General features: G+C 36.5%; 6 protein-coding genes, 1 long non-coding RNA gene and 2 pseudogenes across 8 annotated transcripts in view; 7 read left to right on the plus strand and 2 right to left on the minus strand.

Moving 5' to 3' along the window:
* The window catches only part of BST1 (DNAse I-like superfamily protein), a 2,181-nt gene extending 975 nt beyond the window's left edge, over nt 1-1,206 (plus strand). Inside the window, exons 4-7 of the mRNA XM_048100876.2 lie at nt 2-195; nt 317-425; nt 659-807; nt 897-1,206. Coding sequence (XP_047956833.1) covers nt 2-195; nt 317-425; nt 659-807; nt 897-1,122 — 678 coding nt within the window. The 3' untranslated portion in view covers nt 1,123-1,206. The remainder of the gene's footprint in view (nt 1; nt 196-316; nt 426-658; nt 808-896) is intronic.
* Nucleotides 1,207-6,444: 5,238 nt separating this feature from the next.
* LOC148931586 (uncharacterized) lies at nt 6,445-7,431 on the plus strand (annotated as a pseudogene).
* Nucleotides 7,432-19,208: 11,777 nt separating this feature from the next.
* On the plus strand, nt 19,209-20,503 carry LOC125218127 (PLAT domain-containing protein 3-like). Its single transcript, XM_048119741.2, has 2 exons — nt 19,209-19,364; nt 19,796-20,503. Exons 1-2 carry the CDS (start codon nt 19,284-19,286, stop codon nt 20,261-20,263), a joined length of 549 nt encoding a protein of 182 aa, XP_047975698.2. The 5' UTR covers nt 19,209-19,283; the 3' UTR covers nt 20,264-20,503.
* Nucleotides 20,504-27,643: 7,140 nt separating this feature from the next.
* Nucleotides 27,644-29,809, plus strand: LOC148931587 (uncharacterized). The gene is made up of 3 exons (XR_016134896.1): nt 27,644-27,878; nt 28,926-28,983; nt 29,498-29,809. It is a non-coding gene; the product is annotated as an uncharacterized LOC148931587 (long non-coding RNA).
* Nucleotides 29,810-30,554: 745 nt separating this feature from the next.
* LOC125202020 (PLAT domain-containing protein 3-like) lies at nt 30,555-31,739 on the plus strand. Its single transcript, XM_048100331.2, has 2 exons — nt 30,555-30,700; nt 31,078-31,739. Exons 1-2 carry the CDS (start codon nt 30,641-30,643, stop codon nt 31,492-31,494), a joined length of 477 nt encoding a protein of 158 aa, XP_047956288.1. The 5' UTR covers nt 30,555-30,640; the 3' UTR covers nt 31,495-31,739.
* A 1,996-nt stretch (nt 31,740-33,735) lies between these two features.
* Nucleotides 33,736-36,541, minus strand: LOC125218365 (inactive TPR repeat-containing thioredoxin TTL3-like). Its single transcript, XM_048120022.2, has 5 exons — nt 35,551-36,541; nt 34,773-35,475; nt 34,488-34,698; nt 34,305-34,405; nt 33,736-34,204 (listed from the first exon to the last, which is right to left on the minus strand). Exons 1-5 carry the CDS (start codon nt 36,312-36,314, stop codon nt 34,049-34,051), a joined length of 1,935 nt encoding a protein of 644 aa, XP_047975979.1. The 5' UTR covers nt 36,315-36,541; the 3' UTR covers nt 33,736-34,048.
* A 1,023-nt stretch (nt 36,542-37,564) lies between these two features.
* On the minus strand, nt 37,565-41,127 carry HCC2 (Thioredoxin superfamily protein). 2 transcript variants are annotated; one of them, XM_089064030.1, is made up of 8 exons: nt 40,886-41,127; nt 39,939-40,073; nt 39,214-39,322; nt 39,003-39,090; nt 38,356-38,556; nt 38,183-38,272; nt 37,953-38,085; nt 37,565-37,849 (listed from the first exon to the last, which is right to left on the minus strand). In XM_089064030.1, the coding sequence occupies exons 1-8, from the start codon at nt 40,954-40,956 to the stop codon at nt 37,726-37,728; spliced, it is 951 nt and encodes a 316-aa protein (XP_088920156.1). In that variant the 5' UTR covers nt 40,957-41,127; the 3' UTR covers nt 37,565-37,725. The 2 variants fall into 2 exon arrangements, with proteins under 2 accessions (XP_088920156.1, XP_088920157.1); XM_089064031.1 differs by lacking the exon at nt 40,886-41,127 and adding an exon at nt 40,332-40,442.
* Nucleotides 41,128-46,821: 5,694 nt separating this feature from the next.
* LOC125210719 (VQ motif-containing protein) lies at nt 46,822-48,027 on the plus strand. The gene has a single exon (XM_048110302.2). It carries the CDS (start codon nt 46,994-46,996, stop codon nt 47,801-47,803), a length of 810 nt encoding a protein of 269 aa, XP_047966259.1. The 5' UTR covers nt 46,822-46,993; the 3' UTR covers nt 47,804-48,027.
* A 9,700-nt stretch (nt 48,028-57,727) lies between these two features.
* Nucleotides 57,728-58,597, plus strand: LOC148931588 (zinc finger BED domain-containing protein DAYSLEEPER-like; annotated as a pseudogene).
* The last annotated feature ends 2,351 nt before the right edge of the window (nt 58,598-60,948 follow it).

The following is a 60,948-nucleotide window of genomic DNA, read 5'->3' on the forward strand; positions in this document are numbered from 1 at the left end:
GGGATGCATATCAATAAGCATGACAGTGCACCAAACGAGCATGTGCTTCGTTTGCAGCCACTTGGCATCCGGGGAGAAAGAGGGGGACGAGCTTCGGAGAAACTCTGATGTAGTCGAAATCCTCAAGGGAATAACTTTTCCTAGGGTTTGCAAGAATCCGAGCCGTCGGATCCCCGAAAGGATTGCCGATCATGAGTAAGTGTAGTCGGGTCGCTCATGTTTCACTTCATCAATACAGTCCAAAATTCTTCATTTTTTTCTAAGTACTAATGTATATGTGTCCACGATCTAACCTTGCAAACCAAAACAATTTCAGCCGTGTGATATGGCTAGGTGATCTAAATTATCGAATCGGATTAAGTTACGAGGAGGCAATAATTCTACTAGAGAATAGTAATTGGGAGTCACTATTGGAAAAAGACCAGGTTTGTTGGCTCTCTCATTAAATTACGTTGACATTTTTTACAAAATAAATGGGTCAAAACTCACCTAATTCACCTCAATATCTACATGATCCTCTAATTAAGTCAAATGTAAGTTAGTTGATAAGGCAATAATACGTGGAAGTTTCATCGCCTTATCATATTAAATTATGTCACAAATAAGTATATATATACATCATGTTCTTTTTCTTATAGTATCTCTTAATTAACAATAGCTGAATACTGAAAGAGAAGCTGGAAGAGTATTTGGTGGATGGAATGAAGGCAAGATTTTATTTGCGCCAACATACAAATATTTGCAAAATTCCGATTTATATGCAGGAGAGAATAGCAAGTCGAAAAGAAAACGGAGGACCCCTGCATGGTATGGAACCCACATTCTATTAACTTTTTCCACTCACTTTTTAATAATGACAGACGGTGATCTGATTATATGCGTTTGATTATATATAGGTGCGATAGAATATTATGGCACGGCGATGGCATCGACCAACTATCCTACTTGAGAGGAGAGTCGAGATTTTCCGATCATAGGCCGGTTTTCGCCTTGTTTGCACTAGAGGTGGAGCTCATCAACAGAAACCCCAAATTTAGAAAGGGATATTCATGTGCAGCCACCAAGTTCGATTTGGAAGAATGCTTATCTCAGACTCCTAATTTTTGCGAGTTTAACCCATAGATAATCTCTACAACTAAACACAATTGTAATGGAGTACATCTTTTAAATCTCATACAGTACATATCATTAACTACTTAATCCTAATGTCACACTCTGTCTAAGACTAATTTTTCTCCTCTCATTCGATAACATAGATGTACCAAACCATAACATACGATATCAAAATAAATCTATTATCTGCATATTTACTATATCACTATATCTATATCTTTTCGTTGTAAAATGAAAAATCACATAAAACACACACTAAATCATTTATCAATCCACATGTCACGACACCACTAGTCTCAAATTCAGTTTAAATTTGTCACAATAAAGAAAGTGCATAAGGATATGGAATTTATTCCATATACATCGGCAAAGTCTTTTGTACGTGTATGTGTTAAAACTAACTACTTTCTCTCTTTTTAAAATTATCTTAAAATTTTAAATTTACATAACTCTCTCTATTTAAATTGTTTTTTTGCAAAAGTTGGTGGATGTTTTTTCATACGATTACATTCGGCGCTGCAACATAATATTGATAATATTTCCATTTTATGCGGTTGAGAGTTTGTTCGTTTGAGTAAAATTATTAACACAATTTCATAATTTTGATGAATGATTCCCAAATTTCCGAGCAACCAGTACTTGAGTAATTTATTCTGATGAACTGATGCATCTCTGAGATTGTGGTAATTATAGTAATGTGTGGTTCAATTTTACACAGCCGATTTTACAAATTAAGGTAGCTTTTCTTTTTGAAAAAAATTGTCAAATGAGAGATTTTGTTATGCTTTTATTCTTGCAATATGCATTTTTCACCCAATTGTCAAGTGGGATTCATATTCCACTATCTTTTTTCCACTCACTTTTTTTAACATTTTTAAAAACCCGTGCAGCCAAGAAATGAGACTCCTAACGGTGGATGGAGGGAGTAACATTTATCGTGTATATATAGAGCTGATAGAGAAAGACAGAATGTATTGATAATATGATATACTTATTGAACATGCATTGTCAACTTTTATAATTTTTCTCTTTTGTGTTTGGGTTAAGAATATTTGAGCAAAGATTATGTCTTGTTAATTCTACTTATGAAATTAGTAGAGACTTATTAGACTCCAATTTATATATCTCTTTCCACCTCCCCACTTATCCCCATTTCTCCTGCAATTGCTGATTTTTCATAGAAAGCATTCACATGGTCTACACATTAAAGTTCAGATCCTTAACTCAAGTGAGCCAACACTCAACTAGTTATTAGTACTAAAATTTTGCCGCTTTTTGTTGCAACACTTACATGATCAACTCAAGTTAAAGTTCAGATCCCATATAATATGAATGGTAGAATCCCTAACCAAATCAAACACAAATAGATTAGTCGGAGTCACTAACATTGATTGCATGATCAACCATTGCATGGATTGCAACATATTTGGCCGATTGTATAATTTACTATGACATTGACAGATAGTTGATGGAATATATGTTAAGTGTTAAAGAGCAAGTGGCATGTTGTTATGAATTTTAGCAAGAAGAAAAAAGTTAAAAAGTACTCTCTCTGTCCCTCTGTAGCTGAGTCGTATTCTTTTTTGGATTATCCCACTTTAGCTGAGTCATTTTCTTTTTTAGCAAAAAGTACTTTACTCTCTCTTTATCTCTCTACCTTTTTGCTTTGCCGTGTGTGACCGAAATTTGAGGTTTGTTTATGTACTGCCGGATTAGAAAGGTTCAACAACCGTTTCAAGCTAGGGTTCAAGTCATTTGTGCGCCAATGGTTATGCGAACAATGATTGTTTCTTATCTCCACACAAAAGGCGTGCGATATCACCGAAAAAAAGGGGTTTCGCATATTCAGTGACCTTAAGACACGCACGAGATGTTCTATAATGCCCCGACTTTTCTTTGAGCCTTTTAGAAAGGGTTTCGCTGCGAATGAGTGTTTAATGTGTAAGTATTATATCGTCGTTCAACAATTAAAAGATAGTATACGTTTGAGGACGACCAAAAAAATATTTAGAATAACACCAATATACTAAATACAAATATTACAAGTAAATCAATATCTCATGTATATGGCCTATCAGCTATTTTCTTGCCCATGTCCTTTTATTTGAAAACACTATTGGAGAGGCCCAAATAAGCTCATTTTTCTTTCAAATTTCAGCCCAAACAACTTCTTCAAATTTGTGCGCGCACACATAAAAACGATCCACAAAATCTGGCCATATTGTGCACACCTAAAATATCAATCACATTAGCCATCTTCATTCCAAGTTCCAACCAAATTAACAATTTTTTTCACCACCTTCATTCAAAATATCAATCAGCAACGCACAATAGAGGACGTTATCACCGAATGAGGTAATTTCTCACAAATCCAAGTTTTTCTTTTGCATACCATGTAGAACAAAACAATGATAAGTGAATCGAAATTTCAGCTTGTAGCAATAAATGAGATAGAAATTTAAGTTGATTTGTTGCTCCAACACAAAAGCTTTCAACTTATAGCAAAGCATAAGTGCGAATTGTATTTAAGTCCCAATATTTAATCATATCAATGTTTCTTCCAAACTTTTTCCTTAAATGCTTGAACATCTAAAATCAGAAAGGCGCTACAAATGGAAATAATTTGAAAAGAACGATGGTTTTATTCTGGGCCAAGGAATTAGAGGATTGTTGAGCTAGAATAGATTTTTTAATTTGGGCTGATATTATATTAGGGCATCCACTATAGGGGCGGCGCGCCGGCCGCCCCGTTTGCGGCTTAGCCGCGGCGGGCTATAGCGGAGGAGGCATCCGCCCCGGGGGCGGATGAATTTGCTGGGGCGGACGGGCATTCGCCGCGATTGCGGCGAGGACGGGCCGATGGAAGAAGCGCGGCGGCCGCCGCGCCTATCTATTGTGCGGCGAAACCGGCGCGGCGGTCGCCGGTTTAAATTTTTTTTTTTTTTTTAAATTTCGAATTTGTAATGGTTTTTTTTATAAATATTCCTCCCATTTTCATCTTCTCTCCACACACATCTTCACACCCATTTCACTTTCTATCCAAATTTTCTATCTCTAAAAACTTTTCAATTATGGATGATTTGTGGAATCAAGCATGGGATTCTTTGATTCAAGAGGTGCAGAGGGAGGCCGACGAGGAGGCGGCGGCGGCGGCGATCCCTCGTGAGATTTGTCATCGTCGGACAATCCCACGAGACCATGTCTGAGCGGCTGAGCGGCTTATGGCCGACTACTTTAGCGCTGACCCTCGTTACCCGACTGAGATTTTTCGTCGGCGTTTCAGAATGTCGCGACCGCTCTTTACCCATATAGCGACGACATTGGCGGACCGGTTCGAGTGCTTCACGCTCCGGAGTGATTGCACTGGCCGGATCGGGCTGTCTACTTTGCAGAAATGCACCTCTGCAATTAGGCAGCTTGCCTATGCCGGACCGGCTGATTTGTTCGACGAATACCTACAGATGGGTGAGACGACTAGTCTAAATGTGCTCCAGCAATTTTGTAAGGGCATTCGGGAAGTCTTTGGTCCGGAGTTCCTACGAAAGCCAACCCCTTATGAGTGCCAGAGACTGCTAGATATGCACGGTGCGGTGCACAATTTCCCAGGGATGATGGGCAGCATTCATTGCATGCATTGGGAGTGGAAAAACTGCCCGGTGGCGTGGAAAGGCCAGTTCACTACCGGTTTCAAGCAGAAACATCCGTCGATGATCCTCGAAGCCGTTGTTGACTACCGTTTGCGGATCTGGCATGCGTATTTCGGTGTTGCAGGTTCGAACAACGACATCAACGTTCTGCAGTCGTCGCCTATCTTCAATGATGAGTGCCGGGGAGAGGGTCCAGAGATCAGTTTTGTAGCAAATGGCACGCAGTATCGCAGGGGATACTATTTGGCAGATGGAATATGCCCTCGTTGGCCCATATTCGTCAAGAAACTTCGCCAACGGCTGGAGCGAAGAGACAATATTTTGCGCGAAAACAAGAGGCCGCTAGGAAAGATGTTGAGCGAGCTTTTGGTGTGCTCCAAGCGCGATGGGTCATTCTACGCTGCCCGGCACGAGTTTGGCACGAAGATGATGTCGCGAATATTATGGTAGCATGTATCATATTGCACAATATGATAATAGAAGATTAAGGATTTGCTGCAGAACGTTGGGCGCCGGAAGATGGTGCAAGTACAAGTCACGGCGTTGCCTCCGCACCGATACAAATGGGTGTACCACGTAGTAATGAATATCTGATCCAACGTTTTGCTGATATACGCAGGAGCACAGCACATGACCAACTCCAGGTCGATTTGATTGAAGAGGTCTGGGCACGTAGGGGAGGCGGCGTAGCGTGAAGAACATGTGTGATTTTCCGTAGATCAAATTTTCGTTGTATTTTTTCCCTCAATTTAATCCGACGAAAATTTAGTTTTCAATTTTAATTTATTGCACTAGCCGTTTTTCTCTAATTATTTTTAGTCCGATAATTTTAATTGTAATTGAATTAAAATATACAACAAATAAAATAAAGTGAAATTTGTCCACCAAAAAGTGTCCACTATTGCTGCGGACACTTTTTTTTGTGGCCGTGGACAAATAAAAAGTGGCTATGGACAAAAAAAAAAAGTTGTCCACCAAAAAGTGTCCACCTATAGTGGGCTGTTTTTAATTAATTTAAGAAGGAGGTGAATAATGTGATTATTTAACTCCAGAATTGATGCCAGACGGAGTAATTAATCTATCTCGAATTATTAATTTGAACGAACTCATTGTTTTTAAATTAATGCACGAGAACTTCACAAATTTCTTAAAATGAGAATGATAAAACGAACATTGGTCACGACTAACTGAGCTTGCTATCCATAGCAAAGTGTGGTTGTGAGATATTCAACATAGGCAGACTAAAGCCCGGAACGTTATTGAGCGTGCCTTTGGCGTAATGTAAACAAAAGAGAGATGATTTAGCACAAGCAATGTGGCTCTACGTGCTATTGCCCTATTTTTGAAAAGATGAGATTGATGAAAAAAATTCAATCTAACTAATCATAAATGATGCAATAAAGTTGCAACTGAAATATTGGTCTATAAAACCATCCAAGATATATTGAAATTGTTGGCAATTGAAACTAAAATATAACATATAACTGTCTCACATCGATGTCAAGAGAAAACTGAAACTAGTATATAAGTCTCATGGGCCCCTCCTCCTATAACCAATTGATTTTAGGATGGAACCCATGGATTTCTAACATGGTACCAGAGCAGGACTCAGAAAAATTTCATCACTGTCCCTAACCTTTCTCGACCTTAAGCCAAATCTGCAGAAAACCATTCAAAACAAACCATGTCAGATGAAAAAAACCCATCCCAATCGGATGAAATTGCTCGGCAAATTGCCGAAATCATGAGCAAAAGTCTTGCCATGATACCATCAACACCCAAACCAGAGAACACAGAAAATCCACCAGAAAAAACCCATTGTGTACAAAATCGATACACAACCCCTCCACATTGGAGGAAGCAAATTGAATGGAGAAAATTACTCTGAATGGGCCGTCCTGATGAAGACGGCTATAAGCGGCAAGGGAATGGTTTCTCACGTAACCGGATTGCCACCTCCCCCGCCACGAACCGATCCAGCCTTTCCGCAATGGCAACAAGCTGATCACTGCGTGTTCACATGGCTCACACAGAATATCGAACCTCGGTTGGTCAGCCGAGTTTGAAACAACCGACAACCAAACACATATGGGATGCGTTGGCTATCACGTACGGGAGCGGGGGAGATAAACTCCAAATATACGATCTACATATCAAAGCCAGCATGGTGAAACAAGGAAGCCAATCGTTAGAGGAGACATGGAGTACCCTACAAGATTTATGGATGTCAATAGATCAGAAACGGACAAATCCTATGAAGTACTCGGAGGACATGGAAATACATGATAATTGGATTCAAGAACAGAGACTCTATACGTTTCTGACTGCAATAGACGACAAATATGAAACAACAAAAAGGGAGATAGTTAAAATGGAGCCACTTCCCTCGGTTGACCTTGCCTACAATCTGATCAAACAAGAAGAGACACGGTCTCAAGTGTTACAGTCAGGAGCCGGAGCCACAACAGAAGGCATCGGAGCAGGACTTGTCGTCCGAGGAGGATCGCACCAGCACGGCAGCGGCTCCAGGGGCGGCGGCAATCGCGGTGGAGGAGGCGGCTGGAACCGGCGGAACAATGACGAAGACAAATCGAAGCTAGTCTGTTCTTATTGCAAGAAGAAGAAGCACACGAAAGAATCGTGCTTCGAATTGATCGGATTTCCCGATTGATGGGAAGAGAAACACGACAAGAACTCATCTGCACCACCGCCATCCGCGCCACCACGCACTCCCTGGAACCGCGGCAGCCACGCTGCTGCAGTTATCGGAAGGCAACTGAGAGACAGAGGAAATTACCCTATCGCTACCGCCGAGGGCAACAGGGAAGCTGCTCAGACTCGGGGCGACGACAGGGGAGCAATCGGTGCTGCTCAGCCAACGGGTCAGATGGGAGCCGCCAACTTCGCCGGAGGAACGATGGTGTCGAATTGGCCAGAGGGGGAATTTGGGGGAGATGAAGAAACAGCGGCGGCAGGTAACGTAGGGTTTGTGGGTTCTTTGGTTAAGAACCCCAAACTTTACATAAATCCTATTTTTCACCACAGCAATACAATAAATTACTTAGTGTACTCCATTTATTGCCTAATGGCCCCTATTCTCTTGTGTTGTGCGAATCTGACCCCGAACTAAGTAATTTCCATATTAGTACCTCGATCGTGTGTAAAAATAGGTTTCAGCCCCTAGAAAACACTGGAATTGCATGTCAGGTGTCTAGTGGATATGAGAAAAACGATAGATGGATATTTGATTGTGGGGCGACTGTAACAGCCCGCCTTCCTAGGGTACAATAAATGCGGCGACTACTGCTATCACAAAATATATTTTCCATAGACTGGCCAGTCAAACAATCTCCCCACTTTCCTCATCAATTTCCACAATCACAACATTTCCATGGTGCGACGAAAGTGTGGCCGCACTTTTCGCCCACGAGACCGGCCGACTAGCAAGGACGGCTCCCGATCTCCTCGTGTACACAGCCTGGTAGGGTTTGCGGCCCGTACTTAGACCCGAATTCGTTTAATCATATCCATAGCCCTATAGCCCAATGGAGCGAACTCTCAAACTGGGCATCAGACGCACAATATCACAACAAAACAGACATAGGCATGACATAACAGTTAAACCACCCCTATTTCTCCACATTCATAGATTTGCACATAAAAGAGTTTAAGAGTAAAGCCCACCTCGACTGCTTAGATTTCAAGTAAGTTCTTTCCCTTGTTATCCGGCTTCGCAACTGAGGTTTCACCTTTTTAATCACATAGGCACATATCACAAATCAGATTCAATACAAACTCCTAACTCATGCATGTCTCAACGCTTTTCCCTTTTCCCACCGATCTATTTTAGCATCATTAATCAATCAAGGTCACGTTCATCGCATAAGTTCCATTCGCATCTCAATTCTAGATCTAACATCAACATATGTCACACAAGAGTATTTTGCCAACATACACACACCACACAAACACAACACACACACACGTGCATACACGCACCCACACACGCACACATGCATACATATTTTCCCTATCCCTTTTATCCCACTTTCACTCAATAAGATGCATGAGGGTCCAAGAATACCGATTAATCGGTTAGAAAGAAGAGGAATCGAGTAGAAAGAAGAAGATAAATATAAGAATACCTTATAAGAAAAACGAACGGTAGAAATTAAGTATTAGACTCGGTTCTTCAAGATTCTTGGATTGAACTTCAATTCTTCTTCAAAAGATGACAAAATATTGGAGAATAGAAGAAAAATTGGAGAGAGTGAGAGAGATGAGAGGGGGCGTGTAGTATGGTGAGGGGGGCGAAATTTTATGGGGCTAGGGTTAGGGGTTCTCTTATTTATAGTGCTCAACAAGATCTTTAGGTAATTAAAATAGAATATTTGGTAAGATTTTATTCTCCACAATTAAATAAATCAAAATATTGTGGAGTAGAGAGGAAGAATGAAAATGGCGTGAACTAGGGTTGGAGAATATGGAATTTTCGAAAATCTTGGCTACTTATTTAGCCAAGATTTTGTTTGGTATATTTTTCGGAGTAGAATAAAATATCACGGAGCAAAATAAAAATAAGGATCCTCCCAACTAGGGATTGAAATAGGCGTGTAGTAGCCTTTTTAAATAAGGAATGGATTTTTAATATCAACTAAAATAAGGTATGGCAAGATCTCTTGAGGTATGGAAAGATTTGGTAGAATATTTAAATTCTAGGTATGGAAGGAGATCAAATAAGGGATCAATTAAAATAAAATAAATTCCTCCTTCCCATAGCTAGGTGATTTTCGAAAATCACCTTAATATTAATAGGGCTCGATTTTTCCCATTACGAAATAGGGAAATAATTGGGTTTTGGATTTAATTTGGATAAATATCCCAAGAATTAAATTAAATCCGGAAAAATGGAAATTCTCTCTCCAAGGAGTCAAGGGTTCGAAAATTTCAACAAGGAAAAGTGGGGTTATAGTATTTATGGAAATTTTCCCTACTATTCTCACTCACCCTTAAACAAATAATTCACCTCATAATTTAATAAATCACATGCCACATCACATAGTCAACAATTTTGACTTTTCAAACTTCCCGGTCAAAGAAACTCATGCAATAAATTCATTTATCAAATAATTCACATCTCCAACGTCATCAATAATAAATTCTAGGGCTCTAAAATTAGGGTTCGGAAATACGGGATGTTACAGCGACTGATACAATAACTTATGATGCTTCAGATCTTACAGGGATTCAAAAACCTTAGAAATCCCATATTCAGATAGCTAATGGGGAGTTTACAAAAGTTGAGGGGGTGGAAACTGTGAAAATATCACCTACCCTTCAATTATCTAACTGCCTTTATATTCCTACGATGTCTCATAAATTGTTGTCTATTAGCCATGTCACGAAGGAATTAAAATGCACCTTATTGATGCAACCTCATTTCTGTCTGCTGCAGGATATCCGAACCAGGGAAATAATTGGACGTGGCACTGAACGTGATGGATTGTACTATGTAGATGAGATAGCTCAAAAAGGGACCGCCATGCTAACTCACGGGTCTGCCAATAGGAAGGCTTGGCTTTGGCATCGACGCTTGGGACATCCTTCTATCGGTTACTTAAAATTATTGTTTCCTGATTTTGTTTCTAAACATGATGAGTATTGTGAAACTTATTTTTTGGCCAAAATCCACCGAATCTCTTATCCTTTGAATAATACTCGTGTTGATTTTCCTTTTTCCTTAATTCACTCTGATGTTTGGGGGCCCGCACCATTTACTGGGGGGGAGGGGGGGCAGGATCTTAGATACTACTTAGTTTTTGTTGATGACTGCACTCGCATGACTTGGGTATATTTCATGAAACAAAAATCTGAGGTTTATATACATTTTTCACGCTTTTTTAACCTTATCAAAACCCAGTACCAGTCTTCTATAAAAATATTGAGATCAGATAATGGGAGGGAATTCGTTTATTCAGCCATGAAACAATTTTTTCAAGAAAATGGTCTGATTCATCAAACCAGTTGTGCCTACACTCCCGAATAGAATGGTGTAGCCGAAAGAAAAAACCGTTCCCTCCTAGAAATGACCCGTTCTATGCTCATTGAATCAAAAGCCCTAAAACACTTTTGGCCCGAAGCCATTGCCACCTCAGCCTATCTCTTGAACAGATTACCCACAAGTATCCTCAAACACCAAACACCACTCCAAGCCCTATCCTCCTTCACCAAAATTCCACCACCTTTAACTCTTGAACCGCGAGTCTTTGGGTGCTCCGTTTTTGTTCATACCCCAAAACATGAACGAACCAAACTTTCTCCTTGTGCAATTAAGTGTGTCTTCGTGGGATATGGGGTAAACCAAAAGGGGAATATGTGCTTTGATCCTAAAATCAATCGAATGTTTGTCACGATGAATTGCAATTTCCTTGAAACCAAATACTTTTATACCCACCTTAGCAGTCAGGGGGAGAATAGTAGTAAGGACCCGCTAAGTTGGATATCAGCGCTGATGCCAACGCCAAGTAATCCCGAAGTGGGCCTAACAGAGGCGGCAGTAAGCGATTCCACTGAGCAAGTCTCTGAAGTAGGACGGTCCGTTTCTGAAGGTGACACTCAACCAACTACTTCCCCGTTGAGGCTATCCAATGTAAGTATTGATAACCCTGTTCCTCCAATTTCCTTTACTACTGATGATGTAAGTGTAGAGGAAGAAGAATGCTCTGTTGTGGAAAACACAGATGGAGACACTAGTGAAGAAGTCGAAGGGATTGACCCCGACACAGGGGGGTACATTCTTCCACATCAGGAGAACAAGGGAGTTCCACCAAAAAGATATACACCTGAGAGGATTAACAGGAAGGCTCGCTACTCTGTTGCTTGCCTAGTTACGAGCCATCTGTCAAAAATGGCTCAAGCATTTGAGAAGGCACTGTATGAGGAGGAAGAGATCCCACAGTCATGGGAAGAGGCTATGCGGCATAAGCACTGGAGAGAGGCAATGCAAAAAGAAATAGATGCACTGATCCAGAATAGCACTTGGGAAACATGCATCTTACCTAATGGGAAGCGACCTGTAGGAAGCCGATGGGTCTTCACTATCAAGAGGAGACCAGACGGCTCAGTTGAGAGGTACAAAGCACGACTAGTCGCGAAGGGATATACTCAGACATATGGGGTAGATTATTCAGAAACTTTCTTCCCAGTGGCCAAGATGAACACAATTCGAGTCTTATTGTCTGTGGCGGCAAATAAAGATTGGCCACTACATCAATTCGATGTGACGAATGCCTTTCTTCATGGTGAGCTAAAAAAAAGAAGAGGTGTATATGGAGGCCCCTCCAGGATTCGCAGCAGACTTCAAGATAGGAGAAGGGTGTAGGCTGAGGAAAACTTTATATGGGTTGAAGTAGTCCCCAAGAGTATGGTTTGGAAAGTTTGCTGGGGCAATGATTAGTTATGGATATAAACAGAGCAACTCTGATCATACTCTCATTTTGAAGAAGAAAGGAGATCAAATCACTTGCTTAATCATATATGTCGATGACATGATTATCACAGGTGACGACTTGGAAGAGATTGAGAGCTTGAAGAGGAATCTGTTTCGGGAGTTTGAGTTGAAAGACTTAGGGGATCTCAAGTATTTTCTCGGGATCGAGGTGTTAAGATCACAAAAAGGGATTTTTTTTTTAGACAGAGAAAATACATCCTGGACATCCTTGCAGAAACGGGTCTCCTAGAGTGTAAACCGGCAGATACGCCTATAGCGGTTAATCATGGATTGCAGATTAATGATAAAGCCGAGTTGACCGATCGAAGTCGATATCAGCGACTAGTTGGAATGCTTATCTACTTATCGTATACTAGGCCAGATATTGCCTATGCCGTAGGGGTTGTGAGTCAGTTCATGCATAAACCACAGACGGACCATATGGAAGCAGTGCTCAGGATTTGCCGATATCTGAAAGGCACAACAGGACATGGAGTGTTGTTCTCTAAGAGTGATAATCTTGACATTCATGGGTACACCGATGCTGATTGGGCAGAGAATCCTAATGATAGAAGGGCAACCGCCGGGTACTTTACCTTTGTTGGAGGTAACTTGGTGACTTGGAGAAGTAAAAAGCAGAAAGTGGTCGCCCTCTCGAGTGTTGAGGCAGAGTTTTGTGGAATCAAAAGTGGATTGACTGAGATAATGTGGCTAAGAAGACTGATGAATGAACTCAGCTTAGCTCCTAGCAGAAAGTGTCGACTATACTGTGACAACAAGGCTGCAATAAGCATCTCAGAGAATCCAGTTCAACATGATGACATTTTGACAAAGGCAGTTAACAAGAGGGTTTTTGAATATGCTCTTTGCAAATTGATTATTGGAGACCCCACTACTCAATTTGAGGGGGAGTGATAGAAAAAGGAAAAGATATTAGCTTGGAGATCAAGAAAGCTTGGAAGACAAGAAACACATTAGCTTGGTGCCCAAGAATACTTGGAGCACAAGTTCCACCATATTTACTTGTTTGTAATCCCTATTTAAAGGGTGTTTTATACAATGAAATAATCATCCTATTCTACACAATTGTTTCTTCCCCTCTTCCTTTCCACAATGTTTTATAACACCATTTAACATGTTATTAGAGCGGGTCACCGACTGTGGGTCAAATTTAATTGACCCAGCAGTATATTTGGGTTATTTAACTGGCCCAGTAGTATATCTGGGCTGAAACCAAAAAAATGACTGACCCAACAGTATATCTGGACTTAAAAATTTGGGCCAAGTGGTCCAACCGATCGAAAAAAAAGTAAAAAAATTGGGCCGATTGTCCAATCGATTAGAAAAAAAGTCCAACCCCTCCAAGATTCACCTTGAAAGGTTTGAGGGAGGGTGTTGGCAATTGAAACTAAAAATATACTCCCTCCGTCCCAGATAATTCGTCCAAGTTTTCCATTTCGGTCCGTCCCACATAATTTGTCTCATTTCACTTTTACCATTTTTGGTAGTGGACCCCATATTCCGACTAACTCATTCTTACTCACATTTTATTATAAAACTAATAGATAAAGATAGGACCCACATTCCACTAACTTTTTCAACCCATTTTTCATTACAATTCTTAAAACTCGTGCCCGGTCAAAGTGACCCAAATTATCCGGGACGGAGGGAGTAACATATAACTGTCTCACATCGGTGTCAAGAGAAAACTTAAACTAGTATATAAGTCTCATGGGCCCCTCCTCCTATAACCAATTGGTTTTAGGATGAAACCCATGAATTTCTATCGGAAATAACTAACTACTTTTGTTAAATGTAAATACGGATGATTGATTGTTTAATGAAAAATACATAAACAAGAGTTAAGATTAACTTCTCATCAACTGAATTAAATGCTCATAACATTGATGAAACCTTTGAACGTTTTGGCCGCAAAAATACTTTGTAATCTTCCCGAACAAAGTAGTTTCTTTTACCAATCCAATTGGACCCCAGATGTAGATGCCTTGTTATTACGTACAATTCTGCTGATGCAGAAAACTCTAAATTGGAAAGGAATCATGATACCAAAATATTTTTGACTAGAAGCCCAAGCTAATATTGAAGTGGAGTTTGGTTTCCGGTTCACATGGGACCAACTATACGAGCGGCTACAATCATTGGGATATTGATACCAAACATTGAGAAGGGTTGCAGTTGTTCATGGTAAGTTCTGGGATGTCTACGCAAACATTATAACCGCTTCTGAAAAAGTGTGGAAAAACATTTTCAAGGTTTATATTTTATTTAAGAAAAAACCTCATATTTTTCTAATTTAAGAGCAGTGCAAACCTGATCTTAAATAAACTACAAACCTTGAAAACATCTTTCTACACATTTTACGAAGAAGTTATAGTGTTTGCATAGACATCCCAAAACATACTATGAACAAGTACAACCTTTCTAAATGTTTGGTATCGACATATCAATGATTGTAACCGCTCATATAGTTGGTCCCATGTGAACCAAAAACCAAACACCACTTCAATATCAGCTTGGGCTCCAAGTAAAAAATTGTCTTGGTATCATTTAAAGTTTTTTTTCATCCGTAGAATTTTACGTAACAACAAGACATCTACCTCTAGGGTCCGATTGGATTGGTAAATGAAACTACTTTGTTGGAGATATTACAAGACATTTTTGCAGCCTAAGGGGTTCAAAGGTTTCAGCAATGCTATGAATCCTATGATGATTTAATTGGGTTGCCAATGAGTTAATCTTCTACCCTTTATTTATATAGATTTTCATTAAGCAACCAATCATCATTATTTGCATTTAACCAGAGTTGCTAGCTGTTTTGGCATATCTTGTGAGAAAATATTCGCTGCTCAAGACATGCCACTTGGAATATGACGTGGTATGTCTGCTCAATAAATTTATGACAAGTGGAGAGCCATATATGGAAATTACCAAAAAATCTAAGGTTTAATTGTTCAATTCAGTAAACTTATTTAAACAGTGCTATCATATTATGTGGCTCCCATTTTAAAAAGAATTCCCCCCACATCTCTCGATTTTTTGGTTATATTGCAAGAATGACTTTGCACTTTTAGGATTATTTTTAATATAAAATATTCGTAAGTTCTTAAAGGACATTTTAATCTTTTTTTTTCAAAATAATTTTTTAATTTTATGCAAAACTTAGATACCAAAAATATAATTCACTAAAACTACATTTATAATGTACCTAAATAGCATATATTAGTAATTTTTTATTTTAAATTAACTAAAATAGTTTGAAAATTATGTTTATAATTATTTATTATTAATTAATTTATCAGTTTTATATTAATTTTTTTTAATTTAAGTATACAGATTTGTTAAAATCTACAATTTTAATTATATTTATTAACAGTTAAGCCTGTTTAAGAAAATAATGAAGTCTACCAAATAATTATATACTATATCACTTAATTGGAAATAGTAAATTAAACCTACATATCATTCTTACAATATAAATTATAAACCTACATATCATTCTTACAATATAAATTATTAAATTATGAAAATTATTTTTAGCAAAATACTACTAAGATGGAATAAAATTTATATAGTGCTTAACTGTTTATAGATAAATCTATAATTTACTAAAATAAATTTAGAGATAACCAAGTAATTTTATTTATATATTTAATTTCTACTACAAAGTTTATTCTTTGTTGTGGTTCGGGTGTAAAATTTACTATGTGTTGTGTGAAATCTATTTTAATATTTTCTTACATGATTTCAGTGAACTACGACAATTTTGGTAATTAAACTATTCTCTAATATTAAAATATTTTTTTTTATAAAAGAAAAGACTAATATTATGGGAAATTTTGAATACCAAAAATGTTGTTCACTAATTATGAATAAATAAAACTATTACAGAGGGGGAGTGATCAATTGCTAACTCATCATTTAATTGCTAACTACAACTAATTTAAGGCTATAAGATTTTAGAAAACGTGTGGTCTACAATTTGCCACGTGTAATTTTCGTTTTTATTAATAAAATAAAAAAAGATAAAAAAAAACGCCAAATTAGGGTTTTAGATGAAAATGTCAATATAGTGTTTCGGAAATATCAACACAATGCTTTGAGAATGTCAACACGATGCTTTAAGAATGTTAACCCATTGCTTATATTGACATTCTACATGTATTATATTGACATATTTTATATAGTATGTTGACATTTCTGCTTTACGAAAAAATTGAAAAATCAATTTTTTTTCAAATTTTGACGTCAGAACATATGCATATATGATATCGTTGAAATCCTTATAAAATTATCTTTAATTTGATATATGTTATATAAATTTAAAGTTTTGGGATTTCTTTTAAAAGTTAGTTATAACTAAACATGTAGTTAATTGACATTAATACCCCTATTGATATTTTATGGAATTAATCCTATGGCTTTATTGACGTTTTTTTTGCTCGTATTGATATTTCTTGGTTAATGATCTAGACCCTTAATTTGAATATTTAATGGCTATTTTTTAGTTGTAGTTAGCAATTAGGTATTGAGTTAGCAATATAACACTCCCCTTACAGAGCATAATATATCCTAGTTTCACATTGATCTTATATACAAATGTTATAAACTGTTGTTTACATATTCATTTAAGGGGGAGTGATCAATTGTTAACTCATCATTTAATTGCTAACTACAACTAATTTAAGGCCATATGATATTAGAAAACGTGTGGTCTACAATTTGCCACGTGTAATTTTCATTTTTATTAATTAAATCGAAAAAAATTAAAAAAAAACCTCAAATTAGAGTTTTGGATGAAAATGTCAATATAGTGTTTCGAAAATATCAACACAATGCTTTGAGAATGTCAACACAATTTAGGATTGACATTGTATATGCTTTATGTTGACATATTATCTTAGCTGCATTGACATTAACTTGTGTACGAAAAATACGAAAATTCTAGATATATTTTTTCAAATTTTGACGTCGGAACGTATGCATGTAGTATATCGTTGGAATCCTTATAAATTTATCTTTAATTTGATATAGGTTATATGAATTTAAAGTTTTGGGATTTCTTTTAAAAGTTAGTTATAACTAACTTGACATTAATACCCCTATTGATATTTTTTGGAATTAATCATATGGCCTTATTGACGTTTTTTGTTGATCATATTGACATTTTGTGGTTCATGATCTAGACCTCTAATTTAGAATATCTAATGACTATTATTAAATTATAATTAGCAATTAATTATTAAGTTAGTAATATAACACTCCCCTCGTTTAATAAAATAAGTTTAATCCATCACGTGAACTTTGTTAAATGAGTGATTCTCACAACCACAAAAAAAATTAGCATATTATATTATTATTATTATTTTCTTCATATCCCCACATTTTTTTATCCCAATTCCAACTTCTACTTTTTTTCTCAAATAAAACATATCTTCAACAAGGACGTCGGTGGAGATTAAATTATAGAACTAAATCAGATTATAGGTAAATTAATGTGTCTAGTTGCAGAGCATATATACTATGTATGTAAATCGGTCTATACGAAATTGTTGAAGCTAATGTGATGTGGCTAGCCTCAATAAAATTTCTATTATTTTATTATCTATTAACATTATTTAACCAAAACTCTGATGCATTACCATAAAAAATAATTAAATATTATATAGAACTGTAGTTTATATTTTATTTATTTTTTTTCAATTTGATACTCCAGTAGCGAATATTTTGTTTAAAATTGTCAAATCTCGTCTTCCAAAATAAGCTAGAGTTGCTTCACGAGGGAGGGATTGTGATTAATTGCTAACTCTCCTTAAATTACTAACTACAACTAATCAGAGATTATAAGATCTTTAGAGATTTAGTGGTTTATAATTTTTCAATGTGTAAATTCATTTCACATTGATCTTATATACAAATGTTATAAACTGTTGTTTTCATATTCAATTTAAGAAAATAAGTTTAATCCATCACGTCAACTTTGTTAAATGAGTGGGATTCTCGCGACCACAAAAAATCTACTAGTATATTATTATTGTCTTCATATCCCCACATTTCTTATCCCAATTCCAACTTCTACTGTTTTTTCTCAAATTACATATCTTCAACAAGGGCGTCGGGCGTCAGCGTAGGTTACTGTAGAACTAATTCAGATTATAGGTAAATTAATGTGTCCAGTTATGTATGTAAATTGGTCTATACGAAAAGTGTTGAAGATAATGTGATGTGGTTAGCCCGAATAAAACGAAAAATTAGAGGGTATAATTTTTGTACTTTGTTATTATAAATTTGAGTTTTTTTTGCTGTGTGACTTTTTGTGCTTATAAGCTTGCATTGCCATATTTTCAAATGAATTTTATTTTAATTCTCTATAAACAGTATAGGTTGTAATTTCTAAATGATTTAAGAAAATGCTATTTTTGAAAGTCACATATCTAACAAACAATAAAAGTTTGATTAGGCCAGTGAATCTCGTAGAAAATTTATTTCCTCTATATATACTCCATACATCCCAGATTAAGAGTCACTTTTTGCCATAAAAATTAGTCCCAGTTTAAGAGTCACTTTTAGAATTTTTCATATTTGGTCATACAATTTTACCTCATTCTTCATTAAAATTATATAAAAATACCATTATCTACATTAAAATAAATCAAAAGTCAAAAGGGACCCACCTTCAACCAACTCCACCATCTCACTTCATTTATTACACACTCCAACATCTCACTTCATTTATTATACACTTTAACTCTTTCTTAAAATTCGAACCATAACAATAAATGACTCCAAATATGGGACGGAGGGAGTACATGGTAGTAAATGCTTAGGCGTGGCAGTGAAATGTAGGTAGAGATAAAACCCACGTGTTTTTCCTAACCTTCTCCCTCAACAGACAAAAAGGAAAAGGACCAAAACAGACAAATTAGAAAATAATTGCATAACGTTGCAATTTTTTGTATTTATAGGGGTGGAGATGATCACAGTAATACACACCTCAATAATTGACACAAAAAAGAATGAATTCCAAGAAGATTATGGGTCTGAAATATCTCAGCTTCAATCTCCTCATCCTTTTCTCCTTCTTCATCTACTCAAGTGTAAGTAAGCAGTCTCTTTGTAGTATCTTTAAGGTCAGGTTTCAATTTATGTGTTATTTAAGGTCATGTTTCGTTAACCTCTTGAAATATCACTAAATTACCCGGAAATTTCCGTCGATAATTCTCATTTTTCCGTAGGTAAACAGTGAATTGCCATCAATAATTTACGTGTTAATTTACGTGCCGGTAGAAAAATTTTAGCTGTGGAGTATGGGCATTCCGTCCGAAATTATGTTAATAATAATATGTTGATAACACTATTTTCCATCGGTAATTACCGAGATATTGGTAATCCAACTTTTTTTAGTGTATATTTCTGCTTTAATTTCTCGATGCAATGTAGCAACTGTTATAGCATGCATTCAACTTTTATTTTTTAATGGATCCAAATTTCTTAATTATCATTTGCAAATTTCTTATAAAAAAAGCAGGCAGATGAAGAATGTTTGTATGGCATATATATCCAAACAGGCTCTGTCAAAAAGGCCGGAACCCACTCCACGATAGGCCTCACCCTGTCCGATGCTTTGGGGGCCCAACTCGAGATCCCAAATCTCGAGGACTGGGGCCTCATGGGCCCGGGATTTAACTACTTCGAGACTGGCGAGCTCAACATCTTTGGCGGGAAAGGCCCGTGTCTCACGGGCCCGATTTGCGGATTGAACCTTACTTCGGATGGGTCCGGCCCATATGCCGGTTGGTATTGTGAGTTTGTGAAAGTGAGTGCTTTTGGGCTCCAAAGCCCGTGTTCCCAACAGAATTTCGCGGTGGAGCAGTGGTTGGCTAAAGACGAGCCACCATATGAGCTCACTGCGGCCATGGACGTGTGCTTACGCTCGGCCCGTGACGCTCAGCCCGCGGACAAGGGCTTACGTTTGTCCATGGTGACCCCTAAGTAGTACGGCCCGTGATTAAGTTGTTGTGGTTCCTTTAGGGCCTATTGTTACTTTGTACGTTTGGCTTGTATTGTGATTATTAGTATGTCACAATAATTAGGTGTATGGAATAAGTGAACTTGTACGATTTCTAGATCGGTACTAGTTCTTCAATCTATGAGATAGGTGATGTGTAAATCCTATCGATTTTTATTTGCTGTTTATAAAATTCAGTAATAACAAATATGAACTATTTCCCTTTTAGTTCGTTCACGAAAGAATGAACTTTCTAATTTTAAAAATTCAACTATACCACTAATAATGTGGATCTCACTCTCTACTTACACTAATTTCATTTCTCTACTTCTCTTTTAATTTACAAATTATGCAATGAAATTCATACCCAATTATTTGTTCATACTTTTCAAAAATAAATGGCGTATTATCTTTTTTCACGAGGCCAAATAGTTAAATATCACCACAACATATTTTTCGTCAGTATGCGTATGTCGGTATGTAGAAATTTCATTTTGTTTAAATGAGTGGATTTTATCATCTTTTAAAATTGCACTTAGCCATACTTGATGGATTGAACCTTAACTATTGGGCCATGATTTAAGTAAGATCACCGCCTCCGTCTCTATAAGCCTATATATTCTGCTCATAATCACTGTAGATTAATTACTTCTACATCATTTTTTTAAAAAAATTAGAAATTTAAAGATTGTGTTGCTGTGAATCACATATCGATGAAGATCCGGCCCCTCTATTTTATGCACTTTCAAGTATTTTATAGCTTCATTATATAGAAAGTACTACTATGTTTTGACTAGTTTAGAAGTTTTTATTAAGATATGTATTGCTTGTTTGTGACTATGTATATTTATACTTTAAATCCTAAAATTCATAAAATGCTTTACATAGTGTACTCGACGTGGAGTCATTTGACTCATTTTACCTCAGACATTTTTATTTTTCAATTTTTATCTCATTCATATTTGTGTGTGCGTATGCGATGGAGGAGCCTAAAAAAATTATCAAGTGATAGAAATCCATGGGTGCTATGAGATCTATATATAGTTTTAGTTTTCTTTTAACACCGATGTGGAATAATTATATGTTTATTTTTTAGTTTCAATTTCTAACATCCTTCCTCAAACCCTTCAAGGTGAACCTTGTAGGGGTTCGAACTTTTTTTTTATTGTTTGGAGGACTTTTTTTTTTATTGTTTGGACGACTAGTCTAATTTTTTATTTTTTATTTTTTTTTCGATCGGTTGGGCTATTGGCCAAAATTTTAAGCCCAAATATACTGTTGGGTTAGTCATTTTTTTCGGTTTTAGCGCAGATATACTGTTGGGTCAGTTAATTTTAGCCCAAAATCAGTGGCCTCTGATACCACTATAGAAATCCCTAGGTTTCATCCTAAAACCAATTGATGATAATATGTATAGCCCGTGAGATTTATTTATAATTTCAGTTTTCCCTTAAGTAGGGTAATTACATGTTATTTTTTAATTTCAATTTCCAACATCAGGCCCTCCATTATTTGCCTCATCGGCAAATACAGTACTAAAATGAACATCAACACATAGGTTACAACATTTGTGTATTTATTAGGGCCTTTACCTCATATAGCATACTGCATACCATAACCATAACCATACCCATACAAGTGTAGAAACATACAACGATTCGCGAAATTACAAGTTTTTAATTCACAAAATAAATCAAAATCGAAAGCACCCAGTGTTAACGAATCTGTTGTTGAGCCAATTGACACCAAGATATGAAACAAGGAAGTGACCATAAGAGAACATGAAGAGAGCTTGGCATGAAGTGTTACTTTCAGTTACAACTAGTTGTTTTAATCATCTTTCAGTTACAGAATTTGTAAGGTTGATTAAGCCTTTCTAGATACTTCCCTTTGTAGCATATATTTTGGTGTTCTCTCTGTAATCTCACGACAAAAAAATTGAATACATTTTGAATACATCTTCCTCTGGATATATCCTTTCCAGTTTCAGCTGCAATGTTGAATACCTTTGTATTTATCATGTTTGATGCCTATTCCTTTTATGGTATCAGAGCAGGATCTTGATCCTGACTCTGTGTCTCTTTCATTTTTTTTTTCTCTGTTCTTTAGTTTGATATTATGGCAGAATCAGAGGACTCAAATGCTACTTCCAGCAACCTAATTATTTCCCCACAAATAGATGTATCATCTTTGCCGCATAGCCATGGAACCTCGGTGAAGCTCACCGAAGGAAATTTTCTTATTTGGAGGCAACAAATCGTTGCGACAATTGAAGGATGTGGACTTGAATCCTATCTTACTGGAGATCAAGAAATTCCACCCAAAATGGTGGCTGTCGCGGGATCAGACCAGATGAAGGTTAATCCAGATTTTTTAGCTTGGCATCGCCAAGACCGACGTCTTGCGGGATGGATCCAGTCCACGCTGTCGGAGAGCACTATGGTGCTGATCGTTGGTTTAACTTCAACAAAGGACATATGGAAGGCACTGGAGGTCCACTTTGCAAGCCAATCAAAAGCCAAAATGATGCAATATAGGCTGCAAATCCAGACAATGAAAAAAAATGCTCAATCAATGACAGAGTATTTGAGCAAAATGAAAACATGTTGTGATTTATTGGGTTCTGCTGGTTGTCGCGTGACTGACGATGAACAGATTCTGCACATCCTTGCAGGATTGGGGCCAGAGTATGACTCGGTGATGGTCATGGTCACCTCCAGAGATGACTTTGCCTGGACGGTGCCAGATGTGGCAGCTCTCTTACTGAGCTTTGAAACTCGACTCGAGGCAGCGAAGCAGTCTGCGGTGAGTTTGGAAGGGTCTCAACCCTCTTTGAATGTAGCTTTTCAATCTCAACCGAAAAGAGAAGGCTTCAGTCAACAATCTCGAGGAGGATATGTTGCAAGAAATGATGGCCGAGGGGGTATGAGATCTGGTCGAGGTGGTCGTGGAGGCAGAAATTTTGGGAATAAAGTAATTTGTCAACTCTGTCAAAAGCCTGGCCACGGAGCGGATAGATGTTGGCACCGCTTTGAGCATAACTTTGCTCCAGCTCCGCCTCAGAATCAGATGCATCGACAACAACAGGGCAACCCTTCAGCTAATGTTGCTCAGGCACGGGGTCCTTCCTTTCAGCCTGCTCTATCTGTAGCTTCTCCATCTGATTACAACTTCGAGGGAAGTTCTGTCACACAGTGGTATCCGGATTCTGGAGCTACCAACCATGTCACGAATGATCTCAATAATCTGAATATCAGTGCTGAATACAACGGAGGTAAACAACTCCACCTTGGTAATGGCTTGGGGGTTAAAATAGCACACATAGGACAATCTCATATCCTGCCTAATGCTTCATGTTCTTCAAAATCTCTTCTCCTTAAAAATCTGCTCCATGTGCCTGCTATAACAAAAAATCTTATGAGTGTTTCTCAATTCGCGAAAGACAATAATGTGTTTTTTGAATTCCACCCTACTCTATGTTTTGTCAAAAATCAGGTCACCAAGGAGGTCGTTCTCAAGGGCACACTTGAACAAGGTCTTTATCAGTTCTTCATTCCCTCTCCTTCTGCAAATACAACCAATGATTCCAATAAAGAGAAGCTCACTCCTCATCTCTCCAATAAAACATGCAGTTCACCTCTTGTTTGCTCGGTATCTATGCAGTCTCATCTTGTGTCCAAATCTTCCAGCCTAGCCTTATGGCATCAAAGGCTTGGTCACTCTAGTTTAGATGCTGTTAAGTTATCTCTGAAAAGCTGTAATATTCCATTTCAATCAATGAATGAAGCTGATCTTTGTCATTCTTGTTGTGTTTCAAAGTCTCATAGATTGCCATATTATCCTTCTGATTCTGTTTTGACCGCTCCTCTGCAAGTTATACATAGTGATTTGTGGGGACCTTCTCCAATTACTTCAAGAAATGGTTATCATTACTATGTCTCTTTCATCGATGAGTATAGTAGGTTCACTTGGATCTATCTCCTCAAACATAAGAGTGATCTGTATTCTGCTTTTAAGCACTTTAAAGTTTTTGTTGAAACTCAATTCTCTTGCTCCATTAAGAGGGTACAGTCAGATTGGGGAGGGGAGTATCAGGGATTGACAAGCTTTCTCAAAGATTCAGGCATTCTCCATACTTTATCTTGCCCGTATACCCCTCAACAAAATGGTCTAGCCGAGAGGAAACATCGACATATTGTTGAAATGGGTTTGTCTCTTTTGAATCAAGCAGGTCTACCTCATCGATTTTGGGATGATGCCTTTGTGACTGCTACTTACTTGATAAATCTTGTGTCATCAAGGATAATCCATCATGTTTCTCCTTTTGAAAAATTGTTCAATTCTAAACCAAACTACCATAGTCTCAAGGTCTTTGGGTGTTTGTGTTATCCTTTCCTTCGTCCTTATAATAAGCATAAGCTTCAAGAAAGATCAGCAGCTGCTACTTTCCTCGGTTATAGTCCATTTCATAAAGGTTACAAAGCCCTCCTTCCTAGTGGTAAAGTTATCATTACTAGAGATATCTTGTTCGATGAAGTTGTTTTCCCTTTTCGGTCAAAAACAATGTCTTCTTCCTCTGTCATAAATCAGCCTAGTCCTCTTACTTGGACTTCACCTTCTCCTCCCTCACAATTTTTCCCTCTTGAAAAGTCATCTTCAAACACACACTCTGCTCCTACTTCATCTCCTCTACAAATATCCTCACCACTTATTTCACAATCTTCTCCTCCTGTATCTGCACCTTCAGAAACACCCTCTGCACTTTCAGAAAATACCTCTTCGTCTTCACAAAATACTTCCCAACCAGCCACCACTCGTACACATCACATGGTCACTCGTTCAAAGGCCGGCATTTTTAAACCCAAAGCCTATGCTGCTATACTCCCTGTCTCTCTTCCTTCTTCTGTTCTAGCTGCTCTCCTCATACCTGTTTGGAAGCAAGCAATGCTTGAAGAGTTTCTTGCCCTTCTCAAGAATAAGACTTGGGTACTTACTGTTTTGCCTCCCGGTAAGAACCTCATTGGTTGCACATGGATATTCAAGATTAAAAAGCACATCAATGGTTGTATAGCAAGGTACAAAGCTCGCCTTGTTGCCCAAGGATTTTCCCAACAACCAGGTTTTGATTTCAATGAAACGTTTAGTCCGGTTGTGAAACCAACCACCATTCGGTTGATTCTTAGCATTGCCGTGTCTCGAGGTTGGTCAATTACCCACCTTGATGTTAATAATGCGTTTCTTCATGGGGACTTAAAGGAAGACATCTATATACGGCAGCCTGTGGGTTTCGAACAAGGTTCTCCCCTGTTGGTCTGCAAATTGAATAAGGCTATCTATGGTCTCAAGCAGGCCTCTCGGGCTTGGTTTTATACTGTGCACTCTGTTCTGCTCTCTCTTGGCTTCAAACAGTCTAAAGCAGATGCATCCCTCTTCTTCCGCTGCAATGACACCGAGGTAGTCTACATATTAATATATGTCGATGATATGCTTATTACTGGGAATGTTCCTTCTTCTCTCCGACTGGTTATTGATCAGCTTAGCAATCATTTTTCTTTAAAAGATCTTGGGGAGGTCAATCATTTCTTAGGAGTTGAAGTTGCGAGAACTTCCCAGGGCCTACATTTGAATCAAGCCACATACATCAAAGATCTTCTAAAGAAAGTCAAGATGGAAGATGCTAAAGGATGTCCAACACCTATGGTCTCAAGTTGTGAGTTGAGCAAAAACGTTGGAGCTCCCACCATTGATGGTAAATTGTATAGAAGCACAGTTGGAGCGCTACAATATGCAGCCATAACCAGGCCAGACATTAGCTTTGCTGTGAATAAGGTAAGCCAGTATATGGCATCGCCTTTAGACTCGCATTGGAAAGCTGTGAAGCGGATTCTGAGATATCTTGCGGGCACTCCTGACTATGGTATACACATTAAGAGAACTGATGGAGGGATAACAGCTTTTTCTGATTCGGATTGGGCAGCTGATGTTGACGACAGGAGATCGACTAGTGGATATTGTACTTACTTTGGAGGGAACCTGATATCTTGGTGTGCAAAGAAGCAATCGGTCGTCTCACGTTCCAGCACGGAGGCAGAGTACAGGAGCTTAACCCACGCAGCTTCAGAGGTTTCATGGATGAACTCATTGCTCACAGAACTGAAGATCAAGCCAAGACATTCAGCGGTTATCTGGGTTGATAATTTAAGTGCCATCGCGCTAGCTTCGAACACAGTGTTGCATGCGAGAACAAAACATATTGAGCTTGACATTCACTTTGTGAAGGACAAGGTTATAGGAAAAGAACTTGAGCTTAGACATGTGCCGACAATTGATCAAGTGGCGGACATTCTTACCAAGCCATTGGGTAAACAATTCTTTGCGCGGCTGCGAAATAAATTGGGAGTAATTTCAAGGTCCACGCTAGAATTGAGGGGGCGTGTTAACGAATCTGTTGTTGAGCCAATTGACACCAAGATATGAAACAAGGAAGTGACCATAAGAGAACATGAAGAGAGCTTGGCATGAAGTGTTACTTTCAGTTACAACTAGTTGTTTTAATCATCTTTCAGTTACAGAATTTGTAAGGTTGATTAAGCCTTTCTAGATACTTCCCTTTGTAGCATATATTTTGGTGTTCTCTCTGTAATCTCACGACAAAAAAATTGAATACATTTTGAATACATCTTCCTCTGGATATATCCTTTCCAGTTTCAGCTGCAATGTTGAATACCTTTGTATTTATCATGTTTGATGCCTATTCCTTTTACCCAGGCTAGAATAAAATGAGAACATGCTCTATATATATCTTTGTATTGTACATCTTTTCAGTCTACACTGTATAATGAGGACTTGTTTATACAATATTCGATATTAATTCTTTGAATAAGTCATCAATAACGAAAGGCCAATCACTACAAAAAATTCGCTGATTAGCAGCAGAATTTAGCAGCGGATGGAAGTCTGTTACTAATAGTGACAGAATTGTAACAGAATGTCCGCTGGAAAAAATAGTAACGTAGTTTGCAGCGGATATTCATTATATGTTCGCGGTATAATAGCGCGCCATTACTAGTGGCGGAATTAGCAGCAGATTGGTACCAGCTACGATTTAGCAACGGAAACATCCGCTACTATTAATTTTTTTTTATTAAAAAAATTCAAAATTGGAGAAATTAATGCCTTAGCAACAGATTCTTTGTCGTTACTAAATAGCAGCGGAGAATGGCCGTTGCAAAACCTGCGTAGGACCGAATCGCTGCAAACCGTGACTAGGATTTAATTAGGTTTTAATCTTAGTCAAATTTCACCACGCCTCACGTTTACACTTAATTAAACACAACCCAACCCCTCCTCTCCACGCCTCACGTTTACACTTAAATTAAACACAACCCCAACCACCCTCTCCACGCCTCACGCCGCTGATCTGCAATCAACCGCCGCCGATGCCGATCTGCAGTCCACCGACTGCCGCCGCTCTCCTCCAAACGCCGCTGCTGCTTTTCTCAGCTAACGTCGCCGCCGCAGCTGCTCTGCTCTAAACGTTGCTGCTTCGCACTCCACCGCCACCGCCACCGCCGCTATTCTGCTCTGAACGCCGCCGCCGCCGGTTCTTTCTCCTTCCTTCTCTCTATGTATATTATGTTATTAATTTGTTTTATAGGGATTTTTTAGGCTTGAATCCAACTTTTAATCAACACAATTTCTTCACATTTTGAAGTAATATTGTCCACACAATTTCACTTCTTCACTATTTTAGGCCTGAGCTTTCCCGAATTTTCACTGCTAATATTTATTATGTATACATAATTATATATGTTTAGGATTAAGGAATGAAAAGTGGTGTGTTATCAATAATTGAATAACATGGAGTATTTTATATGATTTGTTTCTTGTTGATTCTGCATTTCAATAAGCAAGACAATTTATATATGTTTATGGAATTAGGGAATGAAAAAGGGATGTAAGTTTTTTAATAAAAGATGTGCTTGAAAGCAACTTTTAATCAACATAACTTCACATTTTTAGGCGTGAGATTTCATTGATTTTTTGTTTGAAGTGAATGGCTCCCTCAGCTGCATTCCAGTTACTTTGCATACATATTTGTATATGTATAGGAATTAGGGAATGAAAATTGGGTTGTTAGTTTTCTAATAGGAGTGTATTTGTTTGATTTGGACCCCTATGTCTTCTGCTGGTTCTGCATTTCTCCCATCCATGAGCAAGACAATTTATATATGTATAGGGATTAGGGGAATCTTTTATTAAGTAACATGTCTAACTTGGGGGATTTTTTTATATAAGATTGAAGCCATTGATGCATATTATTCTTGTCTAGATTTATTCAAACTAGCTATGAGGATTTGATTCATGATGATTGGATATTACTCCAATTTTTGTTCTATTGTATTTGAGTATTGATTGCTTCCCTATAACTTCGTAATTAACGTAAAGCAACTGATTAGCAAGAAAGAAAGCAAATGACTAACAAGTGAAGATGTTTTAAATTGTAAATAGTCATAGCAAATGAGCAATATGAAGTATAATTAGTGCATTTTCTTATTGTAGATGTTTTGTGTACTTATAAAAGCATTAGTAGTATTGATGAATTAGGATTCAATTTTATCACAGGTATTGACATTCTGTTTTCCTGTAGTTTCTCTCCATAGAGAGATACATCACATGCTTTTGCTGTCCTAGAAGAGCTTGTCAAGGTCAGTATTTACTATTGCATCATTGTATGTGTTTACTATTGCATCACTGTTATACATCTAAATGGTTTTCCCCTTAAATATAAATGGAACTATTTGCAGTATACGATTGATTATGCATGAATGTATATGTTGGCTCTTCACTTTAATTAATTGTCATGTTTGTGATTAGATAATTTAGATTGTTAGGTTTCTATAAATTTCTATTCTTAATAATATTTTAGGTCTACACTTAAGCATTGTTGCTAAAGAAAAAAGAATAAGCTAAAGATAAGTTAAGAGAAGAGTTTATAACAAAGGTTAGCATCTTTATCTTGTTTCTTTATGCTTTTTTGTACCATGACCCAAATAGTGGTAATAACAGTCAGTATATTGTTTATAGGAGAATTTTAAGGTGTGGATAGTGGTTAGGTTTTAGGTGGAGTCTTGTCGGCTTCACCGATGCAATTTGCTGTGAAGTGAGGGTGATTTTGTGCTTTGATTGTGAATGCTAACTAGTTAAGAGTTTGTACTACAGTAAGAATTTTGGAGGGTCGTCAGCAAGTGGACCGCAAACTTGAAGAGATGAAGAAAAATTCAATGATGAGCGCGAGAAGAGAATGGAATTAGAGGAAGATATGGCGATTCTAAATGAGAAGATGGACCAGTTCATGTCCCATAGTCCTATAACTCCCGTTGTTCAGTCTCGTAGTCATGATTCTGAAGAATTATGAGTTTGACCACTATTTTGTAATTCACTATCAACTATATTTCAAAGCCATTACAATATCGAACTTCATGTAATTTGCAAAATATTTATTAATATATTTATTATATTATTTTTTCCTACAAAGAATTGTTATTTATTTGATGAGATGCTGGTTTGTTGTAAATAGGTTGTCGTAACTGGGTAAGCAATAAAAAAATTGATTAGTAAAATACATTTAAAATTAACAACGGAATAGCAACATAATAGTAATATATAAAATAAAAATAAAAAACTCCAGTAGCAGAATATATCCGCTGCTATTCTACTGGTAATAAGCTTTTGCTACTAATCCGCTAGTATTAGCAACGGATATATCCGCTGCTAAATTTGATTCATTTTCGTTTCCAATCTGATTTCAATTTAGTAGCGTATATAGTCTGTTGGAAATCCGTTGCTAATTATTAGTAGCGGATTATGTTCGTTACAGACAATTTGGCAGCGAGCCTTTTAGCAACGGAGACTGTCCGATACTAATCCGCTGCTAATCGTATTTAGCAACGGAATTAAGTCATTTAACAACGGAAATGTCCGTTGCTAAAACGCGAGATTTTTGTAGTGAATTATACGACAAAATAATTTCACCTCATTTTAAATAAGTAAGATTTTACGTAATAGTACTACAAAGTATTGCAAAGCAATACTTTAAGGTTGAAAACTAAGTTCGGACTTTAAACTAAAATTGGAGCTGTTATATGTATCCTTCAACAAAATGAAACATAAGAATTTTTTAATACTTAATATGTGGACTACCTTTTGACAAAAATCTATATTATCTATATAGAATGCGACGTTTCTGGTTCATTTTCAATCTCAATATATTCAAATTTTGATGAGTATAGTTACAGGGGAAATATCTAATTATATATACTCCAAGAGTTGCGCAAAACAGGAATATTTGAAGTCTGAAGAAACATGGATATCAAACATCTCATCTTCAATTTCTTCCTCCTATCCTTCATCATCTACACTAATGTAAGTCGCTTTTATTTTATGTTATTATTTTAGATTTTTTCTCTTGACGCATTAGTCAATGAGATTTTATGTATAAAATAATGTTGCCCCGTGTTAAATATATTTTTATTTATATGTATAATAATATTTTTTCTGATTAACCGTATGAGATTAGGTTTGGGAGTTTGTATGATATATAAATCATAAGAAAAATAAGTCAAAACTAAAGACCATGGATCGATTTATAATTCCATTAAATTCACATATACTATAATAAAAAAATGGTTTGCTTTTTTAATGTTTCAAGTCTTTCGTGACGCTGCGTTTAAATATATGCTCATTTGTATGTAAAATAAAAATAATAGTCCGTTTATTGAGTATGTAAATTCTCCATTCAGGCGAATTCGTCGGACTGTATTTACACCATCTATGTGCAAACCGCGGATATTCCGTCGGCCGGCACTACTGCTAACGTAAGCCTCTTTGTCGGCGACAGCTTCAAAGACGAACTCTCCATCAGCAACCTCAAAGATTGGGGTTTAATGGGCTCAACCCACAACTACTTTAAGGTCGGAGAAACGGACCTCTTCTCTGTGAAAGGCCCATGTTTACGTGGGCCCGTATGCAGCATAATAATCGTGATAAGCGGTTATGATGATTGGTATTGCGACTTTATTGAAATAAGCTCTGTAGCACTTGGAAAATCGTGTTCCCAAAAGCATTTTGTGGTGAAGAAATGGCTCGATTACAACAAGGGATCAGCGCTCATTCTTCAAGACGAGTGTGTGAGTGAATATGGGAGTTTGAGGAGCTGATATTAGTCGTACTTATCTTGTAAGTTTTAGTAAGGTTGTGGAGTTTTTGCATAATGCATTATGCGAGTCAATAAAGTTGGATGTGCTCAAAGTCGACGTAGAAAGAGATGACGTTGTTAGAAAAGCGGTACGTAATAGTGTTGTCATAACTGCTATTAATAACATTTTTTCTAAAGAGCTGACATTGTTTAAAAAGCGATACTAGTATTGTAATAGCTGCTATTAATAACATTCTTCTTTGACAACTAAGTATTGTACCATCAAATAAACTTACTTCATATAATAGTTTTTTATCTAGCGGCGGACCTACATTGGTACATGGGGATCTTTGGAAACCCCAGCTATTTTTGGTATTACTATATTATTATATATTCATACTATAGTTTATAGATCATTACTTAGCACAGATGGTTTAGAATGGGATTTGCATACTGGAGATTTGGGTTCTACTCTACCGCCAGCAGTTTCTATTGCTTTCTTTACGGTGATTAAATCATAATTTGTTAGTAATAATTTGGATCCCTCAGTCCTAAAATCCTGCGTCCAGCGTCCACCACTGTTTTTATCCGTCTATCTATAACTACTATTGATAATTCAAAAGATTTTACAATATTTTTTTGATGATTTTCTAGGCATCTTCCATCATAAAACTAGGTAATGAAATTCAATGTAATAAATTAACCATATGAGATTCGTGTTTGGTAATTATCGAAGGATTGTCATCCATTGGTAATCCAATATTTTTAAAGTTAAAGAAATAATTAGAAATAAAAAAACTATTAACATATTGTTAGTGGAAAATATGTCCAACTTTATTAGAGAGAAAAAAGTGTCATAAAATAAAAGTTTCTAATTTGAAGGGACGAACCAAAATTGAAATAGTACGTCATTGGTCCGCTGATTATAATTAATTTTACGTATGTTTAGGGGCTAGACTTGATTTGATTTGATTTGATTGAGTATTGCGCGATTTTAATATGTTTTGGTCTATATTCCTATAAATTGATGTTTGATCATTCCATTGAGTTTCACGGTAAAATGGTTTGAAAGAGGTCAAAAAATGCAAAGTATAGAAGTTGGAGTTAGATCCGCAAACAGCGAACCGCTTAGTTCGCACAACGCCAATATTCAAGCAGTCCACTGGAACCATACATAGTAATAGCACATTGTTGTCACCGGAAACACTCCAAGAGTCCCGAACCAAGATAGCGGATCACCGACTTCACAACACTACCAACTCAACAATTCGTCAGAGTTGCTTTGAAAGAACAAAATGCGCTTAGCGGACGGCCAACTTCGAATAACCCCAACCCAACAATCCAATAGAAATGTTTGCAAAAAGGGGTTCATATGGTAAATAGTCTAGACTCTAGTCTATCATTGTAAGAAAGAAATTTGGGCTACAAAGCGCGCGCGTCTCTTAAACCTAACGCATTTAAATTTTAGGTCCTTAATTATCAGATTTGGTTCGTACGCATATCATTTATTATCAGTAATAGATATTCATTCCTCTACATTTTACGTGACTATCATTTGTTAACGTGCAATTAATTTTACAACAGTGTTATTGGTATAATCAAACTATCCGGTCTTAATTCCGTCCATTTTTTTCTAAGTGAATCATTAATTTTAAAACATTGATCTATTTTATACTAATATAACTTGAATTTACTTAAATGGTACTATCAAATGTTAATCAAAATAGCCTCACGTTTTAGATTATAAAACAACAGTATTATATACCAAACTCTTATAAATTTCATTTGTTCAATTAAGATTTATATTAAATTATATTATTAGAACCAAAATTTCGTTAGTTGCAAATTTAAAACAATTATTTATAGGTGGATTCTAGCTAATATTAGTGTAAAGAATGTAAAGAAGAATTAGGAATTTACATGTCAATATCATAAATTAATTAACCAAACAATGAGGACCTACTTTTAACCAAAAAAAAAAAAAATCGGCAATCATGACTCTTCTAGTAACTAAGTCTTGACAAAGTAGTAATTTAAAATAATCAGCAACAGGAAATCGCGATTAATTAGGTTTTTAATCAGAGACACGCTTAAGTGAAAAAATGAAATTTTTACTTGCCGACTTTTTCACTGGAAGTTATGTCCTAAATTTCTAATTGACCCAAGTATAGCTGTTACGCACCCTAACAACCATAATTAGTAGGCCCTTCAATCCCACTAATGATTGATTAAACAAAATTAAACATCAATTATCATAATCTCATTCAAGAAATTGGAGGGAAAGGAAACTTCCACTCATATTCGAAATTTCAAAACTTCTTTTTCTGAAGAAAAAGAAAAGAATTTCTTCAAAGATTGGTGTAAGAATGCTGTCCCTTTTTCTTTTTCTCTAGACAAACACAAATGCATCATTACAAGAAATCAAGAAATGATGAGAAGCAAATGTTTCTTTCACTTCACATCCTATGGTTCATTGTTTTGTCCTAAAAGATCAATCTTTCTGTGGTATTTCCTACTAAAAAAGCATCAATTTTCCTCCCATTGATCTCAAATTTGTCCCGTGTTTGTGTAGATGATCACGATCTCATGCAACCTTTGATCGATGTCTCTAACAAATCAAACTTGTCCCCTGCGATCTGACTCGCCCTCGTTCCGTTCGTGTAGATTATGAAGGCCGGGAATGAGTTCACCCCCTCCGATTTTGCCAAGGAAGCGTGATCCTCCATGTCCACCTACAACCACATTATCGTCGTCGTCCATGATCAGAATCCATCATCGTTACAAACAAAGACGATCGAGAAAGCATCAAAACCCGAAAATGTTCTTACAAACCTTGAGAAACTTCACAGATGGATATCTCTGATAGAGCTGCTCCACAACTTGCAAGATTCTTGAATCTGCTGTCTTGGTAGAGAACAAAACAACACAAGTACCTAAACAAAACAAAACAAAATTATTCAAAAAATTCAAGAAAATCAAGCCGATCTTTAAAAAAAAGCCTAATGAAAATCTCACCAGAAGAAGCCACAAAATCCCTAAAATGCTCATTGCTCACCACCACAGCCAAGCCAGCAGCGTCCCCGCCCGCCCCGTTCAAGTCCTGCCTCCCACCTCCCTTCCTCAGCTTCGCCTCCGCCTCCCTCATCATCCTCCCGATCTCCTCATCCTCCGGATTCTCCCTCAACAACGCCTCGCAATCCTCCACACACGCCGCCCATTTCCCAATCTGCAAAAACCACACAAACATTCACAACACCTCTGTTTCAGTACAAAAAGAAAAGCCACCAATCTATCACAAACCTTGCCATAGCAATCAGCCCGCCTCAGCCTAGCCTTGGTGTAAGACGGTCGGACCCTGAGGGCCGAGTTGCAGTCCTCTATGGCCTTCTGGGACTGCCCGAGCTTCGATCTGCACGCAGCCCTGTTGCACAACAGGACTGCATTCTGCGGATCGTGGCTCAGCCCCTCGCCATACGCAATGCACGCCTCGGAATACCTCCCCCCCTTGAAGAGCTCGTTGCCATTCACCCTCGCAGCTGCCACCGTCCTCGCCTTCTTCGCCACCGCCACCGCCTCCTTGCTTTTCGAGTCCAGCTTCACCGCTGCTTGCGCCGCCGCCACAGCTTCATCAAACCTGCCAGCAGCTAAGTGGACCTGAGATTGGAATACCAGCAAGCTCGAGCTCCCGACAGGGCCGAAGAATTTGGTGCAGAGATCGACGTCGAAAACAGGGCTCTTCTCCATTGTTTCAATGGCTTCTTCATGCTTGTTCATCTTCAGCAACGCCTCAGCCCTCAATCCGAATACAGAAGGCGCAGAGTCGGCGCCGGCGTCGACAGCAAGAGCTGATTCCTTCAAGAGCGTGATCCAATCTCTGTGGATCTTCGCCTCGCCGCATTTGTTCAAATGGATCAAAACCTGCTTAGCTCTGGCGATGGCGTCGGGGTCGGCCTCGGAGCCGGCCTGCTTGAAGTGGAACAGAGCCCTCTCTGCCTCTCCCAATCTATTAACAATGGAGTTAGTTAAAGAAACATTTCAAATTTTATGTCTGCAAATTGCAATTAACAAAAACAACAACCTAAGGAGAACAAGGGCGAGTCTGTTGTGGGCGCGTTGGTAGAAAGGGTCGATGCGGATGGCCTCGCGGCACTCGAGGGCGGCTTCTAGAAGCTTCCCGAGGGCGACGAGGGCCGCGCTCTTGTTGCTCCGGTACGAGGCCTTCTCCGGGTCGATGGAGATGGCGGCCTCGTACAGAGCCAGGGCCTCGGCGAACCTGCCGTTGCGGTAGTCTTCGTTGCCGAGCATTTTCAGCTCCTCCGGGTCCATCCGGGTCGATATGGCCCGGCACAGCGACACGGGCTTGGCTTCGGGCTTTGCCACCACGTTGCCCATCACGCTCGTGGCGTACCTCGGGCTCGGCTGGTGGGCCTCTGGCGCGGCGGTGCCGCCGTTTCCGGCCTGCCGGAGGTTTCCGAGGTTGCCGTATAGCGCGGGCCGGGAGGCCCGTTGGTAGTCGTTGATCATGGTGTCGAGCTCGCCCGAAAGCCCGAAGCCCGGCCCGGCATGCATGGCCTTTTTCGCGTAGGGTTTGGTGGCAGTGGCGGCAGCGGCATTGGATTTTTTGGCTGCCGGAGAACTGAGGTGGCGTTTGGCGGGAATTTGATCGTTGGGTCCGGTTTTCTGGGAGGGGGTGCTGGGGAAGCGGGTGACGCGGGTGGTGGGGGCCGGGAGGGAGCTGGTGGAGGCGGAGCGGCGCGTGGTATGGATGTTGCGGCGGCCGAAGACGAGGTGGAAGAGGCCGCAGCCGGATTGTTTAGGGGCTGGAGTGTCGTTGTCTCCCATGATCTAGAATGTTGGATGAGAAAATTAGGAAGAATGGGAATGATTGTGGTTGATGTGCATGATTTGAAAAAGGGGGGGGGTTAGTGAGAGATGGGTTAGAGGAGAATGTTATTTGATTGCATACACAAACATAAGGTATGCAGTCAAAGGTCTTGCCCTCTCTCACCCTCTCTCTCTAATGAGGAGGTAAAAGGAAAAGAGAGAAATGTGTAAAGAGAGATACTTCTTTTTTATCTTCTTGTGAAATGATGGATATTTTTTGGGACCAAAAAGAGGACTCCTTAAGACTCGGTCGTGGAAGGGATGAGATTCTCTAGATTTATTACCAAAAAGATAGTGAATGAGGAATTGGATTTCTTATTCTAATCCGCTGCTTTATTTAGCTAGGGTAATAAAAATGAAATACAAGTAATTATAAAAGAAGGATAGTAGACAACTAGACATGCTGGGTCTTGGCATGACAAGGCATATATATTTTGTTGATATAAAATTATTTGACATGAATTAAAAAATACGTACAAGAAACAGAAAGGAAGGAGGGATCGTTGGTTGGTATGCTAGTGTTTGAGAGCAGGAGTTCACGTCTATTAATATGTGTGATTCGTCAACACACGTATATATTAAAAGGCCTTACTAACAGCTGTTAACAAAATGGAAGTTGTATATCAAGTTTGACTTGCTAAATTCAAACAAATCATTGCATTAAAAACTGAGTCAAATACAAATAGTACATATTTGATGGCATATTGATCATATTACAAGGATTTAACGATGTTGTAATACAAATATTCCTCCCACTCCGTCCATAATAAATGTTTCATTTTTCCATTTTTCGCCTGTCCACCAATAATGTCTCATATATTTATTTACTACATTTAAGTAATAGACTCAATCTTCCACTAACTTTTTTTCACTCAAATTTACTATAATAATAAGTAAGACCAACCAGCTTTTACTAATATTTTTCACTCACTTTTTCCTAAATTTAACTCATGCACGATCAAAATTGGCCTTATATTGGTTGACAGAAGGAGTATTGTTTGTAACTCGCTCCGACTATAGTTGTGAACGATACAAATTTGATCAACTATGAGAAAAACAGAAAGAAATTAGTTGAAGTATTACTCCATTAGTGAACAATCAAGCTTACCTCACAAAGGAGTTACCAAAATATAAATGTTTCAGACAATTTCGAATTGTAGTACCAATGTAATTATAACTATCAATTTTCACAAAATTAACTCCGTTAGTACAGTCAAATTAGCAGACCAAAATAGCTCTTAAAATGAATGCATCCGAATAAATGGAAACAGAGTTAAACGCGAAGAAATTTCCTTGGAGATTAAAAAGAAAAAGAAAATGCTGTCTAATGAATAAGGCCATTACGCTGTAGAAACATCGAGCAAGTATATCAACTCCGCGGCTCAGTAATAGCAGATTTCTTGATCTCTTTGGCTATGGCCTCAGACAGCTCCTCAGCATTATACTCGATGCCAAATGATCTTGAGACCTCCATACCCGGGTTCATCAAGTACCTGTTCATAATTAGAGAAAAGTTAGTTACAGTTCAATCGGGGTGCTGAAGAATTATTTAGCATCATAAAATTTAGGATCAAAGGTGTGAAGAATGCGAATTACATATTGTGAGAAGACTCGATAAGATAATCACCCCCTTGTTCATCAACCTTTCTGAAGAACACTCGGTATTCTTGTGCCATTTGCCTTATTGCAGTAACTGGTCCGGTCAAACCCACTATTCTTGAGTCGAATTCTGCAGTTTGTGCCAAGGACATTAGAAAGTTAAAGGTCATGTAATTCAAAAATTCGTGGTGGTTAAGAGAATGAGAATCTAAACAAGAATAACTCACCATGGATATAAGCACGAAGATGTGAGGGGGTGTCCCGCTGAGGATCAATGGTGACAAATATGGGTAAGACCTTGATATTCTGCTTCGATTCTTTCAGTGAAGTCAAACATTTCAGTGACGAAAACATTGATACAATAGCTGATTCAATTAGAGCCAGGGTAAAAGAGTAGAACCTAAGATGTTAATTGTGTTGGCCATCTTTCGAAGTTCTGAAGGCCCTACATCAGGGGAGGATGTATAGCCGAAATAAAGAAGAACCCAATTCCCCAGGAGATTCTTTTCGGTCACAATGCGGCCTTCTGTATCTATTAAACTAAAAGGGCCACCTATTATCGGCCCTTGATTGGCACTTCGCTCAAACTTTACACCCTTACCTGTTACAAGTACAAGAGATTGTGTTAAAGCATACACTCTTACTTCAGTGTGGAAAAGACAATGCACTAGTGACTACATTTGCCACCAAATTTTAATTGTATGACAAAGTTCTTGTGAATTCCAACAAGGTAACGTGTAATAGCAAACTGTTCCAAAAAAATTCCAATGCAATTTATATCTAATAGGGAACTCAATTAACAATAATCCTATGCAGTTTCTTTAATGAATTAACAGTTAGAACAAACAACATGCTACTGATAAATCATCCGAAGGAAAGAGGCTTAATAATAAAAAACTATTCAATGCAATCTATAACTAATTAGATTGTTCCATCACCAACAAACTTTTCCAGAATAAAAAGTCTTAATTTGAAATATATAGAGAGAGCAGAACATGCATATAGTACATTTTAAAACTGATAATTCGGGAAAAAAAACACAAATACCTTTAAGCACTGCTCTCCTTTGATCATTATCGTGAAAGAGAAAAAGTAACCCACCAATTCCAGTCAAACCCAAACCAGCCAAACCAGGCTGCACAAATAAGTCTGAGATGAAGGTAATTAACAGGAAGGCATTTCATAAAGAAGTCGTTGATGACGTAGATAGATACTGAGCATCTTGAAAGAGATGGAAAAAGCGATATCATAATCATACAATTAGAAAAGATCTCCAATTAGTGCCAGCTTGTTCAGGCGATGGGCTAGTCTTAACACAGTTTGTGGACTTTGTTTTGCTACAGTAGTATCTCTTAGATAAACCATACCTGCAGGCAGCCAGACATTGATATTGCAACATGTGATTGGACTATTCATATGATGAGATGAGTAAATGAAATCACTATAGAGTAATACTGAAAGCTGGTTCAACAACAAAAATCCCTTTCACAACCCTACTCACCTTATTAAATACTCCCTCCATCTTATGCTACTCGCACTTTTCCTTTTCGGGCCGTCCCAAACTACTTGCACTATTTCTATTTTAAGCAAAAATTAGGGTATTTAATTAAGATATTAGAGTTAACTAAGTGTTCCCTTATTACACTTAAAATGTTAATTTAATTTCACAAATTACTCATTCTCTAAATAAAGTGTCCAAAAAAAGTGTGAGTAGCATGGGATGGAGGTAGTATAGAATAAAACTTTAACTGCATCTCTATTTTTATTCAACAAAGTTTTGACTTGGCTCAGCCCATGATGCGTGAAACACCAAAATTCACAACGTAAAATAGGTCAGTGCTGACTACTAAGTACTTCCCCTTTTTACAAATATAGATAAATTATCAATTTATCTATGCATTCCAATAATATCGCTGCTTCATCAAAGGCAAGTTTAAATCACAACAAGGCCATGGACAAAGAACTGAAATGGAGAATACATACTTCGTGAAATAGTTCAGACGAGTCAGACTCTCATGATCTGCCATCATTATTTGTTCAGTCAATGGATGGGAAGATAAATTGTTCAAGGCAGGTCTTCTGGACATTGATGAGAAAAATATCTTTGACAAACCACACCTACGAAAAGATATTGAAATACACTTAGATATTAGTGAATATGGAAGGTTCTAATAAGCTATTTTATGGGGTATGCTTGCTCATGTGAGCATCTGTAGTGTATGTTTCAACCACCAGGAAATGACAAATTCATGTGAATATCACTAATTCATGTCTCAATCAGCAATGCATGGAAATTTCAGATTCCTCTATAACAGACTGAATAACGTACCAAGATTATGCTCAATATAAAATTTAGATAAGCAATACAATTGATACCATTGCTGGACCCAGGCTGGGATGGTAATGCCCATAAAACAACAATTCTGAAAGGCTCCGGTCATGCTGGAGGAAGCATCCCCACCTAGTGATCGGCCCACTCAACGATCACTTAAAACATTTAAAGATGTGAGTTGTTCCTTCAACAACAGACCTAGCTGAAACTACTTCGGAATTCAATAGAATGTTCTCCGCATCTAATTCCAAATCCTTAACATAAAGCGATTCTAAAAATCACCATTCTTCCTAATTAATGAAAATTAGAGAATCTGTCAACAAATTCCACCACTATGTTTACTTTTCTCCATAAACTAATCTCAGTCCCCTAGCCACAAAAACAGCTAAACCTTGCTCGCTCTTCCTATCAACAGCATCAAATTTACAACTCTAAAAGTCATCGCTCAGAATGCGGCATCCTTGAATATCAAATGAGAGCAGTAACACTACATACATATAGCATTTCAGCATATACTACGGATTCCAAAACAAAAAAATTAAAAAAACGCAACTGAAGCAACATATTTTAGGAAATATTAAAAATAACGAAAAATTACCTTTTGAAAGCGACGAGAGATGATTCCGCGTGGCTTTTGGCGGCGAAGACACCTCTCGATAGCAATGGCATTTTTCTGCTTCCTTTTTTTCCCCTGCTTCTTCTATTTGATACGATTAACCTACAAATTCGTACTACTACCTGAGCGAAAACAAAACTAGTAAATTCCTTTCAATTGGAAACAATTAGAATTTCATGTATGTAATACTCCTATCAATTAAATGGATAAACATAGATATAGAATTTACGTTAGCAGGTGATGGAACTGACGCAGTCTGCGTTCGCTTTCTTTTTCTTGAAGAACAAGTCGGATCCTGGTTGGGCCTACATATCAATTTAGTGGGCTTATATTAATCATTTTTATTATGTTTCGGCCTGTTTTCGAAAATATTCCAATGTTTCAATTCCAATATATTGGAATCCAATATCACACAATATTTAGGGGACGTTCGATTTGCAAGATTATATCTCAGCATTAAATATGTAGTGTGTTTGGTTCATGAGATTCATTTCCACAATTCAATCATAAATAGATAATAATCAAAAAATAATTAATTAATGCTAACAACCTCTTATAGTCTCACAACTCAATTCTAAATTATATTTAATACTATTTTATCCAGAAAATTGAAAATAGCCTTGCAGTACTATCTTTTTAGAAGAAATTCGAACGTTTGATATAAATTACATAATTCTTTGTTCCTCTAGAATTTACGTTCCATCAGACGACAATCACTTTTATGAAATTTGTTACCATGCTAATTTATGAAACATTTATTAGTGACAAAATTAGCATGCAAGAATAATTAATTCAATCAAATCAATTTACTCTCCAAAGTCCAAACGGCAGCATCCATCAAAATCGTAGAATTCGATCTTTCATAATAATACCACCGTGATTTATTATGAGCGGGTATGTTAATATATTCAAAACTACTACTCCCTCCGTCCTAAATTAAGAGTCACTATATACCCTAAAAGTCCGTTCCAATTTAAGAGTCACATTTAGAATTTTTCATATTTGGTCATACAATTTTACCCTATTGTTCATAAAAATTACATCAAAATGTCATTATCTACATTAAAATAAACCAATAAACATCTTTTAAATCCAAAAAGTCAAAAAAGACTCACCTTCAACCAATCCACTTCATTTATTACACACTCCACCATCTCACTTCATTTATTACACACCCCACTATCTCACTTCATTTATTACACACTTAAACTCTTTCTTAAAACGCGAGTCATAATTATATCTAACTCCTAATCTGGAATGGAGAGAGTAGTTTTTACTCTATGATTTTTCTCGAAACTAGTTTGTACAGTCAGCTAGAAGTTATTGATGGAATAGGTAAAAATGTGTCCGCTAGACGCTAGTTATGAAGTTACTATTTCCTTTATATAGAAGCAACACAAGATGTATGCTGGTATAGCTGGTAATTGTTTACGTGACACAATAATCCGATATGAATTTGCACGAAATTAATGAGTTTGAACCACATCTTATTGAATTAATGTCCTTATTAGGTTGACCCGTTAAGAACCCGATAATATCGGTTGAGTTTAGGTTGAACACGAATAACCTAGTAAGAAATAATAATATTATTTTAAAAATTTATGCTTTAGTTTAATTCTTTAACTTCTTGTAAATCATGTTTAAATCATGTAAAACGGATTTTTATCATGTAAATTAGGTGTAAAAATCAGGTTAAATCTTGTATTATACTATGGTTTTAATCATGTAATATCATGTTCGTGCCATTATCGTGACGTGTCAACTCATATTATATTGTGTCGGGTGTGGGTCAAGTTCGGGTTGAAGGTAGTAGGTTGTGTTCGTGTTCGATTTCCTTAGCAGGTTGGGTTCTTATTATGCCTTATTGGGTTCGGTCGTTATCACTTAATCTGCACGATTTGAAATATACTCCCTCCGTCCCGGATAATTCGGGTCACTTTGACCGGGCACGAGTTTTAAGAATTGTAATGAAAAGTGAGTTGAAAAAGTTAGTGGAATGTGAGTCCTATCTTTATATATTAATTTTATAATAAAATGTGAGTAGGAATGAGTTAGTGGAATATGAGGTCCACTACCAAAAATGGTAAAAGTGAAATGGGACAAATTATGTGGGACGGACCGAAATGGAAAACTGGGACGAATTCTCTGGGACGGAGGGAGTAGCAGACAAGTTCAGGGTCGTTATCGTGTCGTTCTCATATTATATCGTGTCGAGTGAGGATCGTGTTCGGCTTTGAAGGTAGCATGTTGGATTCGTGTTAAATTTGACAGTTTCTTTAACAGGTTGGATTCAGGTTAGTCTTATTAGATTGGGTCGTTATCATCCAATCCACACGATTTTCCATTCCTAAATACTGGTGAAATATAGCAGACATTTTCTCTATCAAGGTCACCCCCATGTCCAGAGTTGCTCCTAAGGTCAAACTTAGTGTTAGGATCGTCAACTGCATATTAGTATGATATTATCTGTTTCCGATCAAGCATTCATGGATTTATTGTTGGATCACTTACAAAAGACCTCAAACTATATATTGCTTTCTAACTTGTTTATTCTCTGATGTGGTATGAATCTGCAATCTACTACTAATATTTACTCCCTCCGTCCCATAAAAGACGACCACATTTCCTTTTTTATTTGTTTCAATTAAGATGACCACTTTCCAGTTTTGAAAATAACCCCCTTTTTCCTCTCTCCTTATTAAAATATTAAATTATTTTTTCCGTCCCTATTTTATTCCACCTAACAACATTTCCTAAAAATCTTGTGCTACTAAAAAGTGTGGCCATCTTGAATGGTACGGAGGGAGTATAAAGAACATCCGTGGAGTAAATTGTGCCTAATCACTCCGATGTGATATGACTTTGTAATCTAGGAGTAACACTTAGCCCATGTGGTCATGTTCAATCTCATTTACTCAGAACATCCGCGAAGTAAGTTGTGCCTAATCACAATATAATTTTGCATCTTTCTAGTATTAACTATTGTATGGTCAAATAAACTAAAGTTCAATGAAGAAAAATTACACTTAGTCACCACCATAGTTAATCTAATGCAACTTAAAATGTTGTCGATCATCCAAATCAGAACAAAACAAATTCTGTGTGTATTTAATTAAAAAGTTGTAATTTTTCAATGAATTGTGCTTCAGTTGACACTTGTCACCTGTTTTTATAACGTGTAGATTTGGTGCAATTATATAGTACTATTGTAGATTAATTATTTTACGTTTTTTAATTAATACTATGATGTTTGTTGAATATGTGGCAAACAACACATTAAATCAAATAATTGAGGCAATTTTGGGTGTGTGGTCTGTGATTTTCGGACATATGTATCTCTATGTTGTCTATCTAGATTAATGTATTACAATAAATTAAGGTTTTAACTGTTACCATCAAATAAATAAGTAGTATTTTTATTATTTATTTACACGTAGCAAAGGAAAGATCAAGTTTTGGTAGCTCTTGTCAATATGCCTGCGTGTTTGGAAATATAACCACTTAAATAATTCTCTGTGTTTATTCAGTATGTTCCCACAAGAAAATTCTTTGATTCTTAAATTATCTAGCTAGTGGCATAATATAACGTATAAAACACTTCCAATATCATTGAAATTGAAATAATGCTAAAATGAGAGTTGATTATATGCCGGTCTTTTTTTTTAGGAGGATCTTTTTAAATTGAGGCATTCACGCCTAAAATTATGAATTTTGGTCCAGTTACAACTAGAAAAAATTTATAATATTTCTGGTCACTTTTAAAATTCATGGCAAATAAGATAAAAGAACACTTAAAAGACTTTGTTAATTTAATTTGTGTCAAGTAGGATAAAAAACAAGTATGACAGTCGAATATGGCGATTGACCCGACATTCGAAATAACACACAAAATATAAAGTTGCTAATATTTTTAACTGTTCGGATTGTCGACTGCAACAGAAGTTTGATATTTTCCGCTCTGGTTTAAGCCCACACGAATTTATTTTTGGGTCACTCCCAAAAGGCCCCAAACTGATTGGGGTTGGACAGAAATTATATACACCTTCCAACTTCTCTCAGACTCCCGATATGAGATGGATTTGTACTCAACAAACCTCCCCCTCAAACCAAATCACGTCATGAACAAACAGACGCAGTCGACACATGAAGACATTACGGGCCCGACTCGAACATGAGTCATCCGGGGCCTCATTCGACCTGGCTCTGATACCACTTGTTTGAATTGTTGACTGCAACAAACATTTGATATTTTCTATAACTTTTAACGGTTATAAAAAATACGAGAATTAAACTGCATAAAGTTTATAATTTTAGGAATCAATACCTCAATTTAATCCTTATTTTAAGGTACATCCGTATTTATAATAATAATAATAATAATGTTAATAATTATATAATACACATATTACATGACTGTATGCACTTACATAACTAAAATGATCCGTATAACAACTGTCAGATCGTTTTAATTCATACGATCTTATACATAACTAAAACGATCTAAAAATAACATTCATATTTTACCTACTCATATGAATTAAAACGATATAAAAACCTTAGAATTTAGTTATGCATATATCATGCGACATATATGTAAATTACGTCTATACACATATGGAATAATATAATATTTTGCATATATGGATTTCTTTTGAAGCAAGTTATAAATTGAAGTGAATTAAAGTTTGTTGTCTTAGTTTTGATGGTTGTAGCGAACTAAAGTGTGTTGTTGAACTGACCATCCATCTCATAATAACATCTCTTGAACTATCGTTATCCATCATTAAAAATGGCAACATGTGTACTCATATAATTATATTATCAAAATAAACAAAACTAAAAGTAGAAAAAATTCGGTTGGAAATTAAAAAGGTAAAAAAGAATATTATTCACATCATTGGAAAATTAGTGGACTTGGTATATTCTCAATTTTGTATCTTAAAATTTACTTATTTATTTTTTCATTCGCAAGGCACACGCCACCAATACTATTTCGTTTAATTTTAGAAGCATCAATCTAGTTTTAGGTGCAGATGTTGGTACCATCGATCATTAATTTTATATATGCAGAATATAATTGGTAAGAATACCATCTTTTACATTTAATTAAAATGTGGTGTCATAGAGTTGACAAAATTTCTTTTCCAAAGTTAACATTAATTTCAGATGGTTAAGTCTCTGCCTAAATACCCAATTTTTAAGTACATTTTCTTTTATTATGAACAGTATTATTTTTAATGTTTGACAAAATTGATGAAATTAAATTCACGTATCTGACTTTTGAATAACATTGTTTTTGGAATAATTTAACTCCTTTTTCATCGAAAAATTAAATTTAAGGCCTTCATAACGCGACGTACTATAATAGTCCTATTGCAACTTCAACTATAATTTTCAATTCTTACGTTCAGTTTTTTCTTTTTCTTTTTCATTATAGCCATAATATCCCTAATGCAAACGGTTCTATTGTACCCTTATTTTTATTTTTAACCATAATTTAATTCGTTCTTTTATTATTGAGATATTGAAAAAGTGTTTGAGAATGGACGTTGACTAATGTTATGATACACCCGAAAATAACAAAAGTAACCATTTCTGGATTGCGTGAGGATTAGATAATGGTCGGTCTCATATCACTGGAGTCATCGTAGTGTTATCCCACGTTACTTTTATCCCTTAAATTACGATTAAAATCAATCTCATTTGTTTTATTCTTTTCATAATTTACTCTTTCTTTTTTTATTTTAATTTTTTTCTATGTAACTTACCAATTTTCTCAAATTTTTTTGTTGAAAAGAAAATTGATATAGTATTTCATAGCTTGGTACAACCAGTCATAGCTCTTTATCCCATGAGTAATTACAGATATTATGCATACATTTTCCTCGTTATCTGTGGTCGAAAATTGCCACAAACCACACAAATAAAAGAGACACTTCTCTCACTCTATATTTGACACACTTTCTCTCTCAAAAACGCAGTAGCTAATTTGCTTCTCCACTTTTCCCTTTTTCTTCTACTGCCATAAACTCCGCTAAGAAACCCTAGTTTCTTCTTCACATCAAAAAATCAAAGGAGCAGGCGACCGTGATGGATTCTGGAAATAGCGGGAGCCTACAATCATCCAGCGGCGGCGACGACGAGTACGACTCACGCGCCGCCGAATACACGTTCACGACCATTCCCCACGCGCCGCCGCCGCAGTTCATCGACCCGCTCTCCGCCTACCTCCAGCTCCACCAGAATCCGAGCTCACTGCTTTTGAATTCCCCAAATCCGATCAGATCCGACCCGAATCCGAGCCACGTCGCCGAATTCCCCGCCCCGGCGCCCTTGAGCAGCAACGCTCACCATCAGCAACAGGCGCCGGCGGCGCGGAATCCGAAGAAGCGATCTCGAGCGTCGAGGCGGGCGCCGACCACCGTGCTCACCACGGACACCGCCAATTTCAGAGCTATGGTGCAGGAATTCACCGGAATCCCCGCGCCGCCCTTCAGCAGCTCCTCTTCATTCCCCAGGAGCCGAATCGATCTCTTCGCCCCGAGATCCGCCGCCTCCGTGGACTCCCCCCCGCCGCCGCCCTACCTCCGCCGCCACCTCCCAAATCTCTTCAACATCCCAAACCAAAACCAAAACCAAAATCAAAATCAAAACATTCTCACATCGCTCCTCCAATCAAACGCCAAATTTCCGTTTCCCGCCGCCTCCAAACCCCAAAACGACTTTCGGTTCGGATTTGGCCATCGCAATCAGGTCTCGGAAACCCTCCCCAACCTCATCCCCTCCGATCACAACCACCACAACGACTTCGATTTTGGCGGGAAAATCAGCAATGGAGGGAAGTCGCCGGTGAGAGGAGGAGAAGGTATGGTGGAATCGTGGATTTGTTCATCGGAGTAGCTAGGCATGATTATTGTGGTAGTAGAAAAATGTGGTGGTGGAGCAATGATGGTTATTATCATGTCATGATTGAAATATTGAAAGTAACAAAAAAGAGAGGGTAAAAGATATTGTTAGTGTGATCTTTCATGATCATTTTTCACAACATAAAGGAAGAAATATATAAAGGCTTAAATTATGTGTGAATAATAGTCTTCTTTTTGGATGCCTTTTCCATACATTCATCATATGAAACGAATTATACATATTCAAAATATGGGAATATATTAGTATTCATTTCATTGGCTACCTAAATTAATATATCTACGTGTGTTTTAAATTTTAATGATCTTGTGGAATTATAACTTTGATGATATTTGTTTTTCACATTTGGGATGTTTGCCTCTATTTTGATGAAGAATGTGAATCTATAGAAGAAAGATGAATCGAAAAAATATCGATCTTTTGTGGAACTTTTTGCTTTTCCTCGTACCTCCTGCCCCACAATTGTATTTATTTAGTTCATACTAAAACACGATTTAGACAAATGAATCCAGATTTATGGCTGTTTTTTCCTGTTATTCAGTTAGAAAAAATGGTGTTATTAAATCTTTCTTTAAGCGAGATGTATCGTAAGGGAAATGGTAAAAGTTACTATTGTAGTATTATTGTTTAAGCATTTTAACAAAAATGTCTCCCGAAAAATATATTCCGGGTACCTCTGCCCTATTTCACATATATAAAAATAAGGATGAAGTGAATGTTTTTTCTGCTCTTCTGAAATCTATGGCAATAAGGATGAAGTAAATGTTCCTTTTTGGGTGAATCTAGAATAATCTTTTTATATTTGAATGTTGCATACTTTTAATGAGGGATGCAACTTTATCATTTTTATATTATAAAAAGGTAAAAGGTCAAATTTATTAAGATTTTATGATGATTTTGTGTTAGTTTAGTGGAAGGGTGTGACATTAATGGTTGGTGTGAGAAAAATAGGGCAACATCTCTTCAGCTTTCTTTTCAAACACAAAGGAGGATCATAACAAAAGATGTTCTTCCGTAATCATCTTAATTACAACTCTAAACATGTTCACGAAAAAGATCAAATGTTAATTCTTTTGAATACTCCTCCCGCCACAAAAATAATAACATGAGAGATAATAAATATTTTAATATAAAATTAATAAAGTAGTATAAGAAAAGATAATTGGGATTAATGGATTGTGAAATTTATATTATTAGTGCAACATGTGATGATGAAAAATATATAAAAAATAAATGTAAACTAATTTTGTGAGATGATCGAAATAACAAAACAATTACTACTATTTTTAGTTATAGAATGGATACTGTTTTATTCAAACCGCAATAATTGTCTCGTAAGACTAATGGCACATTTCAATAGATCTCTATACATCACTTTGTTCTTTCCGGAGGTAGAATTTGACTACATTGTGTTTAATTTGAAGTCAAGTTTTCAAATATTTATACATATTGTGAAATATAATAAAAGGTCATTATTTTATACACATCGAAAAGAAAAGTCACCCTTAATAATTTTCATAAATAATCATAAAAAATTATGAAAATAAAATGTCATTTTAACTATTCCATCCGTCCCATAATAGGAGTCACATTTGGTGTGAGCGCTGATTTTAAGAAATGTAGTAAAATTAGTGAGTTGAAAAAGTTAGAGGAATATGAGATTCACTTTTTTATATTTATTTATAGTAATAGAACGTGAGTTAAGTGAGTTAGTGGAACGTGACACCTACTTACCATTTATGATAAAAAAATGAAATGTGACTCATATTGTGGGACATATCGAAATGATAAAATGTGACTCTAATTGGTAGGTGGAGGGAGTACCGTTTAGTATGATTTATTATTCCCAATTAGATTAATCTCCCACAATTAAGAATCTACAAAATAGGGTTGGGTAAACTAATAGACTTATCAAACTAGCTAGGAGTTGTATAGAACTTAGACATAAGTCACATAAGGTTGAGACGAATATAGATTAACTACCTAATTCGGGATTAGGGGTTAACTATAATGAAATGGGTTACCTTTTTTTGTTTATACTATTATCTCTATAAATATGTTTGATGTAATTTAGGAGTGATCTCACTTTTGTAGGTGCAGATCCTCATCAAATTAATCGACAACTACAATCACCAATTGTCATCTCAACCTTTTGTTGATCGATCCGTGATGGCAACTAATTAATTCATAGCTACTCCTTAATGGAGTACATATAACTCTCCTTTCACTCTAAGTAATTAGTAGTGGAGAAATCTTGTTTGATTCGATATAGTAGAGGATTGTTGCATTTGGGTTTTAATAAGCAGAAATCGTGATTGATGGATTATACAGTTTACACACAAACAATAATCATAAATTTCAATTTGTATTATATAGGACGATCACTTATTATAATCTTAAACGATAAGCAGTTGATTACAAGCTTAATCTAATTTTAAAATTTGAGTGTATATTGTCTCCACACTTATCCTCAAACATTATTGGTTATCGTTGATATCGTGTTGATATTTCTTATGTTAAAGCATTAATGTTTATCTCTTTGAGTTTTGTAAAAACACAATAGATAATTCAAATTACTGACCAAGTAAAATCAGTAAAGAGCATATATTATTAAAGTTAAACGAGTCTGAATGTTGAATAAAAAAATATCCGAGCCAATTACCTTGAAACCCTTTATGCTTGGTATGATGGAATGGAACGAGGGTGGAATGGAATGGAGGGTGGAATGGAATGGAGATAGGAATGAAATGTCAATTTCCTTGGATTCCCTTTGTATTTTCATCCATTCACTCGTTCATTTCATCACATCAAGCAAATAAATACAATGGAAGTAAGAATCACATTCCATTCCATCGTACCAATAAACCCCTATTAATGTTTTAGTTACAAACAAGTAACTTAAAACAAAAATAGAGGACGACGTGGCACACATAAAACAAACTAGATGATCCTTCGAAGAGAAATTCATTTTTTTGTCTTGTTTTAATGGAATGATAGGTTACCACTTATTAAAAATGAAATTAATTTAATTTGGAGGGCAAGACAAAAATAATAAAAGTGAATTACATTAATGAAAATAAGAATTTTTTAATAAAATAAGCTTATAAAAAAAAGTCTCTAATTATTTTCGAGATTGATAGAAATGGAATTATTTTTTAAACAAAATCACAAATGACAACGAAACTATAAACTCTTAATTTTTCAATTTTTTTTGTACATTTCTGACACTATAAAGAGTTATGACTATAAAATTCAATTTTTTTCCGTAGGTCAACTTTGTAGAAATTAAACAAACGTATTCATTTAATGGAAATAAGCAAAAGCATTTACCGAAAAAAGCGAGTGAAGCTGCGAAAAGACAAACCAGGCATGAATTTAAAGTGCAATCTCTTTAATATTTTTCTGAAAGGTAGCCATCTTTTCTATAGCATTGATTGATGTATGATAAATTTTAATATCATTATATGTTATTTCAATCTTAAGATTTTTAATTTTACGTTACACCCTCATTCTTGAATTTCAAAGTGATGATTGAAAAGTAAAAACGAATTACTAAAGTTAGAGACCTTTAGGATCATTTTTTTCATGGATATCTTTTTATACGTGTGCCATGATTACTGTTGGAAAACCTTTTTTTCACACCAAAAGAAGCTCTTTTCTTGTTTTTTACTGCTCAAGTTTTTCTTCTCCCAAAGTTAGAAGTTTAATTTTATACATGTCAAAATTGGACATACTATGATCATTTTACAATTTTGGTATCAGACATTAAGTTTTGAATTATTGCATCGTATATATTTCAACTCAAGTCATAATCAGTCTAAAATGGACGGATCTGTCAAATATTAACAGTCAACCGGCGTTAATAAGATTTTGACTCATTTAGTATTAAGGATATAATTTCAACGTGTGTTACCGTGGTTGACGGCAGGAAGAAGAGGATTTGCGTTTGGGAGTCGGATGGGGAAGCTAGGGATATCACTTGTGACATTATTGATAATGTCGACTTCAATCAGGATGGAGGAGTTCAGCAGTTTAGGAGGACTCCTTGTTGTTTTAGCGGCGAGGCGAAGAAGCCAGGAATCTCGATTTCGAAAGGGCACAAGAATTACGAGCTCATGCTCAATCTCCAGTTTGGGATAAGGTAGAAACCGAGCTTGTTTTTATTGAATTTTGTGTGTAGGTTTGTTTTTTATTGGATTTTATGGGTTTTGAAGGTATTCTGTGGGGAAGCATGCTTCTAACTTGCGGGAGCTCAAGCTGAGTGATTTCAAGTCGAAGGAGAAGTTCTAGACTAGGTTTCCCTCCCAAGGTTCGAAGATCACGACGTCGCATCAGTTCGCTGAGTGTTGGTGGAAGGATTACAACCCAACCCTATTGTGTTTAGGTAATCAAGAATTTGGAGTTAGGCTAATTTTGTGATGCTTCTTATTTGTGTTTATAATAATCTGAATTTGTGAATCATCAGCCATTTGAGGCAGCTATTTTAAGTAGATCCTGCGGATTACATGTTAGCCATTTGTGGGAATGATGCGTTGAGGGGGCTTTCATCTTCGAGGAAGATTGGAAGGTTGTAAATGGGTCAAAATCGGGTAAACACTCGTTGACCGTTAATATTTGATGGATCCGTCCATTTTGGACTGCTTGTGGCCTGAGTTGAAATGTATAGGATGCAATAATTCAAAACGTAATGTTTGGAACTAAAATCGTAAAATGACCGTATGTTTAGGACCAATTTTGGTCTTTACTCTAAATTAAAACAATGTCATTTAATACACTTACTAAACCAAATGGTTAACGTTTATACATTTATGTGTCACGTCAATTTTACTAAGACTCGTAGGATGTTGAAAGTTTTTATCCTGGGATAATTGAGAAAATTGTCAAAATTATGATATACTCCCTCTGTCCCATTAAAAATGCACCGTTTTTCTTTTTTGGTTGTCCCATTAAAAATGAAACGTTTCCTAAAATAGAAACAACTCTATCTCTACTTTTTCATCTCTCTTACTTTACTCTCTCTTCATTAACTCACAAAACAACACTACATAAAATCTCGTGCCGATTCTCAAATGTTGCATTTTAAGTGGGACGGAGTGAGTAGTTGGCTATTTTGAAAATTGAAGATTGGCCAAAAATTGATCAAATCTAAGGAAATTTTCAATGGTCATTAGTTCTATACAGGCATGAAGTATGAAACTTACATTGAGATAGACGAAATATAACCTAGTTTGTAAGACGTTTACCTTATAAATACTAAATTGTGGGTCCAAATCTAAAGTAAATGTGGAACGTTATTAATCATCTTTAATTAACAAGTAATCGAATTCATTTCATTTGTAGGGAGTGGTTCAATTGAGAATTATCTTAACTAACTTGAGAATTTATCGGTTGGAAATAGAAAACATATTAGTTGGTGGCATAAACCATATCAATTGTCAACTGATATCACTTGACAACACAAAATATATCAGTTGCTTCAATCGATAATTCTCAATTAAACCACTAGCTTCACTAATAATCAATAACTTAACCGTACAATGGATATAAATAGACCAGATAAATTAGTACAAACAACTCGACTTGGAGGTACAATTTTAACTTTTTAACTTATGTTTCAAACGATATACTTTCATCATCGTGAAATCCCATTTTATTACGACTGTATTTGAGTATCAACGCAGCAAAAATTTTGCCTTTTTAGCTAGCAAAACGTACCTACGTACCAACGAATATACTTGGTAATTGTCGAGTATTTACCGAGCATTATTCTAAGGGCTCATTTGGTAAAGTATCCATGTTACGGCTAGTTACGATAATGCTCGTGATATATATTATGGTTTGATCTAGTTATTTATCTAAAGTGGTGTGTTTGATAAATTAATATAAAAATTTTAAGCTAGCTTTAATTTATATTAGGTGCAACGATAGAATACCAAGTTAAATTACGTGTAGATTAAAATAATCTCAATAATATGTATGAGCAAATTGAGAGTGGGAAAGATGGAGGACATGATAGTAATTTATTCCACTATTTTGGTTTAATTTCCAAAACTGTCAGTGTAACCCACAAAAATTTTCGGTTAATTTTCTAGGTTTAAACAGGGCTTCTCCGGGCAATAAAAATAACAGAGTTATTCACTAAAGAAAATATGAACACCAAACACACAATTAAAGCTTATTAAGAACTTGTAACCTGCTCTAACATAGCTACCAAACGACACCTAAATAGTAAACACTTAATGAGCACAACAATTCACTAGAGTAAGATTTGTGCAGAATGTACCGAGAATTTAGTTTTCGGTAATGATAAACACGAATTTTGCATGTATTTAGAGGTTAGATGATACAGGCCTAGAGCCATCAAATCTCGTCTAATATGGCATCACAATAATCTCCAACATATATTAATTTTATTTGATTTATAATATCTTTTATTTTAGTCAATTATCTTTATGCAATGTTTATCTTTATTGAGTCGAGTTAGTATTTTATTCCCACTATCCACAAAAAATAGAGAAGATTGTAAATGACACGAGTTTAAATGTGCAATTGGTAAAGTAAGAGAGATGGAGAGAAAATGTGGCGGAAATAGTGTTAGTGGATTGTGGGGTCTACATTTAGAATTATGTGTAGGGTTAGTACTGGTTTAAAACTTTCCATTTTTAGAATTAGTCTAATTTTGGTGGACGGCCCAAAATGACAATACTTGTCAATTTTTTGTAGACGGGGAGTGTATAATATGGAAGTCTGTGTAGATATTTATTTAATGAGAATATACATTATTGTATCATTCACGCTTCATGAGAGGAATCATCCCCCTGGAATTCAAACTAGTGTTTCACTCTCTTCAATCGTACCAATCTCAAATTCAAGCTTGATCTCTCAGATTTTAGGCTAACTGAAAGCCTGACAATTGGTGCTTTCATTTGGTTCTCATCTTCATCCTTACTACTCTTTTAAGCCCAGTGGTACTAATGGCCAACCAATTTGCTCGAGAGGCCATAGTTTCTCGAGATATCACCGCATCTAGGGGTGGCAATTTTTGGCACGACACGAACCCGCACAAAATTAATGGGTATGTGTCTAAGCTTATTGGGTTCGTGTCCTTATCGTGTCGACACGAAAATTTCGTGTCTTGTTCGTGTTACACGTTAAAAATAATATTAATATAATATATAATATTATTATTTGTTTTATTTTATTTTAGTATTAGGCTATTAGGCATTAGCGACTTAGCGAGAAAAACTGAAAATATATTTTTCATTTATTCACTTTCCAATTAGGGTTTAGCATATCAGCGCCACACTCTCTCCGTCTCCGTCTCTAAGTTCGTCGGTTTGCTCGTCGCCTACGCTCGCCTGTGTTCACGACTTCATTGCACCGCCGCTCACCACCACTCTCGCCTGTCTTCGTCACTTTTTAGTACGTTGCTTCTTCATTTCTTTTCTGTTTTCCGTTTCTAGATTCTTAATTGCTGTAATCTATTGCTTCTTCATCTATATTCTATACAAATTCTTGATTAACTCACCTAGTATTGTGGTCTTTTCAATCATTTTTCCTATTTTCTTTGAGAATTTTAAGTGTAAAAAATAAAGGTTGAACAAATAATAAAATGGTGGTCCACTAATATTCTAATTTTTTATGTCAATTGTCAAAATTAGTAGGTTTTAATTTTTATTTATTTTGGAATAAGTTCCAAATTTGGCAAAAGAAGTGATAGAACAAAGCATTAAAACTCATATTTATGCTCCAGATTAAGTTCATAGATTAAGTTCACAACTTAATATGTAGTTTCAGATTTTGGATTAAGTTTCAGATTTTGGATTAAAACTCATTTTTTTAATTCCTAATTTGTAGCTTGATAAATTCATTATTATATTTATTTTAAATATTCAAAAGTGCTGATATTTTCGTTATATGCTGATCTTTGTCCTTTAGATCTTGTAGTTATGTCCATTAACTTTGGGTGTGAGAGCAGCTTCAAAACCAGTGAAGGCTCTCCAACTTCAGCAAGTCAAGTCCCACATGGATCAAACAATGACGAGGTCCAAAACATGTACTTGGAGATTTTGGAGAACCCTAATTTGAATGTCTCTAAGCCACCAAAGTCGACACAAAGAAGAAAACCTAGGTCAGATGTATGGAATCACTTTGAAGTTAAATTGGATGGTTATGGTACAAAGACATGTGTATGCAAATATTGTGATCATACATATGAACGAGTTGCAAGTAAATTTGGAACAGAAACATGCATCGTCATTTGGATAGTTTTCCTAGAAAGAAAACTAAGGATATTGGTGTGATTTTATCTAAGGGAAAATCAAAGTTTGACCCTATGCATTTTCGTCAGCTGTTGCGTAATGCCATAGTTGTTCACGATTTGCCATTTCGATTTGTGGAGTATGAACACATTGTGGCTTGTTTCAGTACAGTAAAGGCTGATGTCTTAAGAATGTATGAAAGAGAGAAGACTATTATTAAGTCTAGATTAAGTGAAATACCTGGTAGAGTCTGTTTGACCTTTGATTGCTGGAATTCAATTACTAGTGATGGTTATATTTCATAAACATATCACTTCATTGATGAGGATTGGGTCTTACAAAAGTTGGTGTTAAATTTCTCTTTGATGCCATCACCACATATTGACAAAGCATTGTGTAACAAGTTGTATTCTATGATGTCCAGAGCCTTTGTCCTAGCGGCAAGGAGCTTAGACATCAATATATGAGGTGCCGAGTTCGAGCCCTCTTGACATCATTTGTAATTTCCTCCTACATATAGGAGTTAATTTTTTTTTAAAGAAAAAAAAAGTTGTATTCTATGATGTGTGATTGGGGGATTGAGAACGGAATATTTTCTTTGACATTGGACAATGATGTTGCGAATGACCTTTCAATTGAATACTTGATCAAGCAAATGAATTTGAATAATTCACTTATCAATAAGGGTGAATTTTTTCTAGGAGTGGCAAATCGTGCGTGTTGTGTCGTTATCGTGTCGATACGATAACGACACGACACGATAACAACAAACACGAACACGACCCGTTAAGAAAACTCCAAATACGAACACGAACACGACCCGCTACCCTCAGACACTAACACGATACGAACCACTTCGGGTCAACACGACACGATAACAACACATAGATGACACGACACAATAATAATAATATATTAATATTATTTATAGTATTAAATTTTAAACTTTTAAAATTTTAAAATAAATAAATTAATACTAATATTATAATGTATTAATATTATTTCTTAACGTGTAACACGAACACGACACGAACACGCCACGAAGTTTTCGTGTCGTTATCGTGCCGACGCAATAAGAACACGAACCTAATAAGCCTTGACACATTCCCTTTAATTTCGTGCGGGTTTGTGACGTGTTATCGTGTCGTGCCAAAAATTGTCAGCCCTAATTTTCATATTCGTTGTTGTGTACATATAATCAATTTGGTTGTCCAGGTTGGTTTGGAAGGCATTGAGCAATCTGTCACTAAGATTCGTGAAAGTGTCAAGTATGTGCGAAGTTCACAGACGAGAAAACAAAACTTTTTGGAATGTGTGAGCAAGGTAGGTTTGGAGACAAAGAGAGGTTTGAAGCAAGATGTGATCACAAGGTGGAATTCAACATTTTTTATGCTTGACAATGCATTATATTATAGGAAAGCTTTCATGAATCTAAAACTTTATGAGACGAAATACAAGTTTTGTCCTTCTTCAACAGAATGGGATAAAATTGAGAAGATTCATGGCTTCTTGTCCTTGTTTTATGATGTCATTTTCGGGAAACGGCTATCCTACAGTGAATTTACATTTTCGTCCAGTTGTCATGTGCTATAATTATTTTAAGCATAATATAAATAGTCCAGATGAGTATATCAAAAAAATGGTGGGACAGATGATGCCAAAATTTGAGAAATATTGGTCAGATTTCAGCATGATTTTATCTATTGTTGTAGTCTTTGATCCACGTTACAAGCTTCAATTTGTGGATTTCTTTTATAAGAAGTTATATGGATCATCAAATAGCCCTTAGTTTTTGCTAGTGAAACAGAAGTTGTTTGCGTTATTTGAGGAATATTGCACTTGGTGCATGGATAACATTGATCATGCTAGAAGTGGTGAAAATGTGAATTGTGACTTCACAAATGCAGATTATTTGGCAGTGGTTGAGGTAAGTTATTAACTTTTGTTATATATTATGAATTTTATTAGATTTTATTGAATATATATTCATTTTTAGATTTTGTATCTTAATTCAGGAGTTTAACTCATTAGATGTTGAATTTGGATTGAACCAACAGAAGTCGCAATTGGAGATGCACATGGAGGAAAAAAGATTGAATGTCAAATCCAATCTTGATATTCTTAACTATTGGAAAACACAACAATTCAAGTATCCACAAGTTGTTTGCATGGCTCGTGATATTTTGAGCATTCCAATAACGACAGTGGCTTCTGAATCTGTGTTTAGTGTTGGTGAAGAGTTCTTGATCAACAACGTAGTTCACTCAAGTCGGACACAGTAGAGGCGATTATATGCACTAGAGATTGACTTTTTGGAAAAAAAGTATTTTTTTTATTTGTTTAGTTCATGCTAAACTTATTATAACATCTCATTAATTCTTTTTTTCCTTTCGAAGCCATCAAAGTTGATATACCAACAAATTACTTAACCGAAGACTTTTTAAATGCCAATGACGAAGCTCAAACTGGAAGCTCTACAGCCTCCACATCCACCACTTTTGCTACTTGAAAGCTTTATAAGTTAGACTTTATACTTGCTTAATTTGTACAAGCCATATACAATACTTCAATTCAATTGTTCCTTATGTGTATAAAGATGCAAAGAAGAGTTTGTTGGTTGGTTGCTACATTTTTGCATGCTGCAATGATCAAGATTTTTGGAACAAAGAATGATGTATGTTCCTGCAATGACCATGGACATTTGGAACAAAGAATGATGTATTTTTTATTTGGATTTTTCTAATTCCTGGACATTTAATCAGATTGTTAGTTGAACTAGTTTTGTTTGCTATTTGATGTTTCCTGGATTTTTAAACAGATTGTGGAATGATGGATTTTTCTTTGCTGTTTGCTGGATTTTAAATTAGATTGTTTTTAAGTTTTTAATGTTATCGTTTTATCAAGTTCTTATCGTGTTACCAGGACATTTTATTACAGTGTCGTTATTGTGTCGTGTCATATATGTGTTGTTATCGTATCGTGTTGACACAAAATAGTTCGTGTCCTTAATGGGTTTGTATCGTGTTCGTGTTCATGTTTGGAGTTTTCTTAACGGGTCGCATTCGTGTTTGCTGTTATCGTGTCGTTATCGTGTCGACACGATAACAACACAACACGCACGATTTGCCACCCCTAACCGCATCATGTAAGACATTACATAAATCAGCGTCGAAGTGTTTGTTAATATAATCATAAACCAGTCTTTGACGTTAGATCAATATACGTGATATCAAGGGATAAAGATTCAAGAGTGAAGTCATTTCGGTTAGAGCACAATTGGGAATCGAGCTGGCTTCTTGAGCTAGACTAAAGAACCGAATGGTTGAGTTGGCTGGTGATACGCTCGAATTTTGCACTATTTTAATGCCATTATTTGATCCGTTTTCGATGTCAAAGTCACTCTACACGTCAATTATTTGCATATTTTGTCTATTTTGGTATTTTGACGTGTTTTGTGAGAAATGTGCATAATTGAGCCGAAAAAGGGAGCCAAAACGCAAAGTCTGTAAATCTGGAATCAGACGGCGACCGGCGACCGCTGCGGAGGTGTGCGGCGACCGCCGGCGCCCAATGGGCAGATCAATGCAGCGGTCCGCCTCGGAAAAACACGCTTGGAAGAGAAGTCTCGCCCGGCGACCGCCGGAAGCCATGCGGCGGTCCGCCGCCAGAGAAACAGACTCTCTAGACTCCAACGCGGCGACCGCCGGCCAAGGTGCGGCGGCCCGCCGGAAAAAGGCGGTTTTCCCTTATAAATAAGACCTCAAGCTTCATCAGAAAGAGAGAGCTTCTACTTGCAAAATATTTCATAGAGATCAAGAGCTAGAGTACTTCATTTGTGCAAGGAGTTGGAGAAGGATTTCAAGAACATCAAGAACGACAAGGATTCAACCTATGGGTTTTATTTTCTTTAGTTTATGTTCAAATTGTCTTCCCTTCAATCTATGTGTTTAGCTTATTTCATCATGTGTAACTAAACTCATAGGATTCTAGGGATGTGTTAGTAACGACTTTGGTTATACAGTTCCTTTTTCTATTTAATATCCGTTTTGTTTTTACTTTGTTTCTTCTCTAAGTAGTTTTGATGCTGCATGATTGAGTGACACAATCTTGCATTATTTAATATAAGTTGTTTCATAACTGTGAGAGAGTTCTAGCGAGTTAGATTCACTAAGTAGACGTTACAGTTAGCTTCCCTTAAAACGGCATTGTTATTTGAGAGTGAGGACTTTTCAAGGGTCTTAGGAGCTTTATGGAGTTACGTGTTAGGATTGACAACCCTAATCTTGTAATCAACGTTTGCATCGCATGAGTATAAGTTAGATGACTCGTCCTTTCAAAGTATAAACTGTGCTAGGGTATTGTAGTTTGGAATTTGTATAACCATAATTGTGAACGCACATCCCTGGGATTCCCTTATCTCTATCAATTGTTTCTGTGTTCTATCTGCATTTAGTTGTTTATATGCTTTATATTATTTTCTATTCCCAAAAATTTTCAAAAACCATCCGTTCTTCCAAATAGTAATTGAGTCTTAGTAGAGGATAGATATTGTGTGTTTGTCTTCCCCGTGTTCGATATCCGGTACTGACCTTTATCTATATTATATATACTTTGTATATTTGCAGGTTTATTTAGTGCTAAAAAATAGTGCATCAAGTTTTTGGCGCCGTTGCTGGGGAAGACAATTCACTTTGGAGTGATATCGTCAAACAGATAATTCTTTGGATTTTAATCGCTTTTATTTTATTTTTATTTTTATTTTTATTTTTATTTTGTTCTAATAGATTTTCCTGTAGGTATGGAGAATCCATATGGCTACTATGATGAGCAGCAAGGGGGATATTATGAGGAGTGTTATAA

The sequence above is a fragment of the Salvia hispanica genome, chromosome 2 (genome assembly GCF_029641045.1).
Source record: "Salvia hispanica isolate PSC_SH4W2 chromosome 2, Shi_PSC_v1, whole genome shotgun sequence".
NCBI classification, from domain to species: Eukaryota; Viridiplantae; Streptophyta; class Magnoliopsida; order Lamiales; family Lamiaceae; genus Salvia; species Salvia hispanica.

Coding starts and splice junctions, on each gene's coding strand:
- LOC125218127 (XM_048119741.2), top strand. CDS start 19,284: ATGAATTCCAAGAAGATTATGGGTCTGAAATATCTCAGCTTCAATCTC. Junction 19,365..19,795: donor CCTTCTTCATCTACTCAAGT/GTAAGTAAGCAG, acceptor TAAAAAAAGCAG/GCAGATGAAGAATGTTTGTA.
- LOC125202020 (XM_048100331.2), top strand. CDS start 30,641: ATGGATATCAAACATCTCATCTTCAATTTCTTCCTCCTATCCTTCATC. Junction 30,701..31,077: donor CCTTCATCATCTACACTAAT/GTAAGTCGCTTT, acceptor TTCTCCATTCAG/GCGAATTCGTCGGACTGTAT.
- LOC125218365 (XM_048120022.2), bottom strand. CDS start 36,314: ATGGGAGACAACGACACTCCAGCCCCTAAACAATCCGGCTGCGGCCTC. Junction 34,699..34,772: donor GGGCTGATTGCTATGGCAAG/GTTTGTGATAGA, acceptor TGGTTTTTGCAG/ATTGGGAAATGGGCGGCGTG. Junction 34,205..34,304: donor CATCTGTGAAGTTTCTCAAG/GTTTGTAAGAAC, acceptor ATGTGGTTGTAG/GTGGACATGGAGGATCACGC.
- HCC2 (XM_089064030.1), bottom strand. CDS start 40,956: ATGCCATTGCTATCGAGAGGTGTCTTCGCCGCCAAAAGCCACGCGGAA. Junction 39,323..39,938: donor CGTCTGAACTATTTCACGAA/GTATGTATTCTC, acceptor GGCTGCCTGCAG/GTATGGTTTATCTAAGAGAT. Junction 38,273..38,355: donor CAACACAATTAACATCTTAG/GTTCTACTCTTT, acceptor CTTCACTGAAAG/AATCGAAGCAGAATATCAAG.
- LOC125210719 (XM_048110302.2), top strand. CDS start 46,994: ATGGATTCTGGAAATAGCGGGAGCCTACAATCATCCAGCGGCGGCGAC.